General features: G+C 41.1%; 1 protein-coding gene across 1 annotated transcript; it reads right to left on the bottom strand.

Annotated features, from left to right (window-relative positions):
* Window positions 1–45529: 45529 nt before the first annotated feature.
* drd5.S (dopamine receptor D5 S homeolog) lies at window positions 45530–63074 on the bottom strand. Its single transcript, XM_018242660.2, has 2 exons — window positions 61084–63074; window positions 45530–45648 (listed from the first exon to the last, which is right to left on the bottom strand). Exons 1-2 carry the CDS (start codon window positions 62444–62446, stop codon window positions 45626–45628), a joined length of 1386 nt encoding a protein of 461 aa, XP_018098149.2. The 5' UTR covers window positions 62447–63074; the 3' UTR covers window positions 45530–45625.
* Window positions 63075–72089: the final 9015 nt, after the last annotated feature.

The raw sequence follows: 72089 nt of genomic DNA, 5'->3' as shown, positions 1-72089 counted from the left end.
CGGCAGTACAGAATTCTGGCTCACCTGTCAATGACAACATTCTGAGAGTAATGTGAGAAAAGTAACACATCTCTGAATCTACAGGTGGAAAACATCTGGTGCAGATCAAATAAACAATTGACATTACAAGCAGTAACACATTCATTCCCAAATTATAACACAATGTAGTATAGAATGGCAGCTAAGTGGACCATAACTTATCCCCTGACAACCCCTTACCAATTCATAGCAGTTATTAAGAGGGTTTGGGGACCAATGTTCCTCCTTTACTATGAATACATAATAATAATAATAATTATAAGAACAATAATAATGATAATAATAATAATAATTAATAATGATAAGTTAAGTAGTGTATTTATGGAGGGGGCTTAGACAACAGCAAAAAATGGACATGAGAGACCCCACATTTCCTCTCAGCCATTTGCCAGTGCAAACTACAGGGGAAGAAGCTCTGATTCAACTAATTTATAGACGGTAGAAGAGGTATGGGACCTGTTATCCACAATGCTTGGGACCTGGGGCTTTCTGGATAACAGATCTTTCCATAATTTGGAACTTCTATAAGATCTAATTTTTAAATTAGAATTTCGAGCTAATTTTAGTGCACTTCGACTAGAGAATAGTCCAAATTCGATTCGAATTTGAAAAAAATTCCAAAATTCGAATATCGAAATTTATGATGTACTATTTTTCTAAAAATTTGACTTTGACTATTCGCCATCGAAAACCTGCTGAATTGCTGTTTAAAGGACAAGGAAAGGCAAAAAAATACAACCCCATTTTTACTTTCTTTAATGAAAAAGAAACCTAACTCCAATATACTTCAATTAAAAAATGTGTACCATTTTTATAAGAAACGTGACTGTATGCAGTGAAATTCTCCCTTCATTTACTGCTGTGGATAGGAATTGTCAGATGGTCCCTAACTGCTGAGCAGGGAAACAATCATACTTATGAACAGCAGGGGGAGCCCCCGCCTTACTTCCCAGCCATGCAGAACTCAAGCAGCTTTGTTTATGACGATCCCTAAGCAGCCCAGACCACACTGAGCATGTGCACAGTCTTAGTCTTGCAAAGATGTATAACAAAGTTACAAGATGGTGACCCCCTGTGGCCAACTTTGAAAGCATAAATTATTTGTTTGATTAGGCTTGTGGTGCAGTAAGTTCATGTTTATGTTTAGTATACAAAATACAGCATTTCTAGCCTTATTCTATTTTAGACTTTCCTTGTCCTTTAAGGGCAGGACTCCACGGACGATTCCAGCGCGATCCGACCCGCGTCGAATCAACAAAGCGACACAATTCGACAATAGTATTACCTACCTTATTTCTGTCGCATCCGATGTGACGCCTGCGTTTTTGTGTAGCGTGTCGGATCATTCCGGAATCGTCCGTGGAGTCCTGCCCTAAGCCTATGGGGGACCTCCTAAAATCACTTTGGAGTCATTTGGTGTACTTTGAAAAAACAGTTGTTTTTTAAATACTTTGAATCGAATTCGATCCAATATGATCCAAGTTTGATTTGAAAGATCGAATACAGCCTAAAAAAAAATTAGATTTTTTTAATAAATTTCGGTTGGTCTTTTTTTATTATGATTTTGAGTTGATGGGAGTTAAAAAAAACTCCCATCACCTTGAAATTCGACCCTTGATAAATCTGCCCCTTAGTCTACTAGAAAATCATATAAACATTAAATAAACCCAATTGGCTGGTTCTGCTTCCAATAAGGATAAATTATATCTGAGTTTGGATCAAGTACAAGCTGCTGTTTTATTACTACACAGAAAAAGGTAAACGTTTATATTATTTGGCTGGGAATTTTTGATGGCAATTTTCACGCCGGTTTCGCGAATCACCGCGAATTCCCGCCTGGCGAATAAATTCGCCCATCACTAGTTAAGAGAGCCCTGACCTAATGTTGGACCTAAAAAGAGAAATTCGAGGTTGCTGTTCAGCCATCCCTTGGAGTTGGTTCTGTTTCACTAACCTCAGCTGTGTAAAGTGCAGCTTTGTTGTATTATTTAAAAAGCAGATATTAAAATCTGTATTAACTTCATGTTGCTTTTTTAATTGAAAATTCACTTATACTCTTTTCGCGGAATTTGAATCTCTAAGGAGATGGTGGTAATAGTCTGAGGTCTATAAAATGAAAATGGCAAAGTGATCATTTCTCCAAGGTTAATTCATTGCCAGTCCCCCCCCCCCCCGTGTTCTGAAATTGAAATCACATTTTGCTTAATGCTGGAGTAAAACTGTTATTATTAAGGCAAGAAATGCAATGGGATCAATATACCAGAGAGTTTATGTTCTCATCTCCCAAGAGAAACCCCAATAGGCTGGTTCTGCTTCTAATAAGGATTAATTATATCTTAGTTTTTATCAAGTACAAGCTACTGTTTTATTATTACACAGAAAAGGAAATCATTTTTAAAAATGTGGATTATTTGGATAAAATTGAGTCTATGGGAGACAGCCTTTCCATAATTCAGAGCTTTCTGGATAACGGGTTTCCTGACATGAACATTAGCAGTGGCTTATGCTTTAGGTACATTATTTAAACAGGTGCAATTATGTTCCCTTTTTGCCACATACCATTATTAATTGAGCCCTAAAGTCTTCTTAATTTAATTTTACCTTTATGTAAAGAATTTAAAGTTGATGATGAAATACCGTATCAAGCGCTATGAGATGCACTTAATTAAAATACACTGAAACCAGCAACAAATCTGTAACTTGCAGTCCCAAAGGTTACGCCATTACAGTAATCAATGAAAACCCCTCCTTTCCAGTTTCCTGTAACCCTTCATCCAGCCATTGCTTACCAGAAATTTCTCATTTTTATTTCAAGCACATTTGTCTGCTTAATTAGTTGTTGATTTAGGGTGTCAATAATCAGAACGCCGAGTTGTTGACCTGAAAGCATTCTGAATTCTGTTCGATCCGGAGACATGAACACTTGTGATTCGGTTTGGGATTCGGCCAGGATTCGGCCTTTTTCAGCAGGATTCGGATTCGACAGAATCCTTCTGCCCGGCCGAACCGAATCCGAATCCTAATTTGCGTATGCAAATTAGGGTCAGGGAGAGAAATCTTGTGACTTTTTGTTACCAAACAAGGAAGTAACATTTTTTCCCCTTCCCATCCCTAATTTTCATATGCAAATTAGGATTTGGATTCGGTTCGTAATTCGGCCGAATCATTCGCGAAGGATTCGGGGTTCGGCCAAATCCAAAATAGGGGATTCGGTGCATCCCTAGTGTGCAGACAATTTTTAAAAAAAAGCCGGGCACATAGGTGATACAGAGGTGACATAAATTCTTCAGTTGCTTTCTACAAGCTTCTTGTTTGGGGGAGCTTTTCATTTTCAGGGGTTTGGTCCCTTTTATCTTAAAGGGAAAATATTGTAAAAATACAAGCGTCATCTTTTGTAACAGGTATGGGATCCATTATCCAGAAAGCTCCGAATTACGTAAACGCTACCTCCCATAGACTCCATTTTATTCAAATAACCCAGATTTTTAAAAATTATTTCCTTTTTCTTATTGGATTTATTTAGGGGCACATTTACTAAGGGTCGAATATCGAGGGTTAATTAACCCTTGAAATTCGACCATCAAAGTAAAATCGAACCGAATATCGAAGTCGAAGGTTTTACCGCATTTAGTTCGATTGACCAGTCGAAAGAAAAATCGTTTGAACGATTCGAAGGATTTTAAGCCATCGATCGAACGATTTTCCTTCGATCAGAAATTGCTAGGAAAGCTTATGGGGAAGGTCCCCATAGGCTAACATTGGTGCTCGGTAGGTTTTAGGTGGTGAAGTAGGTAGTCGAAGTTTTTTTAAAGAGACAGTACTTCGACTATCGAATGGTCGAATAGTTAGTATCGTATATAGTTAGAATCATTCAATTCGAAGTCATAGTCAAAGGTGGAAGTAGCCAATTCGATGGTCGAAGTAGCCAAAAAAACCTTCGAAATTCTAAGTTTTTTTCATTCTAATCCTTCACTCCAGCTAAGTAAATGTGCCCCTTAATGTTTACATGATTTTCTAGTAGACTTAAGGTATGATGATCCAAATTACAGAACGATTCGTTATCCAGAAAACCCCGGTCCCAAGCATTTTGGATAACAGGTCCCATACCTGTTATATGAAACTTTCTAAATACAAGCAATGAAAACATTCTCTACTGTTTCTGAAATAATCACTCTTTACTTTTCCACTCTCAGCATCTGTCTCTACTCATTCTCTCTGGAGTTGGAGTTTGGAGATTTTAGTTGGAATTAGATTTTAGTTGACAGTTAGGCCTAATACATCTTTTGGGGGGGGGGGCTCCCTAACTGTCAATCAAAATCTGACAGATTGCTGGGGGAGTGAAAAGTTGCATTAATATTTCAAAAATAGCACAGAATTTTGAATTGGAAATATTAAGAACGGGCAGTGAAACTTAGATTAAATTTGCATTTGCATAGTTCTGCCTTGTCCTATCGCCCTGCATTATGTATTTTATACAAAACAATAGAGTGAAGTCAGAAGCACAAAAGGGGAGAAACTCAAAGTTAAATATGAAAAGGGCATGGGGCTCTGGTTGCTCCACATTACATTTTAATGAACCTCATCAAAGGAGCAGTGACAATGGATTTGAAGTGCAAAGTGTGGCTTCTCCATAGTCCTTCATCCTGTATATAGTTTGTGAGTTGTTTGTTATAAGATTTCCTCCAGTTCAATATTAATTCCACCCACGCCACGTACACCACCTTCAAGTCAAAAGCTAATATATATTTCACATGTACTGAATTCTGTTTATACTTAACTGAAATCCCTGGGAATGAAAGGAATGGTCCATAGAGTCGTGCCCCAGGGCTTCATGGTAAGAGAACAGGTATACTGTACTGTAAGGAGCAGTCGTTATAGGGTCCCTTCCCCCTGGACCCTATAAATATATAATCTTTATATTAAATGCATAGAAATGTTATAATTGGTATCACCCCATAAATAATCATGATATGTGCTGCCTCTTTAGGAGTTGCCTGTAGGATGCTGGATCCTATGATGTTTTCTTTAAACCCCTCTATAAGGCCAGAGACACAGGCTCAGAATCGGGGAAATTTAGTCTCCCGGCAATAAATCGGCTCTTATTCGAGGCGACTTATCACCCCGAACTGCCTCCCGCCAGCTAGAATCTAAACCGCCGGCGGGATGGCATTGAAAGCACTTAGTTTTCCGAAATTGCCCCAAGTTTCCTGTTGACGCAACTTCGGAAAATGAAGCAAAACGATTGCCATCCCGCCGGCGATTTACATTATAACCGACGGGAGGCAGTTTGGAAAGATTAGTCGCCTCGAAGAAGAGGAGATTTATCGCTGGGCGACTAATCTCCCTAATCTGAGCGTGTGTCTCTGCCCTAAACCTGTACTTATACTTTTCTATGATATCAGTGTTTGCCCATTGATATTTGCTTGCTTAGATTTATTTCCAACCTATTCTTTCTGCAGTCGCATTATCCAAATAGGTTTTATCTTATCTGTAATGCTAAGAAAAATGTAGTGACTTTGTCTTTTCGGAGAATAGCTGAGTGAAAATAACTGACAGTGAGCACCCAATGCTAAACCATGATATGTGCCAGCCCCAGCTATTTATAGAGTCATGAATCCTAATAAAGAATATGGCATTTTTTTCCCAAAAATAAAACCCTTTTAAGTGTCCAGGGATGGAAGGATCCAAGGTGCATAGCATTTCTAATAAAGTCCATGGGCCAAAGTGATACTCAACAGGCACAGAACTGCGATTCTGAGTTCAGTTGCTGCTTTATATGTGTGGCTAATATATAACCAGCTTATGCCACTGGCAATGGCATTCGTTTGGAGGCTCCACACAGGGCTGTGTACGGCTGCCTTGAAACATCCTTTTAATCCCACACTGTCCCAGCATTAAGATGCTTTTACATAAATCTGATGGACCCGACACGAGGGAACATTTACGTGTGATTAAAAACACTTGCTGAAAGCTCCGTTTTACTGGACATTACTGACGTGCCGTGGATGTATGTGGATGATATATATTTATTGCTTAAATACATGCCAATTGTTATACTGACCTTTGTTCTCCCAAATGTTGCCCCTGAGGCGCATTAATGGGCATCTCTCTAGCCATCTGTCTCTGTATGCTTTTATGTGTGTCACACTGAGCTGTATAGAGCAGGGCTGCAAGCTCATACAAAAAAGATACAAGACTGACAGTACAGCTGAAATCACTACTCTAGGGATCTATTTGGTCCTATAAATATAAGGGTAAAGACACACAGAACTACTAGTAGCAGCTACTTGTCACGGCGATAATAGACAATAGTGATAATTGGCTTTGCTAAGACACTACTTGTGTTTTAGTGGAGGAAATTCTCGGTATTGTCTATGGCAGGGTATTTTTTGGGCAGTAGTTGCTACTAGTAGCTCTGTAAGTCTTCACCCTTAGGGTCTGGCCACACGGGCAGATTCGTTGTGATTAGTCGCCATGCGACAAATCTTCTCAGCAGGTTTGGCTGCTGAGATGCAACTTTGCATTTTTGTGAATTAGCGTAGTGGTAGCGAATTTGGACCTGGCGAAGTGGCTTGAAGTCTGGTGAAATCTTCTCAGGCTAAAATTAACCCCATGGAATACAAACATCTCAATAGAGCTTTGAAAGTCATGTGGGTTCCTAGGCTGAACCTTTGACTAAACAACATCAAGATTAGGAAAAACCACCAGACCAACACACAGAGTGGTGGCGCATAGCAGGCAAAGCAACATAGTAATACCGTATGTGCATAGGTGGAGACTAAGCCTCACCAAACCTGTTTGCCTAAAAGTTTTAAAGAAAAATTCAAATAAAACAAAAATAAAAAAGACCAATGTGTCTATTTGAGCTTGTCTGGGGGAGGGGCAAGGGGTACTGCTGAAAAAAATCCCTCCAGTGATGTCATCATGAGTTTTTGTACTGAAAATCTCAGGAGATTTCAAGTTCTGATCTGAGTGCCAAACAGAGTTAGGGAGTAGGTGAGACTGAGCTTTACCCAGGATGGCTGTTTGTACTGGAGATCAGGGAAAAGAGACAAAGCATTTGCTAATCCTCCACCTGCTTTATATTATATTTATATGTATTATATTTATCAAAATGTGAATTCATCTGATTAGTTTATTTAAAAATAACAATTTAATTGGATCAGGGAAAAACACAATAACATTGAGTGAAAACCCGAATTGCTTGATTTTTTTGGCTTTCTCCCAAAAGTCCGGATTTTTCGGATTTGGAAAAGCACGAAATAGTCTGATTTTCAGGCTAAATCCAGTACAGACCAGAGATATTCCAAATAGGATAGGGACCTCTGCCATTGACTTACCGTATATACTCGAGTATAAGCCAAGTTTTTTCAGCGCCCAAAATATGCTGAAAAAGTCTACCTCGGCTTATACTCGAGTCAGGCCTGCTTGCACAAAAATGATCCTTTGTGCCTAGCTGATCCGGGATGGAGATCCATGCGGCCCAGCACGAAACTATCCGTTGCCTTGGTTAACATCACGAGCAAGGTCACGGTGCCGCGGGACATGCCCCCTCCCCCCACAGCTACTCTGGTCTGGCTGCTGAAGTCTGAACTGTGTGTGACGTCACCGCAGACGCGCTCCGCACTGGCCACATTGGTGCTGCTGGGAGACGAGGATAATTCAAATCGCATGGTGGAAGTGATCAATAGAGAGACGGGACTCGAGGCAGGAGAAGGAGAGTACTAGGAAGGACAGGGGAGACAGAGGAGACAGAGCTGATGGACAAGTGAGAAACACACAGATCCCTCGCTGTTGCTTCTCAGAACAAGGCAGGTTGATGCAGGCCAGGGGGGTGGGGATTCCAGGACTCCCCATCCATGGGGGACCCAAACTCTCACTCCTCATCCTATGCACGACACCCCAACAGACCATGGGGAGCCCAGGAAGCTGGATGTCGATGACATATTGCAACAGATCATGACTATCACTGACCAGAGCCTCGACGAAGCCCAGGCAAAGTGAGTACAAGAGAGAGGGGGTAACTTTAGGTGCTGGAGAAGAGGCCTTTGTGTGTATGAGCGACTGCTCTGTGTGTATGAGAGCCTGCATTATGGCCTTTACCCTCTGCCCACTCAAATCCTTCTTTCCACCAAAAAAGGTCCACAGCTTCCCCCACAGCACAGCTTCCTAATCCCAACTTTCACTTCCAAACTTAGTGCCCCTTATGATTTGATAATTGAATGGTCGCTGGAGGATGCTGGGAACTGTAGTCCAGTTAAAGAAAGCATCTTATACTCGAGTCAATACGTTTTCCCAGTTTTTTTTGGTAAAATTAGGTACCTCGGCTTATACTCGGGTCGGATTATACTCGAGTATAGGTCTGAGATGGTCTGAGATGGTCTGAGATGGCCGATTTTCGGATTCTGACTTTTTGCAGGCTTGAGGTATAATAAATCTCAAAGTTTGAGTTTTTTTTCCACTAACAATTTGGATTTTATTGTAAAAAAAAAGAGTTTATAGCATTTGGACTTTAATAAATAATCCCCCTAATGTTCTTGGTGGACAACTTCTAGAGTTTCTGTAGCAGGTGCTATTTGCCATTATCTTTAAACCATTACTCCCATAGTCAAGACTTGATGTTTCTTGCTTCCTGACTTAAGTATACACCACATTCATGGTGGTTCAAAGAGAGAGAACCTAATGCTCCCTCTCCTTTTATAGACTAGGGAAGAGCATATCCATAGGTTATACTTCCTCACAGTAGGGATGGATAACGCCTTCACATTCCCTGCCCACCAGTTACTGTATGCCCTATTATATAACGCTCAGTGGATGCTGGGAGCTGCAGTTTGGTAATAGCTGGAGGCCAGATGACTTTTCTCTGGTCTTTACTAAGCAGAGCAACATCACAAAAATGTCCTCTCTTCTTCAGCCAACGGTTGGGCGGTCACAGAACTTTAAAAGTAGATAAAACTTATGTCCTCAACTCACTATAGTCTCTGGAGCCCATCATAGGCTGGTCGCAGTACTTGCCATTAGGTGGCACTGTTTCTATTTCATTATACCTGTATTAGTATCTTACAATTACATTCATATTTTGAAATCTAGAAAAAAACCTTATTTGTTTTGAGGGTTTACTAAATTATTTACATGGAACGGTGAGCAAAAGCAACATTACTGCCTCATGCACAATGTATTTAATATTTTACAGAATGTAACCCTTTTTTCTGCACTCTGCATTAGCAATAGGTATGCACACTGTATAGAAGGCCACATTCTGTGCAGCAGGGCTGGGTACTTAATAGTTTAATAAACTATTAATCCTGTAGGGCCACATGAGTAGCACTTGCACCAGGCTGCCATGTGATTCCCTTGGAATGAAGTCTGTTTGTCAAGTCTACAGGTGAAACAGGGGGTCTCATTTATAGAGCATGGGCAAATTTGCACCTGGGCAGTAACCCATAGTAGCCAATCACATGTTCTGCCTGCAGCTGGCTGATAAAATAGACCAGGTAACCGCAATATAATTGTATATTATTCACAGCTTTCAGGCAATTACTGTAGTTTTCTGCAGCATTGTCCGATTCTCTCCATTTAAGACTGAATATCTGCTCTTTTTTTTTTTTTACTGGCTTTAATTTAAACAACAATCGTTGGTAAAGATTCACTCATTGTGAGTGTATAGAAATAGAGGCACAAATTGATTATAAGCTGAGGCAGTGACAAGTCGCAGCTAGCGTGTATTTTTATTTTATTTTATTTTTTTAAATCAATCTTCTTCAAGTGGATTATGACAAAGCCATTATTTATTGGCAGTAGGTGGATTGAAGAGAACATTCTAAAATCCTTTCTTTATTTCCCATTAACGTGTCTGATCTTAAATGAAGAGACTACTGTCAAACTCTCTGTTACACGCTATATTATTTATGTACATCTAGGGGGTAATTTACTAAACTCCGAATGCAAAAATCACGAGATTTTTTCGGAATTTATTATACCCTGAGGATGGAAAAGTCTGGCATCTCAGACCTGTCGATGTTGCATATAAGTCAATGGGAGAAGTCCCAAAGATTTTTTGATGTGCGCTGAGTTTTTGAGCGAAAAATCTGAAAAAAACGTGAAATTCAGATTTTTTTCCTGCAAACCACATTTTCAGGAAAATCTAATAATAAATAAGCGGAAAAAAACCCGTGCGGATGTAATCAGAGTTTTTTTGGCAGAAGATATTGAGATAAATTCGGACTTTGATAAATAAACCCCCTAGTGATAAGCAATTATTTTTGGCAGGCATGGATTCGCTGCAAGATTCTGCATTTTGCCATCTGCAAATGTTTTCACGAAACTGCAGCAAAAATCCGCCTCAAAAAATGTCACCGCCACAAAATAGTCGCTATGACAAAATTTACACCAAGACAAAAAAGTCGCCATAAAAAAAAACCCCCATTGACTTTAATGTATTTGCACAAATAAGTCGCTAAGACAAAATTGTTGCCCAAGACAAAATAGTCGCCACAAGAAAAGCGCCCATTTGGAGTGAGCTTTCTGGATAACTCCAAATGTCAGGGTGCAGCATTGTCAGGACTTACCCTGGTGGTCTAGTGGGCAGCGGGGTCCACTGCCGCTCCTTCGGCGTGGACGCCCGCTGCGCAGCTCCTCCTCTCTTCCTGGTGCCGGTTACCCCTAAGGCACGCGCGCTGCGCACGCTCATTTCTTAAAGGCGCAGTGACGCTCGAGAATGCTCAGTAGTCTGCTCATCCTGTGCCTTCGCACAGGCAAAGACACTACCACGTCCAATGGCGCCTTACAGGTAGATGCCTTACCTGTAATTCTGGATCCCATGCTTGAACCAATATAGCTGTGGAATCTTCTTGACAAAACTGTAATCCCTCCCAGACACAAGTTTGCCATAAACGAAAAGGTGCAGAGCATTCCTTAAATACTATAATTCCTAATGACATCTGCAGATGGGAGATAAGTAAAACATAGGGAAGAGAAGGTTAAACAATAGAATTAACAAACAGCTTTTCATATAGTGAGTGGGAGTCCTGTGAAAAACTCTAAAGACAGAATATAATTAGATTTGTCTTTGTCTTTACTACAAAGAAACCAAAGAATTATCAGTCTGAATATTAAGAAGAAGAGTTAATTGGAGATAATGGGGTGCTTGCATATTAATACAATTTATTGTGGCGTGGCTCTTAAATGTTGTCCTCATATGCACCTTCTGTATAATTACTCTATGAGGATAGTATATGTATTCAGGAAAGGAGGAGTCCCTTGGAATGAAGAAAGGACAGACCCCTATATCAGGGTATAATAACAGATAAATCAGGGAAGTCAAACCTGCAACCCATAAATGTTCTTAAACCACATCTAGAGGACTGGAGGTTGGGCAAGTTGAGGGGACAGTTGAGATTGAACACTCATAAATCTCCCTAAATCTATACAACAGTGACTGTTACAACTATTTTGGGGTTAGGATTAGGTTTTTATGTATCTGTACTTTTATTATAATCTAAAGTGACTTTTACACAATTTTTGACCTTAAAGGGAGGCCAAACCAAATTGTGTAAGAACTCTCTGCTGAAGGCTAAATCCAGCCCTGCAAGTATTCTATTACTGGGGATAAGATAGAAGTAGTTATCAATACCATTTGTATCTAAAGATGAATATTTCTCTGTTGCAATGAAAGTGCGTTAGAATCTGAAGGATTATCTGCAAAAGCCTCCTTAATAAGTAGGTAAGACATAGGCAAACATTGTATTATCTCAATAAGAAGAATCTGGCTTCATGCAGTTCCAGGTTGGTCTATGACTCCCTATATACACTATTCAGGCAACATGATTTTTCCTATTGGCCAGGTTGAATCCACTGTGCAAAGTTGGAGGGGATACATTACCCTCTGGACCAATGATAATGAAATGGGAATGGGAATTGATCAAACTCTATAAAGCTGTGAGTCACAAACTTGAAAGAAGCATTGCGGACTGATAATCAATGTTTATGGGAGTAAAAGTCAATATAGTTATCATGTCGTGTGCCATCTGCAGAGAAGTACAGTAAACATTCCTTTGTGTGGGAGTCATCTGGAAGGTGCACATAAAAGATGAATTCCATAGCAAACTGCATGTGATTTGCCATGTGATTTCCCAGATGATCTCACTGCTCAACAAACCACACAGCCAACTGGGTTTAATTTATCATGTGTGCGGCTGAGCAGCATTCAGGAGATAGATAAAGCCTGGCAATTAACCTTCATTGATTTGTTGTAACTTTGCACCACTCCAACAGCTCCTTCCCCCGTCTGGCAGGTGCTCAACGGAACCCACACTTAATGCTTCTCATGTATTATGCTGGTTAAAGATGTTGCACTTTAGAACTTAACAACGAAACTTGCTCCGCAATATGGTTTTAATGTGCAAATTTTGGAACCCAATTCTAGAGATATTTTCACCTGATTGGTTGATGTGCAAGCGTGTCCATGTAAAAGGCAACAATTTGGCTACACATGGGAGACCCATGGTCAACCACATACAAAATCTTTATTAGCGCTGTGTTTATTAGGCACTAAAGTGATTCAAGCAATTACTATAAGGCTAGGGGCACACATGCTGCATATGCACAGAGCGCTTTTGGCGTGGTTCACGCAGTGTTGTTTTTTTAAAAAAAGCTGACTGCCACATAACTATACTAGCGGTTTAAGCTTAGGCAATGGCACAATGCATGGTGGCGCGGACTGCACTGAAAATGCTCTGTAATTCACATGTGTGCCCGTAGCCGAAGCAGTATGTATAAACTCTGCTCAGAACATGAATAAATGAAATAAATAAAGTCTCACTGACTAAATAAGAGATGGTCTCACTACATGGACCCCACATCCCTGCCTGTGGGTCACCGGAAATTATCAATGAGCCGCTAAGGTTGTGAGAACCATCAAAAATAGAGACGGCATTAAAAGTAATTTTGAAAGTTACAAAATCGTCATTAGAAATAGGACATAAACAGCCTAATGCGTTTCATGACAACAGGGCAATTACGCAAGTGTGAAACGTGTTAGGCTGCTTATGTTCTAATATTTTTTTTAACTTTTAAATTACTTATACTACTGTCTCTATGTTTGATGGTTCCCCCAGCCTTAGCTGCTCAATGAAGTAAAGTCACCTGGGAGCAAGGCACATCAAGTTCCCTGTAATTTCCACCTGTTCATACAGACTCATGTTCTACCTTGTTCTGGACGCACCAATAAAGTATGTAAGGGGCAAGACATTTCTGCACTGCCCTAGGGGTAGGTGCGAGTGCAATGTGTATAGCGTGATAATGTCCACACCAGTGCTTGTGCCTACCCCTTCATAAATAAGACAAATTGGAGCACAGAAACCTCTAAGTGCCCCATAAATACAGCACTGCCTGTGCTCAGCAGTACTGTATTCATATAAGGGGTGGCATGTAGCGGCCCAACACCATTCTCTAACTAATTGTCATGCAGATGCGCATGTACTTACCTTCTACCCTTTAGTAGGCAATAAGGCTTGCACCTGCCAGTGTTGCACACTGCAACTAGTACCAGATTTCAAATTCAGCACTAGGTGCAAAGAGCATCCACACTAGGGATGCACCGAATCCAGGATTCGGTTCGGGATTCAGCCAGGATTCGGCCTTTTTCAGCAGGATTCCCCGAATCCTTCTGCCCGGCCGAACCAAATCCGAATCCTAATTTGCATATGCAAATTAGTGGCGGGGAGGGAAATCCCGTGTCTTTTTGTCACAAAACAAGGAAGTAAAAAGTGTTTTCCCTTTCCCACCCCTATTTACATATGCAAATTAGGATTTGGATTCGGTTCGGTATTCGGCCTAATCTTCCGAGAAGGATTTGGGGGTTCGGCTGAATCCAAAATAGTGGATTCGGTGCATCCCTAATCCACACACTGGACGCAAGCTCTTTTTGAATGAGCACTGAGGGGTGGTGCACTTTTGCATCCAGGGTTATAGTAGGTAGTCATTAACCGTGACTGTAGAGGCAAGTACTATTGAAAAGGCCATTGCTGTATTTCAGAGCATTCTGCATTAAAGGTTTCCAAATGGTTCCCATAGCTGTATACGTTTCGGTATGCTTTCTTGCATTCTACGGATATGGTAAGGAAGTGTAAAGCTCCCCATAGACGTGACTATTCTTCTTGCCAAATGACTAATTTTAGCGAAGTCCGACCAATCCTTCAAAATTATCGTGCGGTTAGTGGGATTCGAACGATCGACCATCTTACGATTTTTTGGCCGACATCTGTCAGGAAATTAATCAGCCAGATTAAAAAATCTTTGCTGGTCCCAGTGCAATCTATCTATGTTTGCAGGGCCAAGCAGGCAGCTCCCAAGAAAATCGCGATGAGAATCGGATCTTTTCTCAACATCCATGGCCATCTTAAGCAGAGTTGGAATGGTTAACAGTTACTGGCTGGTATTCTCCCTGCACAATGCATTTGTTTCCAGATCGACTCTGACAACATGTTGCAGAGAATCAGCATTCTATAGAGTGGATGGATCCTTGTGTGAGATGACAATAAATGAAATTAAAGAAGGCTCGACATGTTCAAGGCTCACTTAGCAGATAGGGAGCGTCTAACCCATCCTGACAGTTCCTGCTCAGATGTTGAACAGACTTTACTTTTCTTAAATCCATCGTTCTGGGAAATTCTTTCGATGGAAAACATATTATATTCCTTCAGTTAAATGATTCAGAGTCATTTTAATTGGTCTGAAGCATCGCTTCTAAAGCTTTTCTCTAAAGAGAGAAAAAAAAAGAAAGTTCTTCCATTGATTTAATTAAGTTTGATTTTATTACAATGTTGTAGGAAGAATTATGTCTGTAAAGCTTAATTAACGTTATGGTGCTTTGTGACAAAGACTGACAGATCAATGCCAGGCCTTTATAAATGTTTCTGTTCTCGTAATTAAGTCCTCCAATATTGTAAATGTAATGGTTTTTAGCCGGCAGTTCATTTAATATAGGCAGGGGCGGATTAATGCACAGGCTACCGTAGGCTATAGCTAGTACATGCTATTACCTAGGGGCCCAGTGTGATCAAGGTTCCATCTAGCTTTTTTTCTCCAAATAGTTATATTTTATTTTCTTTTAGCACTGCTGGGTCTGGTTCTGTGCACATGCTGGGAGAAGAAGACACTCAAGGTGTGTGTTTGCACCCAGATGTGTGCAGATCCAGTAACGTCACTGGCAAGTTCTGAACCCAAACTGAACTTGGGTGCACGTGTCTGGATCTGCACATATCTGGGCAGTAGCCTAGGAGGGTCCTGTGTGGATGATGCCTAGAGGCCCCACACTGGATATAGGCAGGGTCGGACCAGACCAGTGGGATACAGGCAAAAAATCCAGGACCCCACTGACCCAGACTCACTCCTGCCTGAGACCCCACACTGCCCCTGACCTCTCCTCCAAGCCCAATTGGTTCACAAATTGATTTGAATCTATTTGATTTGACTATTTGTAATGCTGTAGGACTATTTGTAAAATAAAGGGTAAAGAGGAGTTGGAATTTATCATTCCCCTATGATTGGTGGCTTTAGATAAAGAAAGTGTAAGCATAAGTGGGCATGTCCTGTGTTTTAATTGGATATTCTCATTGGTACAGGGATGTCAGGCAAGTTCCCCATAGTGGAAGCCTGGTGCAGAAAAGACCCTGGTAAATTGGAAGTTGAGAATCCATGAATCTTACTAAGTGGTGCACTATATTCTATGTTTAATCACTCTGGAAGCAAAAGCCTCCACCAGGGCTGGAACTAGGGGTAGGCAGCTGTCTAGGGCACTGGGGGCGCTGGGCAGCTACCTCTAAAATTGTCTTCTGCCTACCCCTAGTCCGTGTTTGCACCCCTCAGTCTTACTCCCCTTTCTTCCCTCTGTCACCCAACCCTCCATCATTCTCCCCTCCCTCCTTTCACTCCCCCTCCGTCCCTCACCCCTCCCCTCCATCGCTCTCCCCTTCGTCATGTTTGAGCGGATGTTTGGTCATTTAGTCCATTGGACAGGTTCAAAGATTTCTCTCAGCTAACGATAATTTCTCTGCATGTATTGCCGATCTGACGTTATCAGTGGGTGACTGTCACTAGAATTTGTCGGACATAACTTTTATACGATTGCTGTCACAGCCAGAACATCGTCTGATTTATCCTTTTACTACTTTATTTAATCTGAATGGTTAGTTGCAGGTCGGAAGATTGCAACGTACAATTGTTCTTCAGATACAAGGCAAAAATCTGCAAACTTCCAAACTATGGGTGGCTGAAACATTTGTGGGGGATAAAAAGTCTCATTTCGCAATGTAATACTATTCCTTCAACTGTTATTACATTGCAAATTGCGCATTGCGAATTGTAATAGCACATTGCCCACTTTTAAGAAGTGCTTGAAGGTGTCGTAATCTTTTGGAGCAAACATAACAACTTTTTCAGTATGAAGTTTTATTACATTCACTGCTGCAAACCTTCGACCACTGTTGGAAGTGGTCTCTAAACTGTTTCCGGGTTCATAAAAGCTTATTAAATTTGCGCAAAGGAAAATTTGTTCGTACAAAGGCATAACTTTTTACCAATGCGAATATTTTTTCGTTACCGACTTTTCTTCCATTCCCCCATTGGTCTGATAATCTACATTCCTGGGTGGTTGCTGCAATGGTGACTGAAACAAGAGGGCCCCTGTGTTATGAATGTGTTCTCAAAGTTGATGAACATATTTGGACAAATTGGACACTTTCATCAGCTTCATTAACACTTTCTGGTTTCCTCTCTTTCCATGAGTTATTCTGCTTGAAAATATCAGTGTAAAAAAAATGGCACACTGATATTCAATTTCTCGATCTCAAGCATATTTCTAAAAATCTCCACCATGTTAAGCCATGGATAGCAAATGCAATAGCAACAGAAATGTTATTGTTCTATTAATTTTTACCAATTCGAGCATTTAAAATAAAAATAAAAAACCTTGAATGTCGAAAATACACAACCCATAGACTTCTGTGAAGCTCATCATGCTGTTCAACTTCCTTCCTGTAATGCTAGAGCATCAAAAACAATGGCGATAAATAAAAACATTGTATCTTCTCTGGACCCATTTTGCTTTACTGCATTCGCGTTTACATTTACAGCGTACTCAAGAAAATAACAATTTCTGAAATGTTCCCTTGTGGAAGGTGAATGGATCACTGGCAGAATTAATAGAGCATTTAGCGTATAAGTATTGTGATTGTACATTCCAGCCCATGGCAACCAACCTTGATGTCCTTCCACAACCTTCTAGGAACATTCTATTTATACAAGCACAGCTTATTTCATATTTTAGTTTTGTTGATGTCTGGGGAATCTCTTTAGTCGCTGTAATACTCTAATGGCCACTGTGAATGCTTAAAATTGGACTTTTTGCAAAAATCGTAAATGCTCCTCATCCCTGCCTCCTTCTTACTGCCAGTGGAAGGCGGGTTGTCAGAAATCACATTTTCAAGATAGATGCATATAGTTACATAATCAAACTGGGTTGAAAAAAGACCAAAGTCCATCAAGTTCAACCCCTCCAAATGAAACCCAGCCCCATACACACACCCCTACCTACACTCACATAAATTATATATACCCATACGCTAACTATAGAGTTTAGTATCACAATAGCCTTGAATATTTTGCTTGTCTTAGAAATCATCCAAGTCCCTCTTATAGTCATTAACTGAATCAGCATCACAACATCACCCGGCAGTGCATTCCACAACCTCACTGTCCTGACTGTGAAGAACCCCCTACGTTGCTTCAAATGAATGTTCTTTTCTTCAGCCTCTAATGTCCTCTAATGTACTTGTAAAGTGTAATCATGTCCCCTCGCAAGTGCCTTTTTTCCAGAGAAAACAACCCCAACCTTGATGGTCTACCCTCATAATTTAAGTCTTCCCTCCCTCTAACCAGTTTAGTTGCACTTAGTCTCTGCACTCTCTCCAGCTCATTTATATCCCTCTTAAAGGGCATGTAAAGTCTAAAATAGAATAAGGCTAGAAATGCTGTATTTTGTATACTAAACATAAACATGAACTTACTGCCCCACAAGTCTAATCAAACAAATAATTTATGCTTTCAAAGTTGGCTACAGGGGGTCACCATCTTGTAACTTTGTTATACATCTTTGCAAGACTAAGACTGTGCACATGCTCAGTGTGGTCTGGGCTGCTTAGGGATCGTCATAAACAAAGCTGCTTGAGTTCTGCCTGGCTGGGAAGTAAGGCGGGGGCTCCCCCTGCTGTTCATAAGTATGATTGTTTCCCTGCTCAGCAGTTAGGGACCGTCTGACAATTCCTATCCACAGCAGTAAATGAAGGGAGAATTTCACTGCATACAGTCAGGTTTCTTATAAAAACGGTACACATTTTTTAATTAAAGTATAATGGAGATAGGTTTCTTTTTTATTAAAGAAAGTAAAAATGGCATTTTATTTTCTTGCCTTTTCATGCCCTTTAAGTACTGGAGTCCAAAACTACACTGTTTACTCTGAATGAGGCCTTACCAGGGGCCTATGGGTCACTTGTATAGGATGATTGTTAACCGGCGAATGCGTCAGAGAAAAATTAGACCAATAACGATCATTTATCAGTATTTGCCTTTCAATTGTAAAACATCAAATAATTTTCCAGTCGACGGGGGGGGTTAAAAATTTCAGCTAAAAGAAAACATTAAGTCTAACAAGCCCAGTTTTTATTTTTATACAGAACAATTTCTTTGTTATGACTGCTGAATGGGTCACCAGCCCACCCAAGGCACCAGGCAGACTAAAAAGACGTAACAGTTTGTGGAAAATGCAGTTGCATCCATTCTCTTCAAGAGAACTATCCGTTTGCAGTGACACCATAATTTTGGGGAGAAAGATTTGGGAAAAATTTGGGAAAAAACATGGCAGTTGCACTCAAAATTGCACTTTGTTCACTGCACTCGGTAAGTGAATATGCTTAGTATGAGCCTAGTAACCCTGACAGAATAACAACTGATGCCCATGATTATTAGTGATGGGCGAATTTATTCGCCAGGCGCGAATTCGCGTCGGCGAATAAATTCACGAAACTGCCTTAAAAAAATGGATGTCAGCATCCAAAAAATGGACGTCGGCATCAAAAACGAAATGCTAGCGCCGTTTCACGAATTTTTCGCCCCAAATTCGCCCATCATTAATGATTATAAAATCATGGCTTTCTCGACTAGCTGGTTATCAGCTTCTTTTAAATTTAACTTTTCTCCAAAATACAAATGTTGGGCAGCAGCCTCAAATGATGAAAATCAATCAAGTGCGATAGCAATGTCTCCTGGGCAAATATCAAGCATTTCTATAGAGAAATATTCTTTAGTCTGCCAATTCATGTCCAGTACACAGTAAGTATGAGACTGAAAAAACTAAATTATCTACAAATTATTATCCATCTTTAATGATTATACAGTGTTTAATCAAATATACCCTTGACTGTGATTTCAAGTTGCATTTCTAACCTCTTTTGAGTTCTTTTATTGGCTTTAGCTGCCCATTCTCTGTTTTGTAAGATAAAATCAATCAACAATACCTATAATTCCCAGGGAGGCAGATTTTTTTCCAGTTTGAAAAAATTCAAAAATATAAAAATCTTATATGTGTTCTTATTTATGAAAAATCTTGAATTTCAAACTTGATTGCAGAAAAAAGTGCCAAAGAAAAACTCAACTGCAGTAAAATCACATTTTACCTTTCACTTCCAATGAGTCTGCCAGATTTCAAATTAACCTCAAAAACCTGAATTGAAAAATGAATAGAATTTTGCTAAAACAACTCTCACCGACTTCCACATCAACTCATCAGCTTTTGGAGATGCCAACATTTTGTATTCAAGTTTTTTTCTCTTAATAAATAGTGAAAATTCCAGATTTGGAAATGTTCAGAGAATAACAGAATTGACAACGTATTTCAAATATCCAGGACACAGCAAACTGGAGGAATTCTTAGCCCTTTCCAGTCTGACTTATTATCTTCAAAAGCTCTTTTCAAAAAAGATCGTTCATTTCAACACACACGTGTAGAGCTGAATCATCAGATACAGTTAGAAACAATAGAATTCTACCTGTGTCTGACAATTCAGCACTAATAGTGGCCTATGTTCGGGTGCCTTCAAAACTGCTCACTCAACATTTTCCACCTGGGCTGATTGACGAGCTGACCAATATTCTGCCGATATTGATTGGCTTTTCTCCTGCCATACACGCACCGAATATCGTACAAAAATCTGTTTCATATGATAATATCTATGTGTGTATGGCCACCTTTACTCATATAAACACTTTGCTTGTGAACTAAAGTGAGGACCTAACATGTGAGGCTTCCTCTTAAAGGAGAATTCAACCTGTAACATGAAAAAACCCTACCCCCCTACCCTATGTAGAGCCCCTCCCTCCTCCCCCAAGTCTTCCGGGGAAAATGCCCATAACTTTTTACTAACCCCTCGGTGCAAATTCTGTCCTTGGGAGTTCACGGCCACCATCTTCTTTTCTCTGTTAAACTTCGGAAGCAGACCGTCGTTTTCAGAGCAGGTAACATAGTAGGTAGTAGAAACGTTCTCATTGTATTCTACAGAGCTTATCTGTTATCTGCTATGTTAACTAGGGATGTCGCGGACTGTTTGCCGGCGAACTTGTTCGCGCGAACATCGACTGTTCGCGCTCGCCGAATGTTCGCGAACGTCGCGCAACGTTTGCCATTTTGGGTTCGCCTTACCTGGCGCTTTTTTTTTACCTCTCACCCCAGACCAGCAGATACATGGCAGCCAATCAGGAAGCTCTCCCTCCTGGACCACCCCCACACCCCCTGGACCACTCTCCTTCCATATATAAACTGAAGCCCTGCAGCGTTTTTTCATACTGCCTGTGTGTGCTTGGAAGAGCTAGTGTAGGGAGAGAGCTGTTAGTGATTTCACTGATTTGAGGGACAGTTGATAGTAAGTTTGCTGGCTAGTAATCTACTTGATACTGCTCTGTATTGGAGGGACAGAAGTCTGCAGGGATTTGAGGGACATTTTAGGTTAGGTAGCTTTGCTGGCTAGTAATCTACCTTCTACTGCAGTGCTCTGTATGTAGCTGCCTGCTGTGGGCACTGATCTCTTCTGATCTCATCTGCTGACTGCTGTAATAACCCAATAGTCCTTGTAAGGACTGCTTTTATTTTCTTTTTTGTTTTTTTACTTTGCTACTATAAGAGCCCAGTGCTATTAGTCGAGCTGTGTTGGGGAGTGGGACTGGTGTGCTGCTCCTCCTTGTAGTTCACCACTACCAGCACCAACCAGAGTCAAAATTGTTACAAAGTATCTTATTTGCACCTGTTAGCTGTTCTGAGCTCTCTGCCAAAAGCTAATTAAGTTAGAAACTGTTTTTTTCTGGCTGTTCAGTGCAGAGAAAAGAGGGACTGGTGTGCTGCTCCTTCTAGTAGTTCACCACTACCAGCACCAACCAGAGTCAAAATTGTTACAAAGTATCTTATTTGCACCTGTTAGCTGTTCTGAGCTCTCTGCCAAAAGCTAATTAAGTTAGAAACTGTTTTTTTTCTGGCTGTTCAGTGCAGAGAAAAGAGGGACTTTCCAGTACAAAAGAGGGACAGGGGGTTGAGTGGTCAAAAGAGGGACAGTTGGGAGGTATGCAAGTGCCACCTAGCTGTGTGAGCTTTTTCACATTCTGTCTAAATAACAATAATAATTCCGTGTCCGTAAACATCACCTGAGTGATGTTTTTACAGCAGCAATAATATATTCCATATCCACTACTGTATACGTTGCCCTTGCAGGCATTGTTTGCCCAGTCTTTAACCAAGTGCCACCTAGCTGTGTGAGCTTTTTCACATTCCGTGTCCAGAAACATCACCTGAGTGACGTAGTGTGATTTCTGCCCTTTACAGCACAAAACGCAGCGCTGTGTCAACAATGTATTTTTCAGATACATTTTTGCCCTTGATCCCCCTCTGGCATGCCACTGTCCAGGTCGTTGCACCCTTTAAACAACTTTAAAATCATTTTTCTGGCCAGAAATGTCTTTTTTAGCTTTTAAAATTCGCCTTCCCATTGAAGTCTATGGGGTTCGCGACGTTCGCGAACCGTTCGCATTTTTGACGCAAGTTCGCGAATATGTTCGCGAACTTTTTTTCCGACGTTCGCTACATCCCTAATGTTAACCTGTGCCTTTTCTCCTTTTCCAGCTTGGAATGGCTTCCCCAATGGCTAGACAAGAAGAGTCACCTCGCACACCCTGGCCGTCCGAATTTTGCGAAACCTGGTGCTCGATGAAGGAGGTATTGGCAGCCTCCACAACAGACAGAGAAGTAGAAAATCACTGGCACAACAGGATATTTCTAGCAGGGAAACCCTTGCTTGTTTATTTGCGGATGCATTGTTTCAGAGCGTACCCCTTTGTCAAGCATGTCCCCCATGGCTACACAGCAGCTTACTTATACTTATATAAAGTATAGTAGTATTTCTGAAGAAAACACAAAAAAATTTTACCAGTGCAGAGAAAAAGTATATTATAAATTAATTATTTACAAAAATTGCAAATTTTGGTGTTAATGTTTCTTTTAACCAAGTTTTTAGAATGTGACTGATTAAGTTAAATACTGGCAGCAGAGACGAGACATCAGAGAACAAACGGGAACTACAAAAGTTGTAGCAGCAGCAGGGGGGCTAGGAAAGGGTGGAAATTTAAATGATTAGCATACCAAATTTCTAAACAGGAGAATAGCCAAACAAGCGTCAGTGAAAGGGTGCAAATTCATATGAACAGCACACCTGACGAGAGATGATAATATTACAATTAAGTGAAGTTGCAGGAGATGGAGAAGCAGAAACCTTAAGTAACAGGGCACACAGGCTGGGCAGGTAGTGTATAACTTATAGATACACTTTGCTTCTTCAATTGTTAACTGAAGTGAAGGCCCAGTCTGTGAGGCTTCCCCTTATAATAGGCCTGCACAATCAGCTTTGTAGCCAATTAACTACGTTTGTAGAATGTGACTGATTAAGTTAATTACTGGCAGCCGAGGCGACACATCAGAAAAAAGTTGAACAAGCAGCAAGGGGCTAGAAGAGCTTTGCAAAGATGAATGATCAGCATAACGAATATATAAACTGAAGAACCAGGAGAATAGCAGAGAAGAAGCAGCAGTGAAAGGGTAGAAATTAAAATGATCAGCATACGTGCAGAGAAAGGAGAGAATTGCAGTTATTGAGGTTGCAGGAGATGGAGATGAAGCAGTAGAGATCGTATGTAGCAGGGCACACAGGCTGGGCATTTGTTTGAAAATGTAAGCAGCAACTTTTTTGTCCCTCTTTTTATTTAAAAAATGAGGTATGCGCAAGCGGAGTATCTGTAAGTTATTTCTAAATAAAGACATTTCACAAAACATCACTCATTATTTGCTCTGCTGACCCCAAATAAAGAAGGCTACATGATAATTGATATAAAACTGTTCCACACCACAATCCTTAAGGATTTCCGACTTTCCCAGATAATCCTCATTCAAATACTTTACCAGATGCACAAGAGCACAAGAGCAGTAAATATCATGCTTTCAGCAGAAACGGGCTGTAGGTGGAAGAGCTAAGAATCATCGGCTAAAAGTACTGTAATTTACTGCCACTTTCCCTTGTAATAAAATATATATAGTCTGTTTATGCCTTTCATTATATGAAACCATAAATCAATGCAGAAATTCAGTCTTTCCCAGGCTTAATGTGTCGCTTCATCTTAAACCGAAATGTCTGACCAGCGCTGAACATTGCACTTTCATGTTTTTTACTGTTTTATTTACTGTATTCAAGTCAATGCCGACAGTCATCTAATTCAATTCCGCCTTCATCAGTAATTCAATAGAAAATGTTTTGCAATTTAAAAGGGGTTATATTTAGAAACTGATTTTATTTCACCATGAAAATGGCTGTGTCTGCTAATTGCAGCTATGAATGGGGGTGGCTTTGTGCAGAATGATATAACAGGGAAAGTAACATTTTGATTCCACCCTAAGATTTTATTGTATAGTGAAAGCAAATTGACCAACTGCATACATACATTCTGAGCAATATACCGTATATACTCGAGTATAAGCCGTCCCGAGTATAAGCCGAGGTACCTAATTTTACCTCCAAAAACTTGGAAAGCTTATTGACTCGAGTATAAGCCAAGGGTGAGAAATGAAGCAGCTTCTGGTAAGTTTCAATCTCGTTTTTGGATGACTATTCTTTGGCGCGGGCTACTATTCTAAGGCGCGGGCTACTATTCTAAGGCGCCGGCTACTATTCTAAGGCGCCGGCTACTATTCTAAGGCGCCGGCGAATATTCTTAGGCGCCGACGACCGTTTTTGCGCTTGACCCGAGTATAAGCCGAGGTAGAGTTTTTCAGCATATTTTGGGGGCTGAAAAACTCGGCTTATACTCGAGTATATACGGTACATCAACATCTGTAAATGGACTTGCCGTTTCTGTCTATCCTTAGCAATTCCTTTCTCAAATGTATCACAAATCAGTGCTCCTTTAGCCAAGACTCCATTTACCGAAACACCTTGAACGCTTTTGTTCTTTTTTTGGGCCTTTTAATGTGAGAACATGCAAGGCATACTGGAAAGTCTTGATTAAGGAATGGCTGGCTTGTGCCCCCTGACATGGCACACAGCACCTACAGTAGCACTAAATGTTTAATCCAATACTTGGTTCAGAGTTGATGATTCCCACAGAGATCCTTGGCCTGTTCGTTTTTTAGCATTTGGACTCCTGGAAAAATAAATGACCCCTACAGTCTACTTGTACCATAAATTTGTCAAATATCAGTGCAAGTAAGTGGGAGAAAGCTGGTCAGATTGAGTCCAAGAAGTAGATAAATGGGTCAGATTGAGTTCCAAGCAGGCCCGGACTGGAAATCTGTGGGTTCTGGCAAATCCCAGAGGGGCTGCTATAAGGTGCCATAGAAAGTCAGTATTTAGTGGGCTGGTGGGGGCTGTTTGGGCCTCTTTGTGGGCTGATTGGGCCTCTGTTTACCTGAAATGCCAGGACCTATTTTAATTCTCAGTCCGGACCTGGTTCCAAGAAGCTCCCACCTGTCTAAAACTTCTTTTACCAGAGCAGATTTCGGTGATTGTGCCGCTGACACAGCACTTAAAACTTACTGCAGGTACTAATGAACACCAAAAAGATATCAGACTGAAAATAAAGATACTGGGAAAGGTCCAGGTTTCAGTCAAAACACCATTCCATGGATGTCACATTTAAATTTCCTGATGTACCCTGCAACAGAGGTTCAGCCCCTTTCTCAAAGCTCTTATGGATATAAGTGGGAGCACCAATTATTAATTATAACTAATAATGATGTTATTCACTCTCAAAGATCCCAAGGCAGTCCCATCCTTCTGCCCAACCCTAGGTTAATGCTCAGTAGGCTTAATGAAATGACAGTGTTGTCTATTGCGAATATTCCAGACACAACCACCAGACCCAAGGGAACAGCCTAGGGCCACCAATAATATTTAAAATGCCATTCTGGAGCACAAACACCTGTACCCAAAGTGTTAGCTGCAGGGACGGGTGCAAACAAATAATACAAAGCCTCATGTTTCAATGTGCCTCTACATTTGACCTGGATAAATTGTCAATGAATGTCACAAGGCGCAGTTTATATTTAAAAGGGAACAATGCAAAGAACAACATTAAACTACAGGTATGGGATCCGTTATCCAGAAACCCATTATCCAGAAAGCTCACAATTACGGAAAGGCCGTCTCCCATAGGCTTCATTTTATCCAAATAATCCAGATTTTAAAAAAAATTATTTCCTTTTTCTCTGTAATAATAAAACAGTAGCTTGTACTTGATCCCAACTAAGATATAATTCATCCTTATTGGAAGCTAAACCAACATATTGGGTTTATTTAATGTTTACAGGATTTTCTAGTTATGGAAAGATCCGTTATCCGGAAAACCCCAGCTCCCCAGCATTCTGGATAACAGGCCCCATACCTGTATTACATTCCGAAATATTGTCCCTGTAGCAAGCACAATCCATACATAAACTTCATGCATGTCTGATTACTAAAAGGACTACAAATCTTAACTAACATTTGGCTCTTTCTGCCAACCTAGTGGTATTCAGATTGTTACATTCACATTGTATTCTGGCCATACAGGAGGATTTGACTTTAGCTGTCTCCAGATGAACTGCTCCTCTAAAAAATCCAGTATGCCTCATAAACAAGTAGCTACGGCTTTCTAATGAGTTCTCTGTAACCCTCCGGATATCTTACTTATTGTTTACATGTACAAGCCTCCTTCACATGTACATACTATATCAGGATGGCCTATAATCTAATACAATATATCTCATTCACATCCATAGAGCCTAGAGCATCATTTTGCAGGATAACTTATGGATAATGAAATCTGAAACACAATAAACTCGTTACAAAATAAACTCATTACAAATTTATTTTCAACTAACAGTTCCTATGGAATTATCCCAGGTGACATTCTGGGAAGCATGTAAGTGTTCGATTAGAGAGAAGCTAATTAATCTAGTTTCCCAAAGGAATAGAGGAAGACAGCTCAATATGTACATCACATTAAAGAACAGGATAGCAAACTATGGCAAACTAATGAAGTGTGCGGAGAACTCAGCCATGCAAACATGCCATTGACTGTTCTCCTTTCAATACGTAGTGAGATGGCACAGTGAAATCCCAATTCAAAGAACGCTAATCTTTGGAACAAATAGGTCACTTGCTGGTAGCTTCTTTAAGACAAAATGAGAAGCCTGAGCACTAGGGATGTAGCGAACCGCCGAGTATGTGTTCGCGAACGCCGTTCGCGAACACCGGCAAAAAATGCGAACAGTTCGCGAACTGTTCGCGAACTTCGAACATCCGAAAATCGTTCGATTCGAACGATCAAAGGATTTTAATCGTTCAATCGAACGATTTTCGTTCGAATCGAACGAAAATCGTTCGATTTTAGCGATCGAATGGTCGAATGATTTTGACGCGAACGCCTATTGGCGAACGTCGCGCGACGTTCGCGAACTTGCGGCGGACGCGAACAGTCGAAGTTCGCGCGAACTAGTTCGCCGGCGAACAGTTCGCTACATCCCTACTGAGCACACACAAGCAATAATGACATTGGGGAACTGGAGTTTAAGCATAAAGAGTCAGTGCACGTTACACTTTTAAATAGTCATGGGCGGAAAAATTCACCAGGTGTGAATTAGTGGCGAATTTCCACATTTCATCACCAGCATATAAATTCGTGAAACTGCTTTGAAAATTAAGCATAGCGGGAAAAATCACGCACCAAAACTGTTGCATTTAACATTATTCAGACATCCATTGACTTTAACGCCAACATCAAAATTGATGTTTCACTATTTTTTTCGCGCTTCGAAACGGGACAGATTCGCCCATCACTACTTTTAAACAAACTCAGTTATATACGGTATAACCAGGTACTGGGTATCAAAACTTGTCCATTTTGTTAAACCCTTACCTGAGCAGGTAGGAAGGGAGAAGTGGAACCTAGACAGGTCAGGTCTAAGAAGGATAGGCCACTCACCTTAAGAAGTCACTCTAGGAGTGGCAGACAGTTAGGTTATTTAGCTGAGCAGCCTGTGACTCCTACAAGAAGTGTGAGTGGGATTAAGATCCCGGGTACTAATTGCCCAGAGTAAGGACTAAGTGTACAGATTTAGGGATGTAGTAATTCCCCTAGATTCCACTTAGGGTAAAGGCTGAAAGCTGGGTGTACCTTCATTGCTGCTGTGTATGTTCTTTTCTCTGCGAGGACTAATACTGACCCCTGGTGCTTCTGAGTCTATGCCTATACCAGGTCACTCTATTATGTACACTCTTTTGTGGATCATTCTATTTAATAAAAAGATCATCTGGTTAAATTGCAAGAACCACTGGTGCCCAATTATTGTGTATGGCACTCAGTTAAAGTTATACAATACCCTGCCTCCACACCATTGCGAGGCTTAACCCCTGACTAAGAATTAAGGACTCATCCAGAGCAAAGTATTGGTGTAAAGCTCATAGTAGGGAACAGTGCCACTCAATTTACTATAGGGTTACAAATGTATTATTCCAATGGTCCCTTGTTTGTTTTATTAAGTACTTTTTCTTCTGTACAATGCTGTATACTAGTGATGGGCGAATTTGTCCCTTTTCGCTTCACCACGAAAAGCAAATTTTGACCCCGGTGAATTTTGTCTAGCGAATTTTTCCGACCTCGGCAGATTTTGCCCAGCAAATTTTTGCGGCAAATTCGCAAATGTATTCGCCAGCAAGCGAAATGTGCAAATTCGCCACAAATTCTCGCCTGTCGAATAGATTCACCCATCAATACTGTACATTTATGTAGTCCAATATAATTAAAATATACATGCATATTTATTTAATTGTATCATCTGAGACAGTTTCATTTGGCACTTAATTCAAAACAATGAATGAATTCAATGATTGGTAACATATAAGCACTGGCACTTTAATTTTAAACTATAAGAGGGTTACCTTTGTTGAGAGGTATCTATGTGCATATTGATACAGCCTGGTGGGATCAATTATACGGAAACCTGTTATCCAAAAAGTTCTGAATATATGGAAAGGCCGTGTCCCATAGACTCCATTTTATCCAAATAAGTCAAATTTAAAATATAATTTCCTTCTTCTCTGTTATAATAAAACAGTAACTTGATCCAAACTAAGATATAATTAATCCTTATTGGAGGCAAAACCAGCCAATTGGATTAATTTAATGTTTACATGATTTTCTATCCAAATTACAGAAAGATCTGTTATCCAAAAAACTCCAGGTCCCGAGCATTCTGGATAATAGGTCCCATACCTGTACTACTTTGCCCATAATTTGCCTCATATTTTTTCCCTCATCTCAGCTAAACCCATAAGTTGTCATGCTGATGTGACTAAAAGTGCTGTATGTGCGGTATTATTAAGCACACTTCAATATTTGTCAGGGGTCAGGGTCTTTTTTTTATTTCTCGTGTTTGCTACTTTCTATATGCATTGTTAATTTTAAAATGGAATTAACAATTGACATAATTGTATAAAGACACAACAAAAAGTTACAAAATTACTGATGGAGAAGCATCTGAGGAAGTGGCGAGATGCCACGAAACGCGTCAAGTGTGGGGGTTATAACATCCACGTAATGTACTGACGGTTTTAATGGATATTTAATAAACAGAATTTTATTCCTGGACCACCGTGTGCTCTGTACCAATTGCCTTCTATGTGTTTCACAGTCTCCCTATTATTTTCAGACCCACTCCACTATTTATAGGTGATGAATCATCAATCCCAATCTGCACTGGCATTTGTAGCCTCAGTAAACACAGTCCCTGCACTTTTTCATAGAGCATTCTGGGAGAGATACACCTTCCCATTAAAGCCCTCCAAGCTACTGTGCCACAATATATAGAATACAAAATCAGGGAATTCATTTTTACACATTACTGTTGGTAGTTATATCATTTATTTCAGCTGAGAAGAAACACAGCAGCAGAGATGCTTTTTTCCGTTATCACGTTCCTCATGGTTTATACTGAGAACAAAGGTCTGTTACAATGTCTGCTGAATACCAATCGTTCCTTAATAGTCTGCAAGTGGATTCTCTTTCTTGGATCCGAATGTTAATGCAGCATTTGTGTGGTTTCACCTTGCTCACATCTGTGGAGGTCTACAATTGGGATTTTGGAAAGAAAATGAGGCTAGCAGATAATATTTTGGCTCCAAGTCAATTTTGCACAGCAAGAGCAATACATAAGAATACACATAAATCTTACTGATACACTGATCTTAAGACTTTGTCCCCTTATCATTACTCTGGGCCCTCTATGGTGGCCAAACTTACAGTTTGGGGCTCAATGGATGAGACTTTTACCTGAATTTTAACATTCAATGGACATAGTGTATATGCTTGCTTAATCATTTCAAGGTGATAATCTGTCAATACAATAATACAGTATATCCTTACTTTTAGCCCAGCTTGAAGGCATTCCAGCAATACTCAACTATTTCACAGCTCTTACCGGTGTTAAAATCAGGACCAAGGAGGAAGCTGGAACACAACTGCCAGGAAGAGTCCAATACATAGCACATAGTGCAAGTTCAAGGTCAGAATCCATGCAAAAGTTAGGGCAGGTGGCAACCGTCAGTTAAAGCAGGATAGTCAGGAACCAAGAATCAATCAGAAAAATCAATTTTAGCACACCAAGGAGTCACAGGAGGCCAGCCTATATTCGGGCATTGAACCTGGGTCTCCAGTGTACTTTTATTTCACATTTTTGTGCAAAACCATGACATGCAGTGGCGTAACTATAGAGTAAGCAATTGTGGGGTCTGCTTTCTCTATAGCTAATAAAAAAACCCTCCTCCCCAGCCAGTCTCTTACCTAAGACAAGGAAGGGGACACAAGTTGGGCGGGAGTGGGTGGAGGTGGGCGGAGGCAGGACAGGAAGTAGGTGGGAGGATGCGAATCGGAGTGGGCTGGGCCCCGCAAGATGTTTTTGCAGGGGGGCCCAGCACCCTCTACTTATGATTACATGATTACATCACTACATGGTGTGCTGATGTGAGACCGTGGGTATGGGCGCAGCCATCTTGAATTTGCCGCAGGAGCAAGCGCACCTGAGGGCTCATGATACTTGGCCAGATATATGGGTCAGATCAAGAATATATCCAACGCTCTGTTGAACACAGTAGACCTTGTGGAGCAATGCACGGACAAATACAAGAAGGCACAGTACACAAATAACTATACAAGGCATCTTAGAGGATCAGTAACAGCAAAAATATAGTTTGCATAAGTAAGGGTGCAAAGTGCTTTCTGTATTATGTGCCCTGCCTTTAGCATTTCCACAGAAACCTTTATTTGCCTCATGATGAATACAGTGTTTCCTACAGTATATTCTCCTTATAAGTGTCTCCCATCCTGCACAATGTGCTGGATTTATTCTCAAGTGCAATAAGGACACGGCTGCCTTGTACCTGTAAACACAGTGCCTTGCATCTTGCTCCATATTTTTTATCCAGTGCAGAATGCAGACAGAACCTGGATAGAAATGCTCATCAATAGAGCACTAAGGGTTGTACTTCAACTCCCCTTAGTGTCTGGCACTCCAGTCACGGTCTATGGAAACCACATACAAAGACCATAGTTTACAAAAGGCAATATTTTGGGTTATTCTCTGCACCTTTATTAATAAGTATAATGTTAATTGTTGGGCAATGTTAGCCTTGTTGGAAAAATGTCACTATATAAATTACAAGAACAAAATACTTTATCCAACATGTTTTATTCATTTAGCATGCACTTCTTTTACCGGCGTTTGCAGTTCTGTATTCATTATGCACATGTCTCTGGGTTACCCTTGGCTATCTAGATTTACACAATATCTTGCTTTTTTATTTTCATTTGTTTACGAAGCCTTCCCAGAGAGCTCCCTTCATCCTGAAGTCTTAATGCTAATAATGTTTTTCTCCCTTGAGAACTGGCAAAGAAAAGATGTATTTGTGTATTCACTATACCTTCAGGGGCCAAGCTGTTATTTCTACTTGAACTACATTTAGGGACAAATAAAACAAGACGACAATCTTTCAAACTAAATGCATGTTTAATACAATTAGGGGTTTATTTATTAAGGTCAGAATGCCAAAAACTCCAAAAATATGAGTTTTTTTTACTATAAAATCCGAATTTTTAATGGAAACAAATCCGGCATCTCAGACCTGCCGAGGTTTTATAAAAGTCAATGGTAGAGGTCCCTGTCCTATTTGGAAGTTTCTGTGGTCTGCTCTGGAATAAGCCTGAAAATCCGACTATTTTGAACTTTTTGGGCAAAAATACCAGCCCAAAAAAATTTTTAGCTTGAAAATCCGACTATTTCGAACTTTTCGGGCAAAAATCTGAAAAATTTTGGCTTCACAGGAAAGAGCCTGAAAATATCGAGCGATATGGGAAAAAACTCAGTTTGTCACTCGATTTTTTTGTGTTTTTGTCCCTGATCCAATTAAATCACCCCTTTTTCAATAATAAATAAGGTCCACTTGTGGATTCTAGTTTGGTCTGACTTTTTTTTTTAATTAAAATAGTTTTGTAATAGTTTGATTGTTAGATTCAAATTTTTTAAAAATAATAATAATAGTAAAATTGTGCCTGAATCATTCTGCAGACCAGGCTATCATTTACATTCTGTGTATTGAAGTGGATTTATGGAAAGCATTGCAGCGATGGAGACTTCCAGCAGAAACAAAATATATAAATATTTATGGAACTGATATATTTTATATTTTATATTTACATTGTTTCAGATACAGTATTTCCACATGGTACGTGTGTTTGACTTTCTTGTAAGTGATGCATCAATACAAAATGTGATTTTCTGTGGCTACTTTATGGATATACAGTATATACATATGAATTAGTGATGCACAGGTAGAAGATTTTTCCCAGGGCCGACTCAACTGATTTACATAGCTATCCATGCCCCCCAATCTCTGACTCCGGGGATGGGTTGAGCGCTAGTATATAAGTAAGTGTTAGTAGTACGCTCTTTGCAGAGGGAAAAAGTGTTCCCTTCAATAGTTTCTGTCTGACTGCCTTGCTGCATTTCAATTAGCATAGGCAGATTTTAATAAAAGCTTGGGGAGGCTGAGCTCCCCAAACTTACAATGCACGGGATGGCAATATTATACATGGAACTGGTACCTTTTTTTACTCTGGGAGATAAGATTGGCACTGTATATATACTGTACTACAATGGGTTCCAGGTTTGTTATGAATGAAATTGGCACTGTCTTTTATCTGCCACGTGTTATATGATCATCATACATTAAATTGGCACTGCATTCTTCTTACAATGTGCTCTGGGGTTATTTTAGATGGATCTGGCAGTGTATTTTTCCTGCCTTGTGTTTTGGAGGCATTATACATAAACCTGGCCCTTCATATATCCTGCAATGTGTTCTGGGTTTGTTATGAATTGAATTAGCACTGCATTTATCCTACAATATGTACAAGGGTTAGGAATGGAATTGACACTGTATTTTACCTGCCATGTGTTCTGGGGGCAATAAACATTACATTTATCCTACAATATGTTTGGATATCAGGGACTGACAATGTCATGTGTTCTGGGGCATTAAAGGAGAAGGAAAGGCTAAAATTAAGTAAGCTTTATTAGAACGGTCTATATAAATACAGAAGTAAATCCTCAAAGTAATGCTCTGTCAAAAGAAACACCACATTTCTTTCCTTCTATTGTGTACTCATGGGCTTCTGTATCAGACTTCCTGTTTTCAGCTTAAACCTCCAGGGCATGGCCTTGAGCATGCTCAGTTTGCTCCTCTCCCCCTCCCTCCTCCCCTCCCTGCTGTAATCTGAGCCCAAAGTTATGAGCAAGCAGGGAGAGACTCGGGCAGGAAGTGATGTCACACCAAGCCAATATGGCATTTGCTATCCTAAACAAACAGAGAACACTTCAAGTATGGTAAAGCAGTCTACAGAATAAATTTAGTGTTATTGCTTGCACTATTGTGGCTAATCTATTATCTATAAACTGCTTCATTAGCTTTCCTTCTCCTTTAAACATTAAACTGTCATTGTATTTATCCTACAATGTGTTCAGGGGTAATTATAGATGGAACTGACACTGTATTTTCCTGCCATGTGTTCTGAGGGCACTACACATTAATCTGGCACTGCATTTGTTTATGTGGGCTATTATGAATGGAATTGATACTGTTTTCTGTGATACGTTGGGGAGATTATTGGCACTGCATTTATCCTGTGTTCTGAGCTATTATACATTGAGTCAGCCCTTGGAAACTATAATGGAACCCGTGCCTTTATTTAGTAATTAGTATTCTGTGATTGTAGAGGTAGGTCTTTAACTCCGCAGTAAGAAGTGGCTTGCGCCATTGTTATTCGGTGCATATTACATTTATACAATGAAAATAAAATGCATCTTAAACAGTACTGTGTACAAGTAGTTTCTGTTCTGTTTTCTGTTAATGGATCTTTTCTATGGCTGTAGTGGAATAAATTAGAAAACACTAACAAAAAACAATAAAGACAAACAAAACTATAAATACCTCCCTGGCATCAGTCAAACAGAGCTGTTGACCCCTCAAGCACAATCACAAGGTTTCAATTGAAAAGAGAAGTGACTACCACCACTAGAATTGTTGACGTCAATATCACGTTCAGAGAGGATATATAAAATAATAGATTCCAGAAATGTATCCTTGAACAAATCAAAATTAGCTTGCTCTATAAATGTCACTTAATAGCTAGAAGAGTAAAGAACCTTTTTCATTCTCTCGTGCTTTCAGGCTTAAAAAGAACAAATAAGGTATGCACGAGAGGAATATATGTCCAATATAGATACTGTATATAACAGACATAGTAAGTTTGGTTGAAAAAAGACACACATCCATCAAGTTTAACCTTTTAAATTTATTCTAAACTGCCTAACTGCCAGTTGATCCAGACTAAGTCATAAGCCCATTTGAAGTCTCTCCAATTTGCCTCAGAGGAGGAAAAAATTCCTTCCTGACTCCAAGATGCAATGGGACCAGTCCCTGGATCAACTTGTACTATGAGCTATCTCCCATAACCCTGTATTCCCTCACTTGCTAAACACCATCCAACCCCTTCTTAAAGCTATCTAATGTATCAGCCTGTACCACTGATTCAGGGAGACAATTCCACATCTTCACAGCTCTCACTGTAACAAACCCCTTCCGAATATTTAGGCGGAACCTCTTTTCTTCTAATCGGAATGGGTGACCTTGTGTCAGCTGGAAAGACCTACTGGTAAATAAAGCATTAGAGAGATTATTATATGATCCCCTTATATATTTATACATAGTTATCACATCACCCCTTAAGCGCCTCTTCTCCAGCGTGAACAACCCCAATTTGGCCAGTCTTTCGAATACCAATGTAATATATACAGTACAGTGTGCAATTTGGAAAGGAGCACTAATATGGATGCTCTCAACTGGCTGCTGTACTTGGGAGCAGGTACAGTGGGCTGATGAAATTTTTAATTTGGCTACACTGATTCACTGATGCCGATACTGTTCAGGGAATCCGTGGGGCAAATTCACTAAGATTCGTAGTTGCGCCAGGCGCAACTTCGCCGCACTTCACCAAACTTCGCCAGGCGTAGTTTCGCCAGCACTTCGCAAATTCACTAAAATCCGAAGTTGCGCTCAGGGGTAGCGTAAGGTTGCGAAGTTGCGCTAGCGTTGATTCACTAAGTAAAGCGAAGTTACGCTAGCGAAGACTAATTTGCATACGGCGCGAAATTCAAATTTCAATGGAGGAATACGTATCAGCACTACAAATGGCTAGAAAAGCTTCAAAACATCAAATAAAAATTTTATTTTGCCCTACACATGTGCCCACTAAGTTGCTATGAGTCAGGAAATGTAGGGGGGAAGGAGGGGAGCCCCTAAAAAAATTTCGATCTTTTTCAGCCTATCACCCATAATGTAGAAAACACGCCAGCGTTTTTTGGGACTTAGAAAAAATGTTGACTTTTTTGGAAACAATCCCTATCTACTCTATTGCGCTTCGCCAGGTCTGAGGTGGCGAAGGAAGTCTAGCGTAAAAGGTAGCGTTCAGTACACTGCGCGCGTTAGTGAATTTGCGTAGTTACGTCGCTAGCGAAACTTCACCAGGCGTAAGGGTGCGAAGCAACACTAGCGAAACTACGCCAGCGTTCGTTAGTGAATTTGCGCAGTAACGAAAATGCCAAACGCTAGCGAACTAACGCTAGCGTTCGGCGCTTCGCGTCTTAGTGAATTTGCCCCCTTGTGTGGCTCTGGCTCGCTCGCACTGAAGACGGTTCGAAGAAAATTTGGAGACAGTTGTTGGACCAGTTTTATGTGGCACTGGCTGGCTGCTGGGCCAGGCTGGCAGAGGTAGTGGGGGCTAACAGAAATATAAATGTGGCTTTCCGAATGCTGTCACAGGTTCTGGGAGGGCAATCAGAAAGGGGGGGTGGCTAAATATTTTATGTGGCTGCACTGATGCTGACATAGGTTTAGAGGGCCCTGGTTACATTTTTATGGGCTGGCACAGGTACACAGGGCTTTAAGTGGGGCTAAATAAATGTTTTACTTGGCTGCACTGATACTGGCACAGGTGTTTGGGAGAGGGGTCTGGTAAAATATTTTATGCTGCTGCACTCATGTTTGATCATGGCACAGGTTTGGGGGGGGGCTATCAGGAATGGAGGCTGGCTAAATTTTTAATGTGGCTGTATTGGATGCTGGCATACGTTTGGGGGCAATCAGGAAAAGGGGACTCGTATTTTGTGAATGGCTGCTGGCACAGATTGAAAAGTGGGACTGTGTATTTTTTAAATCTACGCAGCACATTATCTGTTCTGAGGCTTAAAAGATATACTATATAGATATATATATATATATATATATATATATATATATATATATATATATATATATATACACCCAGGTGCAGGGCCGCCATCAGGGGGGGACAGGGGGGACAAGCGTACCGGGCCCGGGCATGAAGGGGGGCCCGGCAGCGCTGCATTTATTGAAGATCCGGGCCCCCCTTACGAGCGCCCGAGCCATACGTCTTGCCTCTTGCGTGCCGAATGCGGAAGTGCCGAAAAGCCGAAGCCGATGCGCCGAAAAGACCCGAAGTCAGGGAAAAAGCCGAAGTCACAAAGTCACGAAGCGCCGAAAAGACCCGAAGTCACGAAAACAGCCGAAGCCGAAGTCCTGAAGCAGCGCAAAGACCCGAAGTCACGAAAGGAGGCGAAGCCATGAGTTCAATCCTACTGAACACCAGTTTGTGTTTTTTTTTTTTTTAAATCCCCTGGCCACCAATTTTTTTTTGGGGCCCCAATTTTTTTTTTAACTCGTAATGGGTCCCTTGCAACCATTGTTTTTTTTTATTTTTTTTTTTAAAAAAAAAAAATTAATTTTCTTTTTGGTGGTCCCAAATTTTTTTAACTTGTAAGGGGGCCCCTTCCTCCATTTTTTTTTTTTTAAATTTTTTTTGGGGCCCCATTTTGTTTTTAACTTGTAAGGGGGTCCCTGCCGCCAATGGTTTTTTTTTCAAAAAAAAATTATTTTTTTTGGGGCCCCAATTTGTTTTTAACTTATAAGGGGGCCCCTGCCACCAATGTTTGTTTATTTTTTAGTTTTTTTTACATTTTTTTTTGTTGGGGCCCCAAGTTTTTTTTAACTTATAAGGGGACCCCTGCCACCAATGTTTTTTTTTTTTGGGGCCCCAATTTTTTATAAGGGGGCCCTGACCATCAATAGCTTTTTACAACTTGTGTGGGGGGGGTTACTTTTTTAGCGCTGATGTCTGTGTGGTCTTTTAACTGCTATGTGGAGTGGGCGGGATATGGGGTGGAGCTTGGTCGTCAGTGTGGGCGGGGCCCAGGGGCCCCCAAAAATTTTGTTGTACGGGGCCCCGTGATTTCTAATGGCGGCCCTGCCCAGGTGCGGTAGCATGACACTTTCCGTGAAATAAAGCTGCTTTAAAAAACGCTGCTGTCTGATCCGTGGAGTGCGCACAACATTGGAAGTGTACTGACTGTAAAATAACTACTTGTTTATATGCAGCAATGCAAATATCAATATGGTGAAACATGCACCAGTCAAGTCATAGCAATACTGAACATTGTCACAGGGAAGGAAGATGAAGATCAATTTCTGTTTATGCATAGACTTCTTCTGCTATTTCTGACAGAGCAGGTCTTCCCAATCTGAGACCCATAATGACAAGCCAAGACTATAGTAAGAACTAGAAGCTCAGACCTGAGAATTAGAGAAAGATGAGGAACCAAGTTCAGGGACAGGTCGTACAGACAATGGGCGGGTGGCAAATTAAGAGCTGAATTGGTGAAACTCTTATTCTATCCTTGGGCAAGAAGCAACATAATCGATGGTTTTAATAAGAAAGTGGTGAGAAAATAATTTCTCCAAAATACAAGAAGAATGAAACTCAAAAAAAAAAAGCACTGCTGGAAAAAGGCATTCGATTTTATCCAATTTCTCTATCGTCAATATATTAACAGACGGCTAATAAAACTGATACAGGATAAAAATTCATACGGAGGAAAATGTGTGACAGCATTTATCAATCTGGCCACATTTATTGCAGCAGCAGCGAATCCATTATACCAACGCATAAATGGATTTTCATGAGGGAGGAACATGTCATATTGTGCTTAGTGGACCACAACGATCAAGAAAAAAAACCTGCTGCAATTTCAGAACAATGTGATTGCTTAGGACGTAAATTCAGAAAGTCAATGGACATTATCTTTCCTTATGTGGGTAAAAGTCACCCAACCTTAAAGGACAAGGAAAGGCAAAAAATAAAATCCCATTTTTACTTTCTTTAATGAAAAAGAAAACTCCAATATACTTTAATTAAAAAATGTGTACCGTTTTTATAAGAAACCTGACTGTATGCAGTGAAATTCTCCCTTCATTTACTGCTGTGGATAGGAATTGTCAGACGGTCCCTAACTGCTGAGCAGGGAAACAATCATACTTATGAACAGCAGGGGGAGCCCCCGCCTTACTTCCCAGCCATGCAGAACTCAAGCAGCTTTGTTTATGACGATCCCTAAGCAGCCCAGACCACACTGAGCATGTGCACAGTCTTAGTCTTGCAAAGATGTTTAACAAAGTTACAAGATGGTGACCCTCTGTGGCCAACTTTGAAAGCATAAATTATTTGTTTGATTAGGCTTGTGGTGCAGTAAGTTCATGTTTATATTTAGTATAAAAAAATACAGCATTTCTAGCCTTATTCTATTTTAGACTTTACATACCCTCTAAAGGAGAAGGAAACCTAGTCGGTGCAAAAACCCTCCACCCCTCCCGTTTGTTGCCCACTCTCCCTCCTTCCCCTTTAAGCAGCTATTTCCACAAATGGTGATTGAAATTCTCATTGAATAAAATAATTGTATTGACATTTTCCATGCCTGTTGGTTCCTCCTCCTGCCAAAAACAAAAGACTTACATTTAGCAAAATGTCTACAGTTCTTTGAAGAGCTTCAAAAGAAATAGATGTCCATTCGGGGCAAGACTGGAAATAAAGGGGACTCCTAACAATGTAATAAGCTGGATCCCCGAAGGGCTGAACAGATCAGATCCTACAAGTTGGATGTAGTTGCAAATGTCTAAAATTGATGTAATTTTAACTGATATTAAAATCTCATCTGTAAGTTAAGGATTTGCCTCTGCCATTCAGCCTGGCACGACTGTCAGAAGATATCCCAGCCTTCATGTGACAAGATACAGTCCTATTAACATTTGTCTCTCATTCAGATCCACCAAGCATTTGTGCATCAGCAATGCAGCTGGCACATATACAGGTATGGGATCTGTTATCCAGAATTCTCCGGATTTGGGGTTTTCTGGATAACAGATCTTTCTGTAATTTGGATCTTCATACATTGTCTATTAGAAATTCATGTAAACATTAAATAAACCCAATAGGCTGCTTTTGCTCCCAATAAGGATTAATTATATCTTCATTTGGATCAAGTACAAGCTACTGTTTTATTATTACAGAGAAAAAGGAAATCATTTTTAAATATTTGGATTATTTGGATAAAGTCTATGGGGGACGGCCTTTCCGTAAATCAGAGCTTTCTGGATAAAGGCTTTCCGGATCCTATACCTGTTTATCTATATGTCTAACTTTAGGAGAGCACTGCTGGTTCTAGAAAGATGTTTTCATTTAGTGCTATTTTGTCCCTTTGGGTGGCAGGGAACTGGCCGGTAACATATAAGAGCATGCCTCTAGGCCGAGGAATTAGTCAGTTTTATTTCCTATTTAGATGTACAGATACTGTACAGTTGCACAAACATCACATATAACTAGGACACATGAATCATGAGGTTTTTTAAGTTCACAGACAATTCCAATCAATATCACTGGAGCTCGAACGAGGAGTTCAGCTCTGAATCCAAATGTGAATGGAATAAAAATATAACGAATAGGCAAAACTATACTCCCTTTATATTAAGCAGCAAAAAGTTGTGTTTTCTCCAAAAGTAAAGACCAAAAATTATAAGTTCAAATCATTTATTAGGAGATACAGATAACCACCGAACGCGTTTCGTACCTACTGGGGCACTTACGCATAGGCATTACTCACAGCCTATGAGTAAGTGCCCCAGTAGGTACAAAATGCATTAGGCGGTTATCTGTATGTCCTTATAAATGATTTGAACTTTTAATTATAATTTTTGGTCTTTACTTTTGGAGAAAACTCACAACTTTTTGCTGCTTCAGATTTTTGCACCCATGGACTGGGGTGAACTGTGAGTATTTTTCTCCCCCTATTATTTGCTTTTTTTCTTTTTAATTAACAATGGTAAGGTTATTGGCATTGCGCACCATATTTCTAATGTTTGATACCTTTATATTAAGGCAAAATTGCATATAAATATTTGCCGTAATAAAGTATATTTGTTGAAACTCTCTAGAAAGAACAACTGTATTGCACAATGCAAGACCTTCTGTTCAGAAAACTCTTTATCTCTGGATATGTGACAGGTGATGCTGAAGAAACATGGAAATGTACTTTGTGCATAAAGCGTATGAAACGGATGGATGGTGCTCATTATGGGCATACTGTAACATCCATAGAGCATACAGATCCAAATTAAATGAAGTATATATAGAAATGTACAGTGGCAGGTACTGTTGGCAGCATTACTGGAGTTGGCACTCGCAGGACTATTGGCATACAGGAACGTATATAACCAGTATACTGCGAACCTGTAATATGGAATAACTATCCTTCCTTCATGGCTACTAAAAAACATGTAAGCATTAAAAAAACAATGGGTTTTGTGTATGAATTTGTGTAGCTTAGTTACCATCAAGGACAGGGTGCTGATTTTTATCATCACTGAGTAAAAGGAAATCAGCCAAAAATGAGGTAAAAGGGGCACTGTAGAAGTGGCATTATGGTAGTTTAGTGTGGTTTTCCTATACTAATGCTAAGAGGTTAACCTTTCAGTTGTTATTTGTGCACAGTATCAGTAAGTGGCTGTTTAAGGCACAGCAGGAATTTGTTAGGAATTCACTCCAGTAAAGCAGGCGTTCGGCATTATGCACGTGAGGTTAGACCTCAACTGCACCGGACTCTGTGGCTCACTCTCCAGTGCTCGGCTTCCTGGCCAGCAGTCGGCTCCTGTTGCCACACTAGCAGGGCCGGCCTTAGGCCTATTGGACCAATTGGGCCCAATAGGGCCCCGCACCTCTGGGGGCCCCGCACCACAGGGCAGCACAGATAATATTTCCCTAAGCACATGATGCTGCCTGGCCTGCCCCCAACTTGGAGAGTCCAGCCCATCCCCAAATCCATAGGTCCAGCCCACCCCCAACTCTGATAAGCCAGCCTATCCCCCAACTCCATAGGTCTAGCCTGCCCCCAACTCTCATAGGCCCAGCTTTCCTCCAACCTTGATAGGCCCTGCCTGCCCCCAATCCAACCAAGCCTGGTCCCAAGCTGAATTGGCCCAGCCTGCCCCAAACTAATTGGCCCAGTCCACTCTCCTATTTCCTCCCTCTCTCTCTTACCCTGTGTGCCCCTATTATGTGCCCCTATTTCATCCCTCTCACTCTCTTACCTTGTCTGCCCCTTTCCTTTCTATTTTGTGCCTGTATGCCCTTATTTTCCTAAATACATGGTGTGTCAGTAGCCAGCAACACTTTGTCTAGGGGCCCCGCCAACATGGTCCAAATTGGGCCCCACATTTGATAGGATCAGCCCTGCACACTAGTTTCCAGTGCAGTGCCTGTAGCGGCTCTCTCAGTCTCTGTACACGGCACCGCTGCTTGTGCTTCCCAACTCACCTCTCTCCTGACCGGCACCCGCAGCTGGGTTATTAATTATAATCAGAATTACAGTAAGGAGGGACACAGTTTAGGTACATGAATGCTCATATAATGTTACGTGTTTGCGGAATAATGAGTCCTTTTGGGTTCTTTTGTGTAGCCGGTCTTTTCACAGTCTCTCCAACTGTTCTCAAATGTTCAAATGCAAAAAAGAAGTTTTTTTTCCAGACCAGCGCCTGCGGCAACAAAAGAGTTAAATACCAAAAATGGTGCAGTATCTTTGGTTCAAGTGGTGTCACCCGATGTGATTTGTAACTCTAGCGAACTCTTCACTTCTCACTTGCCCAAATACACCTTATGTGGATTCTCCGTTAGTGAATTTAAATACTTTTACTTCCCATTCACCGAATGAAAATTATCCTTAAATGGCCAGAGGGCCTACTCACAGACAACCTGGTGTAAAGCGCCTTAAAAGTGGATTCCCCACATACTACTCTCCAGCCTTGCGCGTCCCTCCAGATGCTTGATTATAAGGGTAGGAAAACGCAAAATAGTGTAATACTGTTTAAAAATGACTATTTAATAAAAAGCAATTACACTCACATTTCACATGTTAAAATCATCGCATAATTCCTTTTGGATGGTGTGTGTTGTAGTCCGTCCACCCTTGTAGAGTACTATGACCCTTCCTTGGACCTTCGATTCGCCTTATGAATGCTCATGTAAGCCTAAAGTAATAAGTAGTGATGGGTCGAATTTATTCGCCGGGCATGTATTTGCGGAGACAAAAAATTGCAGTGGAAAAATTAGCTGCGACAAAAAACGCTGCACACATAAAAATTGTCGTGTAGTAGAAGATTTTCTGATGCCCTTTGACTTTAATGCATTTTGACAAAAAAAGTCGCACACATAAAAATTGACGCATGTCAAAATGATTTTGACCGCTTTGTAGTTTTGAAAGACGGTCCGCACACACCAATATTGCAGTCGGGGATTGTGCCCCTTTTATTAATGCCACCAACAATCAACGTTTCGGGGGGAACACAGCCTCCCTTGTTCCTGAAGAAGGGAGGCTGTGTTCCCCCCGAAACGTTGATTGTTGGTGGCATTAATAAAAGGGGCACAATCCCCGACTGCAATATTGGTGTGTGCGGACCGTCTTTCAAAACTACAAAGCGGTAAGGAGACCTGGCAAGGTCAACGGAGGACCAGCACCACTACGCAGTAAAGTGGAAGTAGGTGTGCGGTAATAGAAAATCAAAATGATTTTGACGCCATTGACTTCAATTCGTTTTTTTTTTTTTAGTAGAAATAAATAGATTTACTTAGCGTAATATGAAGTGTTGATAGAGATTCTGCATCAATTCCACAGACAATGGGGAGCCCCACAACATTTGGTACATAACCTTCAGGTTCACCGATAACAAATCGATGATCTAAATTCCTGGCACCCACTCATGGGTCCAAGGTGAAGCTAACCCTAAGTTGAGGTTTTCTTTTATATTTAAGATCTGTGTTTTAAATGATTTTTATTGTTTTTCCAATTAAGCAGAAACTTTGACAAAAGATGAAGGCTGAACAGTGAAGCTCATTCGGTTATAAAACAGTAGGTGGAGCCATCTTGATTGTTCAAGAGATTAATACACATGAGTTACACCAATCATACAACCAAACTACTAAACTATCTAACCTTACAGTAATTAGCAAATTTTTTGTTGTTTCACAAATATTTTCGGAGTTTCATGAATTTTTCGGCGAAGCGAAACTGGACAGATTTGTTCATCACTAGTAACAAGCGCCATTAGTACCATATGCTGATCCAGTTGAAATACTTTACTAATGACAAACTAAGCCTGTGGTTGGAAAGTCCTGATACTGTTGCCCCGTCCTTGATTTGATTCTGCTACTAAACTGTGCACAACGGGTACGGTCAAAAAGGCACTGCAGATGTTGTTTGGGCATGTGCCATGTGTAGTAGTCAGTTCCAGGTTCTCTCACTGTGATTCAAATCAGTTCAGCCACATTGGGATGGAAAGTCAGCCATGTTACTCATTTGTCTATGGTTTTATCGCACCATTAGACTATTTGTTGCTCCTGGTTACTAGACCAAGCTCCATCAAACTGTCTGCATTTGTTGGTCACTTTTTTAAACTAAAAATCAATTAGTCTCATAGTATATGTATTTCTTGCCTGCAAAAGAAATGACAATCAATTGGACTTGACTTGACTTCTTAAAATTTTAGATTGTAAGCTTTTTATTAAAGTTGTAAGCTGTTTTCGGGCAGAGTCCCCTTAACATCTTGTATTGCTCATCAGATTTATTTTTTTGTATGTGATCTGTTTGTTCGAAGTATACACCCATTTATTGTACAGCGCTGCAGAATAGGCTGGTGCTATAGAAATATATGAGTATGGTTTCTCGAAATGCTACAGGTGAAAACAATGACAATGCAGTTGTTTTAGCACTGATAAATATCAATATACAGTATTAATTAATTAATTTTACAGTATTAATTAATTAACTTTATAGAATTTAGATCTAGCCCTGCACTGGCTAATCCTTGTTCCCAGTAGAGATGTGTGGGCCAGCCCGATACCCGCAGGTCAGTCGGGTTCGGGCCGACCTCGCACCCCTATTTGTGGGTGGCGGGAAGGTCAGGGTCGAGCTCTTCTTCCTGCTCTCTCTGCTGGCTTCCGACTTCTGGCTTCCGGTTTTATAGCCACGCACCTGCTCACTCCTCTACTTTTGTGACGCTGGTCCCGGTTGGCGAGGGCCTATAAATGGTACCCAGAAGTCGATGCAGATGGGCGCAGGTGGAGGGAGGGCAGGTCAGGGTCGGGTGCGAGTCGGGTTTTACCCAACCCGCACATCACTAGTTTCCAGGTCCCACTTATACCAATTTATAAAAACTCCAGGGACCTCCTCCCTATTGCAATTGCACATACCCACCCTTATGCCTAAATTCTAAATGCCATTAGATTATCTCCACACACAGTCAAAGACATTGCAAAGAGAGAGACTGCCCTAAATTCTCCCACTATGGTTCTCCAGGGGAACAACCAGTAGGCAGTTACATTCCCTCTAAAGGCAACAGTGAATTAGGAAATCCAGGTTACAATATGGCTACACATACAAACAATCCCAGCTCAGTTCAAGTACAGAATTATTCATCCATAAAATTCCAAATTATTGGAAATCCATCTCCAATAGACTCAATTTTAATTAAATAATTCACATTTTTAAAATGATTTCCTTTTTTCTCTGTAATATGTACAGTATTTGATGCCAGATAAGAGATACTTAGTCCTTTTGAAGGCAAAACAATGCTATTAAGTTTATTTAATGTTTAAATTATTTTTTAGTTGTAGAGCTAAAGTATGGAGATCGAAATTACAGAAAGATCCCTTATTTGAAAACCCAGGTCCCATGCATTGAGGATAACAGGTCCCATATCTGTATATCCAAGCATGCTGCTATTTTCAGGACATTGTTAATATTTTAAGATGGTACCAATACTCCTCCATGCCTATACCGCATCCTCAGAAGCCACGTAGATACAGTAGAGCTTCAAAATATCATCTCTTCAATAAGAATTTTTATTTATTCATCGTTGTTTTGTTTTGCTCAAATTAAAGGAAGACCATTTTCTTTCAAGAGTCAGCTGTACGTCAACTGCAGTGCTGGAAACAGAAATAAAAGGATATTTATATTTTGAAAATGTTCTCCAAAACTGTCAAGTGCTCTAGGCTGTTGGCAGAACTTGATTATTTTTTCTCCAGATATGTGCCTATTTCAGAAGATCTGAACTGAGCTTAGAAGTTGTTTGAGGCTAAATCTGAATTTGATGGACATGTCTTTCTTTAATTCACCCTCAGCTACTATGAAAGTATTCAGGACTTTGGGAGGACTTTGCTCTGGGTGACTACTTAGCAGCCTTCCACTAAATTATGCACAATTTAGCCAAAAGTATGTGGCACCTGTCTGTCAAACTCCATTTCCAAACCAAGTATATTAATATATAGTTACACCTCCCTTTGCTACAACAGCCTTTAGCTTCTACTCCTCTAAGAAGGCCGTGTATCCTTAGTGGTGGTGAGGTCTGTGTGCAAACCAACTTTTGTGTTGTCCGAATGGTTAGTTCAACTTGAAAACAGGCCTTCAATATGAAAGAAAATGCTTAAAAATGTATTTATAAATGTTTCATAATATGCTATATTATCATGTATATGTGGTTAATGATAAAAAAAGAAGAACTGTGTTGTACTGTATGTTATCACCTTTAGGATCATAGCATAATTTGAATTATTTAAACTTGGGGGTACACTACCAGAACAACTTAATGACCTCTATAATGTGGGATCAATCAGTTGTTCCAACAGGTTGGAGTATCTATCCCAGAATATACTTTTTGTCCTAAATGTCTGCTACTGTACCCCGTTCTAGGTACCTCAATATACTTTATGAAGACTTCATAAGGGGCAACTCTGCTGGAAACATGTAGGGGCACATTTACTTTGCTCGAGTGAAGGAATAGAATAAAAAAAACTTCGAATTTCGAATGTTTTTTTGGCTACTTCGACCATTGAATTGGCTACTTCGACCTTCGACTACGACTTCGAATAGAACGATTCGAACTAAAAATCGTTTGAATATTCGACCATTCAATAATCGAAGTACTGTCTCTTTAAAAAAAAACTTTGACCCCCTACTTCGCCACCTACCGAACCTCAATGTTAGCCTATGGAGAAGGTCTCCATAGGCTTTCTAAGCTTTTTTTGTTCATAGAAAAATCGTTCGATCGATGGATTAAAATCCATTTTTCATTCGATCGTTCGATCAAACTATTTGCGGTAAATCCTTTGACTTCGATATTCGAAGTCGAAGGATTTACCTTCGGCAGTCGAATATCGAGGGTTAATTAACACTCGATATTCAACCATATGTAAATCTGCCCCGTAGTGTCTAATAAAAGGATATTTTGCAGCATAGCTACTGCCCATCCTGATCTGTCTCCATCTACTTTTTACATATTGGGGGTTGTCTATGAGTCCAGGGTTGTGGCATATTCAACTCACAGATGCAGTAAATGACATTACAGTTTAGTAGAATGGAGCTTTGTTTAAAAACCTAAAAAGGGTGAAGGATTATGGGGATGGGAAGAGGTTTTGGAAGAATGTAGGCATGGTGTGGATGGTAGGCGTTCATCAAGGGCTTGGCCCAAATGCTTTAAGTTTTGCATCACTTATACTGGGACCTAAGTAATTGAAACATTCGATTTTTGTGATATTTGTATGAGAAGGATGTGTTTGTAATTTTAAAGGGATACTGTCATGGGAAAATATATTTTTTCCAAAACGCATCAGTTAATAGTGCTGCTCCAGCAGAATTCTGCACTGAAATATATTTCTTAAAGAGCAAACAGATTTTTTTATATTCAATTTTGAAATCTGACATGGGGCTAGACATATTGTCGGTTTCCCAGCTGCCCCCAGTCATGTGACTTGTGCCTGCACTGATGGAACTACTTTCTGGCAGGCTGTTATTTCTCCTACTTAATGTAACTGCATGTGTCTCAGTGGTACTTGGCTTTTACTATTGAGTGCTGTTCTTAGATCTACCAGGGAGCTGTTATATTGTGTTAGGGAGCTGTTATCTGGTTACCTTCCCAGCAGTTCTGTTGTTAGGCTGCTGTGGGGGGGGGAGGGGGTGATATCACTCCAACTTGCAGTACAGCAGTAAAGAGTGACTGAAGTTTATCAGAACACAAGTCACATGACTGGGGGCACCTGGGAAACTGACAATATGTCTAACCCCATGTCAGATCTCAAAATTGAATATAACACAACCTGTTTGCTCTTTGGAAAAATGGATTTCAGTGCAGAATTCTGCTGGAGCAGCACTATTAACTGATGTGTTTTCCCATGACAATATCCCTTTAATAAACATGGACATTTTGTTTAAAAGTCTTAAAAGAGTATTTATCAATAGGTAAAAGTTCATCCTTGGATAAATTTGCCTTTCAAAATCCCATAAAAATGAATGGAGAGTGCTGGAATTTCATTCTAGCAGTGTGTGGCGATCTCTAACTTCACTCTTTGATAAATATACTCCTTAAAGTTTAATAACTTATTGGGGGTGCCATCATTTGCAATGGTTAAGGCAATGTACAAGCATATAGGAGCATAGAGTACATTACAATTTCAGTACAATTTCTTTGAGAGCTGTGTTGCTTTGTAACCAAGAGATAAATTATTCTGTACAATGGGCTGGTGGCAGACAGCAGTGGCCAGTGCCATCTCTAATTATCTGCTAATTGTGTTCTGGGCAGGAGATTGCTGGTTGCTGGGTCAAGGACATGACACTGAGCCTGGTTTAGCAGAGCAGAGGGCCGGGCCCTTTGTCAGTGATCGCACTTGCTCCCAAGCAACTATCAAAACACAACATCAGTTTGTCACTAATACTTTTCCAGGGAAAAGTCTAGTGCTGGTAAATTCAACGTCTTTATAGTGACTATAATGAATACGCCTCTGGTGACTTGTGAGGTGCTTTAACTTTAATATCCTGAGCGTATTTATGTATTTTCTGCAGCCACATGCGGTTCAAGTCCAATGAACTATTGACAAGACTGTAAAAACCACATCATCACTTTGTAACATTCTCTGGAATGTTGTTGGAGAGAGATATGCTGATGGAGCAGAAACCCGAGACAGCTGAGAGGCGTTGGGTTGGAAATCAGTAGGTAGGGGCCAGCTGATACGGTGTACATGGTATCTTTTTAAATATTCAAGAAATGGCCCTTTATTTTGTACTTTTCTGTATTATTTGTATACACTTCTTTTTAACATTAGACAATTCTAAACGACTGCCGCTTTGTCAAATTACAAATTTCAGATCTACCATATTTTTTTTCTTTGCTTTTCTAAAAATTCCTTATCTCTGTCACTCTTTTAATTAATCCAATTATTAAGGTCCAAAATCCTCCCTGTGTTCCTGATGTTCTAGTTAATAGATATCTAGAATCCCAGCCAGAAACCATCCCTCCTATCAAAATAAAAATGAAAAATCAGGACATATTAGGCCACGGCTGTAGGTGGACCATAATGAAGATTTGGTGGCCCATGGTCCAAGTTTCTCTGGTGGACACTGTCCGTCTTATAGCATTTCCCCATACAAAATATCACCCTCCTCACCTGGAAAGGTTATAACCTTTAGTGGCTTGGAAGTCTGAGGTGACACTGGGGGGTGAATAACATCAGAGGCGGGGAAGCTTAGATCTCAGGGGTGGATCTATGACATCAGGTAGGCATGGTTAAGATGCAGCGATTGTCTGATCACAGCACCATTCAATTCAGAATCCAGACTGAAATTCCAACTAAAGGAGGCCATACACGAAAACATCCACTCATTTGGTGAGGTTGCCAAATGAGAGGATCTTTCCCGGATTTGCCAACCAACGGCAGGGTAAGTCCGCATGTTTGGCCCTACTAGGGCCAAACAAATGGATTACAAAAAAGAGAAGGGTCGCTGATGGTACGAGGACCGCATCAACTAGCAGAAAAATCAAACCTCCCCAATCGATGTCCTGGCCAGATATCGATCGGGGAGACCCGTCGGAAGCCCCCATACACTGGCAGATAAGCTGCTGAATCGGTCTAAATGACTCGTGTATGGCCACCTTAAAGAAGAATACCCCGGGCAAATGTCTCTAACTCTTTACTTACCCCTTGGTGCAGATTTTGTCCACTGGAATTCACGGCAGCCATCTTCCGGCTCTTCTGTAATCTTTGGAATGAGAGCGGTGCTTTGGCAATTTTCATCACTTTCGGAGAATATTCCAATTGCGCACTTGCGATACGGCACTTACTTCCCGAAGATTACTGAAGAGAAGAAGATGGCGCCCATGAACTCCGCTGGACAGAATCTGCACTGAGGGGTAAGTAAAGAGTTAGGGGCATTTGCCCGGGGGGCATATAGGCTGGGGGGGAGGAGGAGGGAGGGGGTCTATGTAGGGTAGGGGGGTAGGGTTTTTTTTACTTTAGAGTTGAATTCTCCTTCAAGTAAATCCAGACAGGATTCCCAGCTGCCCCCAGTCATGTGACTTGTGCCTGCACTGATGGAACTACTTTCTGGCAGGCTGTTATTTCTCCTACTTAATGTAACTGCATGTGTCTCAGTGGTACTTGGCTTTTACTATTGAGTGCTGTTCTTAGATCTACCAGGGAGCTGTTATATTGTGTTAGGGAGCTGTTATCTGGTTACCTTCCCAGCAGTTCTGTTGTTAGGCTGCTGTGGGGGGGGGAGGGGGTGATATCACTCCAACTTGCAGTACAGCAGTAAAGAGTGACTGAAGTTTATCAGAACACAAGTCACATGACTGGGGGCACCTGGGAAACTGACAATATGTCTAACCCCATGTCAGATCTCAAAATTGAATATAACACAACCTGTTTGCTCTTTGGAAAAATGGATTTCAGTGCAGAATTCTGCTGGAGCAGCACTATTAACTGATGTGTTTTCCCATGACAATATCCCTTTAATAAACATGGACATTTTGTTTAAAAGTCTTAAAAGAGTATTTATCAATAGGTAAAAGTTCATCCTTGGATAAATTTGCCTTTCAAAATCCCATAAAAATGAATGGAGAGTGCTGGAATTTCATTCTAGCAGTGTGTGGCGATCTCTAACTTCACTCTTTGATAAATATACTCCTTAAAGTTTAATAACTTATTGGGGGTGCCATCATTTGCAATGGTTAAGGCAATGTACAAGCATATAGGAGCATAGAGTACATTACAATTTCAGTACAATTTCTTTGAGAGCTGTGTTGCTTTGTAACCAAGAGATAAATTATTCTGTACAATGGGCTGGTGGCAGACAGCAGTGGCCAGTGCCATCTCTAATTATCTGCTAATTGTGTTCTGGGCAGGAGATTGCTGGTTGCTGGGTCAAGGACATGACACTGAGCCTGGTTTAGCAGAGCAGAGGGCCGGGCCCTTTGTCAGTGATCGCACTTGCTCCCAAGCAACTATCAAAACACAACATCAGTTTGTCACTAATACTTTTCCAGGGAAAAGTCTAGTGCTGGTAAATTCAACGTCTTTATAGTGACTATAATGAATACGCCTCTGGTGACTTGTGAGGTGCTTTAACTTTAATATCCTGAGCGTATTTATGTATTTTCTGCAGCCACATGCGGTTCAAGTCCAATGAACTATTGACAAGACTGTAAAAACCACATCATCACTTTGTAACATTCTCTGGAATGTTGTTGGAGAGAGATATGCTGATGGAGCAGAAACCCGAGACAGCTGAGAGGCGTTGGGTTGGAAATCAGTAGGTAGGGGCCAGCTGATACGGTGTACATGGTATCTTTTTAAATATTCAAGAAATGGCCCTTTATTTTGTACTTTTCTGTATTATTTGTATACACTTCTTTTTAACATTAGACAATTCTAAACGACTGCCGCTTTGTCAAATTACAAATTTCAGATCTACCATATTTTTTTTCTTTGCTTTTCTAAAAATTCCTTATCTCTGTCACTCTTTTAATTAATCCAATTATTAAGGTCCAAAATCCTCCCTGTGTTCCTGATGTTCTAGTTAATAGATATCTAGAATCCCAGCCAGAAACCATCCCTCCTATCAAAATAAAAATGAAAAATCAGGACATATTAGGCCACGGCTGTAGGTGGACCATAATGAAGATTTGGTGGCCCATGGTCCAAGTTTCTCTGGTGGACACTGTCCGTCTTATAGCATTTCCCCATACAAAATATCACCCTCCTCACCTGGAAAGGTTATAACCTTTAGTGGCTTGGAAGTCTGAGGTGACACTGGGGGGTGAATAACATCAGAGGCGGGGAAGCTTAGATCTCAGGGGTGGATCTATGACATCAGGTAGGCATGGTTAAGATGCAGCGATTGTCTGATCACAGCACCATTCAATTCAGAATCCAGACTGAAATTCCAACTAAAGGAGGCCATACACGAAAACATCCACTCATTTGGTGAGGTTGCCAAATGAGAGGATCTTTCCCGGATTTGCCAACCAACGGCAGGGTAAGTCCGCATGTTTGGCCCTACTAGGGCCAAACAAATGGATTACAAAAAAGAGAAGGGTCGCTGATGGTACGAGGACCGCATCAACTAGCAGAAAAATCAAACCTCCCCAATCGATGTCCTGGCCAGATATCGATCGGGGAGACCCGTCGGAAGCCCCCATACACTGGCAGATAAGCTGCTGAATCGGTCTAAATGACTCGTGTATGGCCACCTTAAAGAAGAATACCCCGGGCAAATGTCTCTAACTCTTTACTTACCCCTTGGTGCAGATTTTGTCCACTGGAATTCACGGCAGCCATCTTCCGGCTCTTCTGTAATCTTTGGAATGAGAGCGGTGCTTTGGCAATTTTCATCACTTTCGGAGAATATTCCAATTGCGCACTTGCGATACGGCACTTACTTCCCGAAGATTACTGAAGAGAAGAAGATGGCGCCCATGAACTCCGCTGGACAGAATCTGCACTGAGGGGTAAGTAAAGAGTTAGGGGCATTTGCCCGGGGGGCATATAGGCTGGGGGGGAGGAGGAGGGAGGGGGTCTATGTAGGGTAGGGGGGTAGGGTTTTTTTTACTTTAGAGTTGAATTCTCCTTCAAGTAAATCCAGACAGGATTTTTAACTTAGACAGACCTTTAAAAAACTAGTCTGTTCAGGTGAAATCTGGACAGGTGACAACCCTATCACTTGGCCATGTCCCTAAGCTGCCTCCACCATTCCCATGTCCACCTAGACATGCTCACAATACAAAAAAATCCCTTTCACTTCTTAGTAAGTCATATCTATTTTGGAATTTGAAATTTTGGACTTCCCAGCCTACAAATGGTCATACGTGGGTATCTGCCTATGTATGGGGTCCACCAACTGATCTGCCCAACTATCTGCCCAAAAATTAGGTGGAATTGCTTTGTTTCATTTCACAAAATGTTTATTTTCAATAAATATACATTGGCTACCTAGAGATTCTGCTTTTTTTCTTTCCTAATAAGCCAACAGTGATGCCCTGTAAAAAAACAAATATCATGGGGCCATTGGAAAGAATTTCTAATAGGGAAAGCACAAGTGAGAATTACTCATTTGAAACCGTCCATTCAATATTTATGGTCTTGGAGGGGGAGGCGTATAATTCCAGAGATGAGTAATACACCTCTCACTTCCAATCTTGCTTCTCTTTCTAAACAGGAGGAATGAAATGAAATGTTATTCAAAGTCTTGTTTCTCACTCTGTTATGTACCCCACTACAGTATGGGGAAGAGCTATTATAATATAGAGTAGCAGAAGCAAATGTTTATATATTCTTTACAGGAAACTGCCCAGCAATATTCAAGCATAAGTCTAAATAAAATTTTTGGCACAAATTTAAAATAAACCCTACATTCATATTCAGGAGCTTTGTTCTCATGATGGACATTATGTTCCTTTATGTGCACTAAGGCAACAATAGAAATCTATATTTATAGGCAAAACATGTCCATACACACCTGCAAAATGGCAAGGGGCTTCCTATACATGAATATTCCGAAGGGGGAGCAGCAAAGTAAAAGGCTACCTTCTAATATGTTTCCATCAAATGGCTTAGTCATGAAATAGGAACCCATGAAGCATGACCATTTTCTGCCATTAATATCTTATGTCATATAATATTAATCTACCAATGAATTAGATGAGGTGCTCATCATGGGTGCTTAAGGCATTTCGCACGTGACCAGCACACTCAGGCAAGCTGGTATCCATATTTATATATCATATTGTTAGAAAGATACTTTAAGGGGGTCGTGTACTAAACTCTGAATTTATCTGGTCAGGCTTTTTTTTTCTTTTAAACTTGAATTTTTCGAGATTCATGAGCCCGATGCTGCAAAATCCGAAAAATAGAAAAATCTGAAAATCACCATCTCCGACCAGTCAAGGTTGTATATACTTTAAAGGTGGCCATACACTGAGAGATCCTCTCATTTGGCGATGTCGCAAATGAGCGGATCTCTCCCCGATATGCCCACCTTGAGGTGGGCAATATCGGGCTGATCCGATCGTGGGCCCTAGGGCCCAACGATCGGATCCTAACGCATGGAAAACGGGGGTCGGATCGTGGGACTGCATCAACGAACAGATGCGGCCGCGATCCAACGGGATTTATCGTCCCATCCGATCGAGATCTGCCCGATTTTCGGCCAGATCTCGATCGGTGAAGCCCGTCGGGGGGCCCCATACACGGGCCAATAAGCTTTTATCGGCCCGTGTATGGCCACCTTTAGTCAATGGGAGAGGTCCCTATCCTATTTGGAAGTTTCTGTGGTCTGTGCTGGAATTAGCCTGAAAATTAAACAAAAAAAAAAAAACTGAAAGCTCAGCTTTTCAGGGAAAAAGACCGGAAAAAAAACTATTTTACACAATCCGATTAGATCAAGCTTTTTAAATAATAAATAAGGTTGAATCGTGGATTCTAGTTTGGTCAGACATTTCTTATTTAAAAAATCTGAAAGAATCATACCCCAGTTTTGCTACATAAACTGTTTCCTGATTCCTCCACTCCTGTGTGTTGGAGGTGTAAAGACCAAGAGGGTTCCTTACTGCATATGTTTTGGGGATGTTCAAAACTAGATAGCTACTGGAAGATGATACAGGGATATATGGAACGGGTGATAATGGTGACGGTGCACCTTGACCCTATGGTCTTTGTCTTAGGAGATAGAATTCCGAAATTGCCAAACCCATCGCAGAGGATGGTTAATCACATCCTGACGGCAGCAAGGGGTGTAGTGGCGAAACACTGGAAGGCCCCTAGACCTCCCACAGAACAGGAGTTCCTAGATAGAATGAAATATATTCGCAGAATGGATTGTCTGACGGCACTGAAACACAATACCATGGATGTATTTGATAGAATTTGGTGTAATTGGGATCTGTTGGAGTTGCAGCGGGGGACCGTGTAATTTGGGATTTATGGGGTCTATAAGATATGTAACTGGCATGTACAGGATGTGCAGGGCGGTAACCTAAACACACAGCTGGGAGTTGAGGGTGGTGCAGGGACACTAGAATAACTGTGTAGATGTACCTTTATATTTTGGCAATACCATGTGGCTACATGACTGAATGGAGGAGCATAGTAGGAAAATAACATGTTGATGTATGGATGCTGTATGGTGCTCAGATTATGCCTTCTCTTGCCAATTGTACTGTGATATGGCCCTATGTGGGCAAGTTGTAATGTTTGTTTTTGCAAATGTGAAAAAAAAAAAAAATGCAAATAAAAATATAAATAAAAAAAAAAATAAAAAAAATCTGAAAGATTAGGATTTAGATAAATGACCCCCTAAATGTGGAACACCTTGAGAAGTATTAAAACATAACTTTTGTTCAGTCTCCTAAAATTCGTACATTAATATACCAACAAAAATCACATCTCAATCAGACATCACAATCAGACGCAGGCATCAAAAACGAGACGCCGGCGGCGTTTCGCTAATTTATCGCCGTTTCACTAATTTCTCGGGAAATTCCCTAATTTTTCGGCAAAGCAAAACGCCACAAATTCGCCCATCACTATATCCACTCGTAAGTAATTAGTTACTTGTTTGTAAGTTTGTATGTAATTAGTTATATAGAATAAAGGTTCCATTTTAATATTTTCCAAGATGTACCGCATTCAGTTTTCTTCTTAATAATTTGATACGTAAAAAAAAAAATAGAGCACCCTACTGTGTGAGGTTATACTCTGATATATATTTAATATACATTTATTTAGTATGATTCTTATTTGATAAACGTAATATGAAGGCAAGTTGCGCATACTATTCATTGCTGCAAAATTCTTTTGACGCCGTTGAATTTTCGCCAACGAATTTCCATGGGCAAATTCGCAGCAAATCCGCGCCGTTGACTAAATTCGTCCATCACTATTTGACACCCGAAAACTCAGATTTTTTTCAGATTATCACCTGAAAACCACACTTTTTTTTTTTTAGATTATTGTACGAAACCTATTGCAGATCATGATATCTTCCAATTGTAAATCTGCCATTGACTTCTACATGACCTCGGCAGGTTTGTGATGGGGTATTTTTTTATTCTGACTTTTAATAATAAATCTCGAAAAAAATCGAGTCTTTTTTTCCTTACAAAACATTGTGTTTTTCTCCTTTATAACTCCGACTAGAAAAAAATTAGACTTTAATAAATAGCCCACTATGTGTTGTGTGTAGGGTTGCCACCTATATATTTATCTTTTTTCCCTATTAATAACATTGGGATTAGCCAGTAAAAAACTGGCCAGGTGGCAACCCTAGTTGTGTGTGAATATGCTGAGCTATTCTGAATGCTTATGGCCCCACTAGGCATGCTTTAGTAATACCCTTGCATACGTAAGTACAGGTGGGAAAGGCGTTTCGATTGGCACAGTTCTGGCACTGATAGAACAACAGTAGTGATGGGCGAATTTATTCGCCAGGTGCAAATTTGCGGTGAAATCGCAAAACCGCCACGAAAATTCGCCGGTGTCAAAAACGGAAGCCGGCATCAAAAATGAGACGCCGACATATTTTCGCGAATTTTTCGGCAAAGCGAAACGCCCCAAATTCGCCCATCACTAAACAACAGCAGTCAGAAATGCTTTGATAGCAGAGAGCATGGGGAGGGATACTATGGTTAGTGTTGCTGCAGTCCTAGGGCATTGGTTTTTCTTCTGACCAGGGCACTATGCTCATTGATATGTATGTTACCCCCTTGTTTCTGTGGGTTTCCTGGAAAGAGCAGGTTAACTAGCATCTTATTTACTGGTTAAATACACAACTGATAGGGTAATTCAATTGTAAGCTCCACTGGGACATCAGTTTTTGTGTAAAGCTCTGCACAAGTATATCAGTACTATACAAAGAAAGGTTAATTAGAAGGGTAGAAAGCCACCAAGGGGGATATTCAGTAACAAAGCAAGCAATTAGCATTGATCTGAACAGTCGCAGTTCACAAATATCTCATTGGGAGCTGCTTCATCTATGTTTGCAGGTTTCCTCCCCTGGGCTGATATAAGTGGGAATACAGGGCACGGCACACTTACCTGATACATATATATATATTATTGAATTGCACTGTTTATATGAGGACGGACAGAGTACACGTGTGTGCTTGTGTATTGTACAGGTATGGGATCCGTTATCCGGAAACTCGTTATCCAGAAAGATCAGAATTCTGGAATGGCCGTATCCCATAAACTCCATTTTATCCAAATAACCTGAGTTTTAAAAAATGATTTCCTATTTCTCAGTAATAATAAAACAGTGCCCTGTACTTGATCCGAACTAAGATATAATTAATCCTTATGGGAGGCAAAACCAGCCTATTGGGTTTATTTAATGTTTAAATGATTTTCTAGAGGACTTAAAGTACGAAGATCCAAATTACAGATAGATCCGTTATCTGGAAAGCCCCAGGTCCCGAGGATTCTGGATAACAGGTCCCCGACCTATACTTTAGTGTACGGTGCCCTTTTACCAGGGACCTTATGCAATGTCCAGCATGGATATATATTTACAATACTGTACCTGATTCCCCTATGGGTCTGCCATTTGGAAGAGTTAAAGGAACAGAAACATAAAAAAATGAAAGTGTTTTAAAGTAATAAAAATATAAAGCAGTATTGCCCTGCACTGGTAAAACTGGTGTGTTTGCATGAAAAACACTACAATTGTTTATATAAATAAGCTGCTGTGTAGCAATGGGGGCAGCCATTCAAAGGAGAAAAGGCTCATATTACACAGCAGATAAGCTCTGTAGAAAATAATGGTGTTATCTGTTATCCACTATTTAACCTGTGCCATATAGTAGGCTTTTTGCAGTTTCCACCATTGCTACACAGCAGCTTGTTTATATGAACTATAGTAGTGTTTCTGAAGCAAACACACAAGTTTTACCAGTTCAGGGAAAAAGTTAATTTCTGTGAATATAAGAAAAAACTTGCATGTACATACACATCTGACCCCCATAAACAGCCTGCATTGCTGCATGTGACAAGCTGGATTTTTAATTAATTTGCACAGTATTTATGTTGCTGTGAGCCCACCGCCCCCTCTGTGCTTTCACGGAGATCAGCGTGCCCACCTTCATTAATCTTCCCCTGCAGCCGCTCCTATTAATTTACTGAGTTGCAGAACAATTCTTGAGTTAAAGTCAGGGGTGTAATTACAGAAAACGCAGGGGGCCCCAGGAGTGTAAGGGGCCCAGACAGGCCAAAATTCATGAGCAACTTTCATATATCTTGGTAAAATAGGTCAACTTACCAATGTTTTGGGGCCCCAAATTGAATATGCCCTGGGACCCAGTAACATCTAGTTATGCTACTGGTTAAAGTGAATTCTAAATGGTATTGCAACTTTATCTTTCAAGTTAATCACTCAGGTCACACTGCAGTAAAGCAATTGAGATGGAGAAAAAGGAGGGTTTTTCCTTTGAAGAATTTGTATTTATTATAAAGAGAAGGAGTATTGTAACTGCGTTGGCTGCTTGCAGGTGCACCGTCCATTTAACCATGATGCAGAGAAATCTCTGCCCCTTTAAAAAAAAAGGTGGCTATAAGTGATTGGCGAATTTCTACTATTTTGCTTCGCCAAAAAAATGAAGTATTTCCCGGGAAATTCGCCAAAACCACGAAAAATGTGTGATTTTGACGCTCGGGTTAAAGTCAATGGGCACCCGAATAGTGTTGACGCACTACGACTTTAACACAAGTGACTTTTCTGATGCACGTCCAAGTTTTTTGGACACCGGCGAATTTTCACAGGAGTTTTGCGTATTCAATCGCCGGCGGTGAAACTCAGAAATTCGCGCCTGCTGAATTTATTCGCCAATCACTAGTGCCTATTGTTGTTACAGAAGAAGATTTAGCATCTGCTGAAACTCTATTTGCTGGAATGCTACTTCCAGCCAATAAAATCCTTTAGGTACAAATGCCAATACAGACATGGGTCAATTTGGGCACTTTTGTTGTCCTTATACAATCAAACACCACAGCCCCTTTATTTACCAAAATATAGATATATATATTACAGACAAAGTTTCAGTGCTGATCCATCTTTCACGACAATTCTTTAGCATGACTGAGAACTTCCCACTGCAGAGGGTCTCCCAGTGTATCCCACCCACGTGCCAGTATAGCATGAGAGTGAGGGGCAACCCGAGACTAGAGAACAATTAACATTCCACACGGCAAGACTGAACAAATATAATCTTAAACTGGATACAGACGGACAAATAGTATTGTCCAGTTTGGGCAATTTTCAAAATCAAAATTAAACGATTTCTGTTTAAATTAACTCAGAAAAATGCCTTCAGCCAATAAGGTATCAGTGAATGGAAAAGCTCATCTGTAGCATTGTGCAAGGCTGTGCCACATAAGAAACTACTTAACCAGTTATAGGTAGGTGTATATAGATATATGCTGAGGGTCATTTGGAGGGATTGACCATGGTAGACTACTGTCCTTCTTTTTCCAACCCAAATTAACTATTTAACCACTGGTAGTATGCAAGAATAGGTGTCATTTTTTGCTATGGGGCTTGCCACATTAATTAGGGCACAGCTTGTCTCCCACTGTAAACAATGGACTTCATTTTAACCTACTACAAGTAACCTACTACAAGTAGTTAGATATCTCGTGCAGCAAAGCAATAATTGTTACCAACAGAATCAATGTTTTCCTTAGTCTGCTTCTCCAGCATAAGATGTAAGGCAAACTTAAAGGGGTGCTGCACCTTTTTATTTAACTTTTAGTATGTTATTGAATGGCTAATTCTGTTGCTTCCTCTCATTTAAGCTGGCCATAGACTCAAAGATTCGCTCGTTTGGTCGACATCGCCAAACCCGATATGCCACTAACGGCATGGCTATATCGGGGGTAATTCGAACGTTCGGCCGTATGGCCAAACGATGAAATTGCGATACACCAAGAGGCTCCGACGGGTCGGTCGGTTAAAAATCAAACCTTCCCGAACGATATCGTGGCCAGATATCGATCGGGAAGACCCGTCGGAAGCCCCCATACACGGGCAGATAAGCTGACAAATTGTTCCAAACAACCGACATTGGCAGCTTTATCTGCCCGTGTATGACCACCTTAAGTAGGGATGCACCGAATCCAGAAATCGTTTGGGACTCGGCCAGGATTCGGCCCTTTTCAGCAGGATTCAGATTCCGCCCAATCCTTCTGCCCGGCCGAACCAAAGCTAAATTCTAATTTGCGTATGCAAATTAGGGCGGGGGAGGGAGATAGCATGACTTTTTGTCACAAAACAAGGAAGTAAAAAATGTTTTCCCCTTTCCACCCCTAATTTGCATATGCAAATTCGGATTCAGTATGGTATTCGGCCAAATCTTTCGCAAAGGATTCGGGGGTTCGACCGAATCCAAAATAGTGGATTCGGTGCATCCCTAATTCTAAGCAATTTTTCAACTGGACTCCATTATTCATTTGTAATAGTTTTTCAATTATTTGACTTTTTTTCTAATTCTTTCCATCTTTCAAATGGGGGGGTCACCGACCCCATCTAAAAACAACTGCTCTGTAAAGCTACAAATGTATTGTTATTGTTACTTTTTATTACTCAAACTTTCAGGTCCTCTCCTATTTATATTCTGGTCTCTTGTTCAAATCAGGGCATGGTTGTTAGGTTAATTTGGACCCCTAGCAACCAGATTACTTAAACAGCAATTTGGAGACGTGTTGAAAAAACAGCTAAATAACTCAAAAACCACAAATAATAAAACATGAAAACCAAATGCAAATTGTCTCAGAATTTCACTCTCTACATCTTACTAAAAGTTAACTCAAAGGTGAACAACCCCTTTAATCAATTCAGATGTTTCAGAACTACAGTTCCCTTCAATAACTCATGTAATGCAGGGGGGATATTGGGAGTTGTAGTTTATGAATATTTAAAGTAACAGAGGTTTTTCTTTTAAATAAAGCAATTTCAGGCATAGCAAAAACAAAAAAGATCAAGGCAAATACGAGATATACATTCAAATATATTATCCTCCTAAATAAATACACCCCCTTAATGAATACCGTTTGACATGGATGGCGTTATTTTGTGTAAGGAGATATCCACTTCACTGTCAAGTTCACACATGGAGTCGGTGGCAAGCTCATTGTTTGCAGAGGTTTGAGATATTTGGGACATGTGGTCGAAAGCGTCCTCATTGTCATCTATACAATCCACAACGTTGGGAATCATGTTGACATAAGCAGTTACAATATCCTTGTGGAATAGGGTGTCTTGGTTGTAGGAAATCAGTTCATTGCTGATGTTGACAGTCTCCACAGGGGTGGTGGAGCACCAATGCCCACAACCCAGAAGACTGGAGAAGACCTTCCTGAAGTCAGCGTTGAAAGCATAGATGATTGGGTTCAAGGAGGAGTTAGCCCAACCAAACCAGACAAAGATATCAAAGGTGGTCTCACTTACACAAGGAAGTCCTGCTTGTGGGTGGCCAGGAGACCTATCACAGAATGGAACCATGCAGTTCAAGATGAAGAACGGCAGCCAGCAGCACACAAACACGCCCATAATGATGGACAGAGTCTTTAGAACTTTGGTCTCTTTTTTAATGGAAGTTCTCAGACTAGTTTGGTGGTGCCTGCTGCATGAATCCACCCTGTTGCTCCTACAGCTTTGAGCATGCTCGGCAGCTCTTTCCAAGGTGGAGATCCTCTTGATTTGAATCTGGGCAATCCTATATATCCTAGTGTAGGTCACAATCATGATCGCCACAGGGATGTAGAAGCTAATCAGGGAGGAGGAGATAGCATAAGTCCTGTTCAGGCTGGAGTCACAGTTGCCAGTTGAGTGATTGCTCAATAGGTGGTCTTCTGTTTCACTTTTGTGCCAACTCAACTGCACTGGTATAAAGGATATCAAGACAGAGAGAGCCCAGGCAGTGCTGATCATTAACAGAGCCACCCTTTGGGTCATTTTCCTCTCGTACCTGAAAGGGCTGGAGATGGCCCAGTATCTGTCAACGCTGATGACACACAAGTTGAGTATGGAGGCTGTGGAGCACATAATATCAAAGGCCACCCAGATGTCACAAAATGCCCCAAACGGCCAGTGACCTGCCACCTCGGCTACAGCTTTCCATGGCATCACCAGGAGGGCCACCAGAAGATCTGACACAGCCAGAGACACGATGAAGATGTTGGTCACCCTGCTGCGCAAGTGCCTGAATCGCATGACCGCTGTACACACCAAGATGTTCCCAAATAGAGTCCAGAAGATGAGCAGCAGCAGGAGGCTCCCGGTTACTATTTGCCCCGCCACCAGTTCTTTTCTGCGCTGCGATTCTCGGGACACGCTTTTGTTCATCAGCATCTCCGGCGACTGCCAGCTTGCGACTTGATCGCTGTCCAAGTGCTGAAAAGGCTGGTACATATTCCAGCGCCAGTTACTCGTCAGCCCCCCATGAGAAGTAGACGATCTAACCCCCTGCGTTATTTTCTTTACTCGGCTGGAAAGCCCCGCTCCGTGCTGGAAGCGCAACTGTCAGATCGCAGCCGCACAACGTCGCCCCTCTGGGATAACAAGAGGAGGAAGCGGCGCCCACAAACCTTTCTCCTTCATGCATCATAACTAAGGCTGGGGGTCCACCAGGGGGGCTGATCAGTCCCAGATACACATTAGGCACAGTAAGAACTTACGGAAAGTCAACACTGTTCCTTGCGAGCGTCTCAGACCTTGACTTGACAGGGGACTACAGTCTTGTCTTGCTGACTCAAGGACTCCGTTTAATGCTTCTCATTTTTAAGGCATAAATCTGTCATTTCGCGCTAGAGGAAAGTCGCTGCCCTGTGTCGGTGTCGTGGCTCAGTGTATTACTCAGGACACTGGCACGTCTTTCTCTCCAGATGCAGCAGACAGTCGCAAGTCTGACATACAAGACCTTTAGGCAACTGCTCCCCCTTCACCTCCCTCTCTGATTATTTCTGTCTGCCTCACTCATGCTGTTGTATGTAGAGTTGTGCTGCTGTTACACACCCACTGCTACATTACTTACACTACAGAGCACAATCCTACTATATCTATATCACTTTCACTGGCAGTTGCTCTTTCCATCATGCAAATAAACACCTGGGCACCTGGGGCATGGATTAAACCCCTTAGAATTGGCATTTTTAGGTTGATTTTGTTTCTGGCTTTTTTTTTGGCAAATACCTCCATATTTATATATAAACAGAATTTCCTCTGAATTATTCTCTGTTAAATAGATAACAGGGGAAAGCATACATTTCTGCTGGTATCTCTACTGTAGTGATGGGTGAATCTGACCCTTTTCGCTTCTCCAAAAATTCGCGAAACGGAGAGAATTGGCCAAAATGCTGTCACTTTCTGCACCCTAAATCCAGAACCAATGCTAGGCTCCCTGGTCTCGGCTCTTGCTTCTGCCTTTAACAGCCGCCTTTCATTTCGGGAGGAGCCCTCCGCTAATTGGATGCTGCCAGGTCTTATTAAGAGAGGAGCCAAGCAAAGGGTTCTGGACGAGCAAAGAGGCACAATCGTTTTACCAAGGAGATAGGATGGAAGACAGGCCAGATGGTTAAGCATGGTCAGGCAGGCCAGGCCAGCACAAGCAGAGTTGAAGAATAATCAGACAGACCGGGTCGGGGCAGGCAGATTTCAAGGAATGATCAGACAGGCAAGGATCAGATTAGAGAGTTCAGAATAATCAGCAGTCAGGCGAGGATCAGATTAGAGAGTTGTGAATAGTCAGCAGGCAGGCAAGGGTTAGAGTGGAGAGTTTGAAATAGTCAGCAGGCAGGCAAGGGCCAATAACAGGACGATCAAAGAAGGAGTCACGAAGAATAATCACCCAGGAAACTAACAAGTAGAACCTAACAACGGGCATTGAATTCATATTCAAAGCCCCTTTAGATACCTTTGAATTTCGCATCATGTCGTGTAAAATCCGGAAGTGTGTGCCGCACGCACCATAGGAGGAACCAGCATCGGAGAAACATCAACCACATGGCGGGCTTCCCTGCCCCACTAGACCGCCAGGGTAAGCGGATATTACGAATGTATTGAAGTCGCTTGAAAACATTTTCTATGGGCATCAAAAAATGTCACTCATCACTAATCTCTAATAATGGCAACTTTCCCTAGGCCAGTGGTCCCCAACCAGTAGCTTGTGAGAATCATGTTACTCACCAATCCCTTAGATGTTGCTCTCAGGGGCCTCAAAGTAGGTGATTATTTTTTAATTCCAGGCTTGGAGGCAAGTTTTAATTTCATGAAAACTAAGTATAGTGCCAAGTAGAGTCTCCTGTAGCCTGCCCGTCCACATTGGGGCTACCAAATAGCCAATCACAGCCCATAATTGGGACCCCCCTCCCCCAACAACTTTCTTCATGCTTGTGTTTCTCTCCGACTTTGAATGCGGCTCATAGGTAAAAAAAAATCCAAAGTCATCCCCTAAAGCCTCCATTATTCTCTGGCAATCAAGAATAACTTCACTGCCCCCTGTATACACGCACCTGCACTGCAGTTTATTGGCCCTCTGAGTCTGCCAATAACTGGCTTTTTAAATTGATCCCATGGAACATATACTTGTATATATTAAAATAGAACAGAATGTGGAGTCATAGGGGTCTAGAGGACACTTCCAGGTTTGAGAAGGATTTTAGACTTTCCAATAAACACGTCACCCTATTTTGTGCCTGAATCTCTAAGGGCTCTTACACACAGGTGTTTTTTCCTGCGCTCCCCTGTGTTGTGCTTTCTTCCATTCAGCCGCAGGGGAGCGCAGGACTAGATGCACTCAATTATTGTGAAGGGGGCTGTACTCACACAAAGGCATGCATGCGCCGAACGCAGGTGAAATGCAACATGCTGCGTCCCAATTGCACTTGGCGCTTACATGCCCTTCACAATAATTGAATGTTTCTACTCCTGCGCTACCCTGCGGCTGAACGGTAGAAAGCGCAACACAGGGGAGCGCAGGAAGAAAAGCCCATGTTTAAGAGCCCTAAAAGAGTTAATAGAAAATATACTTTATTCATTAATTACAAGAAGGCATCAGCCTATTCTATATTTCCATGTCTCTCAGGCTCAACCCTCTAGTATTTGTATTAATTTTATCATTAAATATGCATCTCTGGGCTCAACTTTGCCACTATTAGGCACAGAGCAGCATTGAATGTTCCCAAAGAAGTCAAATTAAAAATGATGGCTTATCATAAAATCATTATAAAAACATATAGAGAGAAAACAGGAGGTGTAATGGTAAACTGTTTAATAAATTATTAGTTTAATGATAATTATTTCTTATAATACTCAAGACTGAATAAACCGTGTGACACCAATGGCACTAAGCACAGTTGATAGCTGATGATATCTATAAGAAGGGTTTTGAGTATAAATATAAATATTCACGGATATGTTATGTATTATTTATAAGCCTACGAGAAGCAACAGAAGATTAGGATTAGGATGGATCAGTGGCGCAGACATGGTGGGTGCTGGGAATGTGCAGGATGATTACAGCACAATTACATATATAGATGAATATTATGGGGCAGATTTATCAAGGGTCGAATTTCGAAAAGTTGAAAATACTTCGAAATTCGTCCATCGAATTGAATTACTTCGACTTCGAATATCGAAGTCACACAGGCAGATTCAGGGAGATTAGTCGCCTGGCAACAAATCTCCTCTTCTTCAGGGCGACTAATCTCACCGAACTGCCTCCCCTGCCTTCCCACCGGCTAAAATCGAAATCACCGACGGGATGAGAGATCAGTTTTGCGAAGTCGTCCGAAGTTTCCTCATGAGGCAACTAAGAAAACAAATCGCTCCGAGTGCCATCCCAACGGTTATTAACATTCTAGCTGTCAGGATAAATTCTTATTTCAGTCTCATATTCAAATCAATGATTTGGACCCTAGCAGCCAGGCTGCTGAAATTGCAAACAGGAGAGCTGATGAATAAAAAGCTAAATAACTCAAAAATAATAAAAGATGAAAGCCAATTGCAAATTGTCTAAGAATAATACTCTCTACATCATACTAAAATTCCATTCAAAGGTGAACAACCCCTTTAAGTACTGCAAATTGAATTATAGTCAATAAAATGTAGATCCCGTCGTTTAAATGGGTCTCTCAGTCTTATATTAAAAGTAATATTATAATATTGGATTTTACAGGTAAATTGCCTATACAGGTTATCCAGAATGCTCGGGACCTGGGGTTTTCCGGATAACAAATCTTTCTGAAATTTGGATCTTCATACCTTAAGTCTACTAGAAAATCATGTAAACATTAAATAACCCCAATTGGCGGGTTTTGCTTCCAATAAGGATTAATTATATCTTAGTTGGGATCAAGTACAAGCTACTGTTTTATTATTATAGAGTCTATGGGAAATGGCCTTTCTGTAATTTGGAGCTTTCTGGATAATGGGTTTCCGGATAATGGATCCCATACCTGTATATGGTGTGGTAGAATGACCACAGAGAAGTTTAAAAAGGTGTGTTTGCCTTTCATTTTCCCCCATAGGAGTTGGAAGCTCCAAGGGAGATGTGTCTAAGGGCCCTTACTCACAGGCGTTTGAAGCTGCACTCCCCTTCATTCCGCTTTTATGCGTTCAGCCCAGTGGCGTAACTACCGGGGGAGCAGGGAGTGCGATTGGGCCAGGGCCTGCACCCCCTCAGGGCCCTCCGGCAGCTTGCGCGCCACTCTGTTCTGCGGCCGTTTCCGGCCGTATGGAGGGGATGGGGCCCGGCTGCACGTCCCGAGACTGTTAGGAAGGTCTCTCTGAGCAGGACACAGCAGGAACGTTACCTCTCAGAAGGGCTGGGGTGCTGCCTGTCACTGCAAGGAACAGAGGGAGACATGACCAGGTGATTGAGTCTAAAGTGATTGAGGTGCTGCCAGAAGGTGAGACAGACCTGAAGCTGATGAACTGATATCCCTGGAGGGGAGAGTCAGAAGGGCTTAGTGAGAAGCCTGAATATTTCACCGTGTGGAAGCCGCCCTGTATGGTGAGAACCCCTTGAATGTGTGATGCTGAAACGCTAATGAACTGTATGCCAGTGACTTTATGTTGGAAAAAAGTCTTGTGAAAAAAACAGTGTTTTTTGCCTGAAGACGCTGTATCCCTGTCTTTATGCTCCTAAACCTCTGCTTACCTGCCTACCATAGATAATTTCCCCCCAGAAATTACATGTACAGGCAGCCAGCTTGTCACACGGGATATTATTGAATTTATTGTAGGCCAAATTAGTGTTACCCTATGTATTCTTCTTATTTTCTCAATAATGGTAACGTTAACTTTAAACCCATTTATGCTTCTACCATGATGGTATTATGAATATATCACGCTAATGGATTTCCAGTTTTGAAACGGAGGGGAACTCCGTATACAGATCCATCATTTAGCTAATTCTCCAATGCGGGGGCCATTTATATATTCCACCACTTTTCTATCAGTTCCATTGGATCTAGCTTTTTATTTGCAGTGTACAGAATTTTATTTTAGCCGGATAAAGTAATCAAGGCCCCAAACCTAACCATTAGACCCTGAATCAACAAAGGGTAGGAAGGGGCACACGAGTCGCAGTCTCAGCTGCAAATCTTTTATATAGCACATGTTTTGGATCGCACTTGAAAAAGGATCCATGAGGTCCGAAACATGTTGAGTTTATTAAAAGATTTGCAGCTGAGACTGGGGCTTGTGTGCCCCTTCCTACCCTTCGTTAATTCAGTATAAGTCTAAGGTTGGGTGGTGTGACCTATTTGGAAGGAGAGTATGTTTAACAGGTGTAAGAAGCTGAGCATTTTGACTTCATTTAACCATTAGACCAGTGATCCCCAACCAGTAGCTCGTGAGCAACATGTTGCTCTCCAACCCCTTAACCCCAGTGGCCTCAAAGCAGGAGCTTATTTTTGAATTTCTGGCTTGGTGGCAAGTTTTGGTTGCATAAAAACCAGGAGTACTGCCAAACAGAGCCTCATTCTAGGTTGACAATCCACATCGGGGCTGCTAAATGGCCAAGTACAGCCCTTATTTGGCACCACGGGAACATTTTTTATGCTTGTGTTGCTCCCCAACTCCTTTTACTTCTGAATGTTGCTCATGGGTTCGAAAGGTTGTGGATCCCTGCCTTAGACTCTATTCTCTGGCTGAAAGTCATGGCCTGGGTACAGGGTACAGCTAAAAAGATGGGTGCCAAGACTTTTAGACACATGTCACACAAAGGAATCAGTAGCTGCTGCATGTACAGGTTTTATTGTTTTCTAAGGTGCAAGTAGTCTGTGATGTCCCAAGAAGAAAACCCTAAAACGTACACTTATATGTTTTCTCCTCTCTCCCTCCGAGAACATATTGTGCTGGGGGGCCAGTAGCAAAGTATATGGGTTTCTTCAAAGCCATAAGTTCCCTCAGGAACTCAGGAAAATGTTCTTCTTTCTGATGTCACATCTGACCGTCCAACTCTGCCTATAGGATAAAGACACACGGAACTACTAGTAGCAACTTCTTGTCACAGCTACAAAAATAGACACTGCTGATAATTTACTGCTAATTGTCTCTACGTGTGCTTTAGCAGAGGTGATTCTCAGTATTGTCTATGGCAGGGCATTTTCAGTTTTTTTGTAGCGGTGACAAGTAGCGGCTATTAGTAGCCCCGGGTGTCTTCACCCTAAGGGCAGAGACACACGGTCAGATTTGGGGAGATTAGTTGCCCGGCGACAAAACTCCTCTTCTTTGGGGCGACCAATCTCCCCTGTCTTCCCGCTGGCTAGAATATAAATCGCCGATGGGATGGTAGTCAGAGCTTCATTTGCCGAAGTCACCCCGAAGTTACCTCATGAGGCAACTTCAGGAAACTTCCGAAAACGAATCGATCTGAGTGCCATCCTTCTGACGGGAAGGCAGGGGAAGGCAGTTAGGGGATATTAGTCGCCGAAAGAAGAGGAGATTTGTCACCAGGAGACTGATCTAGCCAAATATGTCTTTGCCCTAAAAGCAGTTAAGGTGTTTTCTCTCCCCTAAGACATGTGTTTGTTGTGGGTGATAGACAGTAGTCACGTTCATTTGCATTGGAGAGCAGCTTTACCTGTGCTTCTCTAATACCCTTCTAACTGTGAATGAGGCACAGAGAATTAGATAGTACAGCACTTAAAGAGATTAAGAGTTAATGCCGCTGTCCCCTGACTGATCCTTGCTAGGGGGAATCATTTCCTTTCGTGCTTCTGATCTCTGACCCCCCATGGCTGGGATTCAGCGACCCCCAACAAAAACGATTAAACTTCAAAGCTGCGCAGCAGGACCCACGAACACTTATTTATTTAAAACTACAAGACATTTGGCAGTAATATGAAGTGAATCCAAGCTTTGGTGCATCCCTAATTGGAACTCTGTCAAAAACAATATAAATAAAGCCCATGGCTCACTTCTCAATTATAAGGGAAATAGATTTTGCTAATAAGAAGGACGATTACATTTATTGTCCCATGAATAGACTGTAAATAAGCTTTTTTGTCAAAATTTGCATTAATAGATCTGCATTAGGGCTTTGGAGTTGGTACAAAAATCCTTCAACTCTGACCAGGGTCAGACAGGCCAGACGGGACACCGGGAAAAAGCCTGGTGGGCCGTGGCCCTCATGAGCCCCCGCCGGGCCAGACCCCCTCTCCCGATCCCCTGGCCCTACAGAAAAAAAAATTGTGGCGCCACAAAGTGTCATTTGCGCATGCACACAGCTTTATTCGCGCTTGGAATGGCTCCTTTTGAGCATGCGCGGGTCGCAGTAGGGGGTCCGGAGCGGGGCCCTGCACAGAAGTCCCGGTGGGCCCCGGGCCCCCCAGTCTGACCCTGACTGACTCCTCAGTTTTTGGTACCTCTGACTCTGACTACAACTCCTACTCTGACACAAGTGGATTTTGGCTGTGTGTTTTCCAAGAACTTTTCTTGCTTAAACGAGAATTCAACCTTTTAAAAAATAAACCTGTACCCTCTACCCCATGTAGACACTCCTCCCCCCCCCAGCCTAACTGCCCCCCCAGGGAAATGCTCCATACTTTATACTTACCCCTCGGCGCTGTTTCTGGCATCCAAGTTCCACGCAGATATTTTCCGGGTCTTCACCAAGCTGAGTGGGAGATCAGCATGTCGGCGCATGCGCAGTTGGAGCAATTTGCCAGTTTGCGACAACTGCGCATGTGCCGAAACTCATGAAAATTGCTGATGCGCCAGAAGAGGACAAAAACCCGGAAGATGGCTGCATGGAACTCCGATGCCAGAAACATCGCCAATGGGTAAGTATAAACTATGGGGGGCATTTCTCCGGGGGGGAGGGTAGTTAGGCTGGGGGGAGGAGGGTCTACGTGGGGTGGGCGGTACGGGTTTATTTCTTACAGGGTTGAATTCTCCTTTAAAGGAGAATTCAACCCCTGAAGAGCCGGAAGATGGCGCCCATGAGATCCGATGCGCTGACTCTGCAGTGAGAGGTAAGTAATGGATTAGGGCAGGGTCGGACTGGGCTGACAGGACACCGGGAGGTCCCCCGGGTCTTGAGTGAGCACAGTGGGGGTCCAGTTTAGATAGCAACGTGTGACTTGTACCAATGGAAGTGGAGGTGGTATTGAAGATACAAGGGCAACATGGCGACAGCATTGTTTTTTAGCAGAACTGGGGTCCTTGGCTTGGAAACTATCTGGAAGGGGGTTGTATAATTGTTCTGTTTTCTACAGGTACACTGGATTTCTCCCACACCCCAAATATATACAGACAGGTTAAATGGTCCCTAGTAAGATTGAATCCATTGAATATGATAGAGGCCTTTGAGTGTAAGCTCTGCTGGACCAGGGACTGATGTGAATGATGTATATTCTCTGTAAATCACTGTGGAATATGTTGGTGCTGTATAAATAAAGGATAATAATTCTAGGCTCTGAAACTGTTATCCTGCACAGAGGAATCTACATACATAATTTAAACTTTATGGGGGTTATTTATCAAAATCCAATTTTTTCTGGTTGGAATTTTAAAGGGGAAAAAAAAAAATTTCATAGAAAAAAAACCCTGAATTTTTAGTGATATATTAAAAGTCTGAATAAAAAATTACTCCAATTCAGACCTGCCAAGTTCATGTAGAAGTCAATGGCAGATGTCCTGAAGATATCCTGATTTGCACTGTTTTTTCTGAAATATTTGCGGTATTTGTGCGTCAAATCCAAAAAAAGTTGCGGCATTTTGGCGTCAAATACGAAAAAGTCACAGATTCTGATCTTTTTTACGATCTTATTGAGACTTTTCCTACACAATAATTTTTCAGGAAAGTCAGTGCGGATTTTGTCTGAGTGGCTTTCCAAAAACCGTGAGATAAATTTGGGTTTCGATAAATAACCCCCTTAGTATTAGTTTGCACATTAACTCGCCAAGATTCTTCAGTTATCTTTCTATATGGTGCTGTCAAACAGTTAATGATGAATCAGGACGCTAGCGGGTGAATTAGCATTCCATAATTACTGTGCATGATGTAGATTACAGAATCTAAACTGTTCCCTGTGCCAAAGCCCTGAGATAACACAGGATCCACCTTGACTTATTAAACTGCAGCAGTTGGGGGATTTTATAAACTCTGGCAGCTGAACTCAATCAGATCAGATGAAAATCCACTCTGCTTGCAATTTCTACATATTATGCCAGGCAGATGTATTGGAACATAAAAAACAGAAAGGGGGCTACAAGATCCAATGTTCTACTACGAAAAGCTAGATATTCTTATTCCCATCATTTCTTGTTGCTAAAAGTCATTTAAGCCATATGTGCTTGTGTTTAAAAATTTCTTTATAAATCTACAGTTGTGTTGAGAATAATAGCAGTCTAACATTACTAACCTAATCAATGTCTTTGGTAAAATTCTATTTCTACATGGCAAATAATTTACTAGTAGATTTAGTAGTAGAGTAATAGAAACACAGCAGACCCAACAGTCATGACAAACTGCTGATTCTGTGTCATTGAATCATTCATTGAGGCTTGTTCCAAATAATAACATTGTTAGACATAATAATAG

The sequence above is a fragment of the Xenopus laevis genome, chromosome 1S (genome assembly GCF_017654675.1).
Source record: "Xenopus laevis strain J_2021 chromosome 1S, Xenopus_laevis_v10.1, whole genome shotgun sequence".
In the NCBI taxonomy this organism is placed as follows: Eukaryota; Metazoa; Chordata; class Amphibia; order Anura; family Pipidae; genus Xenopus; species Xenopus laevis.
The sequence above is the reverse complement of the archived record's forward strand: the minus strand, read 5'-3'. Positions and strand labels throughout refer to the sequence as shown.

Coding starts and splice junctions, on each gene's coding strand:
- drd5.S (XM_018242660.2), bottom strand. CDS start 62,446: ATGTACCAGCCTTTTCAGCACTTGGACAGCGATCAAGTCGCAAGCTGG. Junction 45,649..61,083: donor AACGCCATCCATGTCAAACG/GTATTCATTAAG, acceptor TTCTGTTTCCAG/CACTGCAGTTGACGTACAGC.